The sequence below is a fragment of the Callithrix jacchus genome, chromosome 1 (genome assembly GCF_049354715.1).
Source record: "Callithrix jacchus isolate 240 chromosome 1, calJac240_pri, whole genome shotgun sequence".
In the NCBI taxonomy this organism is placed as follows: Eukaryota; Metazoa; Chordata; class Mammalia; order Primates; family Cebidae; genus Callithrix; species Callithrix jacchus.
In genome coordinates this window covers 138,699,783-138,771,871 of record NC_133502.1, presented here as the reverse complement: position 1 = coordinate 138,771,871, position 72,089 = coordinate 138,699,783, and positions in this window count along the sequence as shown.

Genomic DNA, 72,089 nt, shown 5'->3' with positions numbered 1-72,089 from the left:
GCAAGGAGATAAAAGAACATTAGGTATGAGGGGCCTGTGGACAATTAGTAGAGATGACAATTTGGACAGACTGGATGCTAGAGGGAAATGAAGAATGGTGTAAGCCATGAAAGGGACATGCTTATTAAGGGCATATTCTGTATTAAACACTTATCTAGTTTTAAGAATATATCATTCAATCCTCAAAAAATTTTTTTGAATTGGACATTATTGCTTTCATTTATTGTGCATGCAATTATAAGGCGCTAAGAAATATCTAAATTCAAGACTAAATAATAGAGCAAACATTTATGCGGTTTGCTCAGATTCCACATTTCCACTCAGATCCTTAATCAAGTGCTAAAACTATGTAGAAAATAGGAAGTGTGGGGCGGGCCCGGTGGCACCTGTCTATAATCACAGCACTTTGGGAGGCTGAGGCAGGTGGATCATCTGAGGTCAGGAGTTCGAGACTAGCCTGACCAACATGGTGAAACCCCACCTCTATTAAAATATAAAAATTAGCTTGGCATGGTGGAATGTGCCTGTAGTCCCAGGTAATCAGGAGGCTGAGAAAAGAGCTGCTTGAATCTGGGCAGCGGAGGTTGCAGTGAGCTGAGATTGCACCACTGCACTCCAGTCTGGGCGACAGAGCAAAACTCCATCTCAAAAAAATAAAAGTGTGAAAAAAAATAGGAAGTGTGAACAAAAAAGAAGTTTATTCTTTCTGGAGGCTGAGAACATCAAAAGCAACCATACAAAGGTTAGAGGTATAAAGATGTATTTTTATAACTGAAAGCCAGAAATTATTTAGATATTTTGCCTTTGTAAAATGATTTTTTTAATTGCTTAATAGTTATCCAAGCTCCTTCCAGGAACTCCAGCATCAACAACCTATATTACCTTTTAGTTGAGTTAATATTTCAAACTGAATATTAGATTTTTGAGAGACATTATTCGAAAACAAATAAAATCATGTAACTGATTTATTGAGTAAAAGTATTATCCTCCGAGATCTTATCGAATATTTTACATGGGCAAGCATCCAATAACAACAGCTTTTCACAGTACAGAAAGACATTCAAGTTCTCATTCTCTTTAAGTTCAAGCTCATATTTATTGCTGAATTAGCTTTTATTTTTAAAATATTATATAATTTTATTTTGTAATCTTATTCTTTCATGTCCTTAGAACTGTGGAATTATTTGATGGGCTATTGCAATGTGATTCGGTTATTTCTAAAATAATTTATAATCTTGAATGTTCCAAACAGGCCATCCCAAGTTATACTGTCTTCTTCCAGGAAATATTAAAGTGCCTTACATCATTAGCAGCTTTCAGCCCCTATCCTCTCAGGGAAGACTTCTGTTCACAGATATTGCCATTCTTGGCATTATGTAATTTAGCCATCCTATCCATAACTGTATCACTGAAAAACTGCTGACCCAAAGATTACCATCAATAGATTAATGTGGAAGCAGAGATAGAAACTAGGTAAGTTCCCAAATTGCCTGAGCACTACTGATAAATATGTTTGATGTTTCAAAAATATTTCAATATTTGGGACTGTTCTGTAGCTTCTGAATTCATTCAAAATATTTTTTAGTGACTGCTCATTGGATAATCTAAGCATGTGTTAAAAAATTCCTACTCTCTTTATAAGCAAGCTTATTTGTGCCAGAGAAATAATACTCATATTTATATTATAACATCAGAGAAAGCCTGGCTTTTGCTGAAGCCTTTAAATATTGCTGAGGTCCTAATTCAGCATGGTGGATGACAGTTTTAAGATATCTACTTGTCCTTTAAATAAATAGGAAATACTGGTTTAAAGAAAAAAATTCTATCTTTTTGCTGCTGAGTTTCTTCAATATTGATTCAGGCTGAAAACCAAGCTGATTTCTTTTGTGGTATCAAAGGATAAGTTACTTGTGAAAATTATAGGTTAGGCATAATATCTTAAACATTCAACATAGCCAGCACCAGCTCTTATGAATTGAATTGTGTACTTCCTATATCCCAATAAGATATATTAGAGTCCTAACACCTAGTACTTCAGAATATCACCTTATTTAGATAAAGGTTTTTACAGAGGTCATCAACTTAAAATGAGGCAATTAGAGTAATCTCTAATTCAGTATGAGAATATGACTCATAAAAAAGGGAAATTTGGACATGAAGATGCTGATAGAGGGATGATAATGCAAAAACACAGAGAGAATGCCATCTACACGCAAGGCTCACCAGAAGTTGGGAGAAAGCCTTGGAACAGGTTCTCCATCACAGCCCTCAGAAGAAATTGGTCCTGCTGACACTTCGATTTTTGGCTTTCTGCCTTCGGAACTGTGAGACAATATGTTTCCGTTGTCTTAATACACTCTGTTTGTGGTACTTTGTTATGGCAGCCCTAGGAAAGTAATACACCAAGTCACTGCTTTAAGCATGGATATCTGTTGGGAAGGACAATTGTGTGTAGCTTCTTGCCCACTACATAGCCACATAAGAGTCTCTTGGGACTGCAACATTTTCTTCCTGGAGCAAAATATCCCACGTAGCCTTTGCTGAGCTTGTCAGCTATAAGGTGGTATCTTTCTTTGAGGTAGACTTAATGTATATTTCTTTGTTCTGTTTAAATACATGCATCAGTGGCCCTCAGGCATGCCTCCAGGTTTCTGTATTTCAAGCCCCACTGGGGAAGTAATGATTCTATAGCAGAAGTGGGATGTGTCCTGTTAAACATCATCTTTTGGCTGTGGAGTAGATCTGCATACCATGGGGGAACCACCAAATTGCAAGAAGCTAGATCTTGTGCATTCCTTCTGTCCTCTTACAGTAAGTAAATGCTGTACCAGTTAAGTGTGGTGTGCATGTTTTCTGTTTTCAGTGACCTTAAATCATACACTGGTCTCTCTCTTGGGTGTCATGTATCTGCCTTTTAACCTTGGCTGCACAGGGTGACCACAGAGTGAATGATGAAACAGCATTCAAAACCTTGGAAACACTGTATAGGCTGCCTTAAGGAGAGAGCAATAGAGTAAATACCGGGCTAAAATACTGCCAAAAGCAATTTACAGATTCAGTGCTATTTCTATCAAACTACCAAAGACATTTTTCACAGAATTAGAAAGAAACCATTTTAAAATTCATATGGAACCAAAAAAGAACCTGAATAGCCAAATCAATCCTAAAATTCAAACCATACTGCAAAGCTTCAGTAACCACAACAGCATCAAACTAGTATAGAAACAGACACATAGAACAAACACAATTGCAAATATATTCACAATAGCAAAGACATAGAATCAACCTAAATTCCTATCAATAATAGACTAGATAAAGAAAATGTGGTACATATACACTATGGAATACTACACAGCCTTAAAAAAGAATGAGATTATGTCCTTTAAAGCAACATGGATGCAGCTGGAGACCATTACCCCTAAGCAAACTAATGCAGTAATGGAAAAACAAATACCACAAGTTCTCACTTAAAAGTGGGAGCTAGGCCGGGCGCGGTGGCTCACGCCTGTAATCCCAGCACTTTGGGAGGCTGAGGCGGGTGGATCATCTGAGGTCAGGAGTTCGAGACTAGCCTGACCATCATGGTGAAACCCTGTTTCTATTAAAAATATAAAAAATTAGGCCGGGCGTGGTGGCTCACGCCTGTAATCCCAGCACTTTGGGAGGCTGAGGCCAGTGGATCACGAGGTCAAGAGATCGAGACCATCCTGGTCAACATGGTGAAACCCTGTCTCTACTAAAAATGCAAAAAATTAGCTGGGCACGGTGGTGCGTGCCTGTAATCCCAGCTACTAAGGAAGTTGAGGCAGGGAATTGCCTGAACCCCGGAGGCGGAGGTTGCGGTGAGCCGAGATCGCACCATTGCACTCCAGCCTGGGTAACAAGAGCGAAACTCCGTCTCAAAAAAAAAAAAAAAAAAAGAAAGTGGGAGCTAAACACAGAGTATACATGGGCAAGAGGAAATAAATAGTAGACACTGGAACCTACTTGAGAATGGATGGTGGGAGGAGGGTGAGAACTGAAAAACTACCTATCAGGTACCATGCTTATTACTTAGGTGACAAAATAATCTGTATACAAAACATGATGACATACAATGTACCTAGATTACAAACCCACACATGTACCCCTGAACCCCAAATACAAGTTTTTTTAAAAATAAATACTGGGGCCAGCCACAGTGGCTCACGCCTGTAATCCCAGCACTTTGGGAGGCCAAGGCAGGTGGATCACAAAATGGAGATCAAGACTATCTTGGCCAACATGATGAAACCCAGTCTTACTAAAACACAAAAAACTAGCCTGGTGTGGTGGCGTGCACCTGTAGTCCCAGCTACTCTGGAGGCTGAGGCAGGAGAATCACTTCAACTCCTGAGGTGGAGGTTGCAGTGAGCTGAGTTCATGCCAGTACATTTCAGCCTGGAGACAGGGAAAGACTCTGTCACAAAAGAAAAGAAAAGAAAAGAAAAGAAAAGAAAAGAAAAGAAAAGAAAAGAAGGAAGGAAGGAAGGAAGGAAGGAAGGAAGGAAGGAAGGAAAGAGAGAGAGAAAGAGAGAGAGAAAGAAAGAAAGAAAAGAAAGAAAGGAAGGAAGGAAGGAAGAAAGAAAGAAAAGAAAGAAAAGAAAGAAAGAAAGAAAGAAAGAAAGAAAGAAAGAAAGAAAGAAAGAAAGAAAGAAGAAAGAAAGAAAGGAAAAGAAATACTGGGATAAGAACGTACACTTGTCAGTTGCTGTGAGTCATCCAAAATACTGTCATGTGAGTAGGACCTCTGCTTGGCTGCCTGGTAGTTTCAGCACATAGTCTTCCTTACTTCTTGTATATTTTTTCAAAAAAAATCCAATTCTTATATTTAAGCCAACATTAATGGCATATTTGATATTTATTTTACTTATCGATATGGCAGTTCATTAGCAAATATTCATATCTCCTCCCCTGATGGAACAAGGGTTGAGAGTTAGGTTGGGAAAACCATTATGGGAAAGCAATTTTCTCACAGAGCTGTTAAAAACGCTAAGATCAAAAAGGCAAGTAGAGCAAAAAGGAAACTAGATCCATGAAAGAGAGGAATGAAAAGGCCTTCCATACCAATGACCCAGAAAGAGACAGGAAGAGCTGAATATGGAAAAACAGATCAGGGAGCACAAAGTCTAGAGCAATGACTCAAATGAGGTCTCATTTTTGTATGACAAACTGGAGAGCCTTCAAAAGTAGCCTGTGCTTAGGCTCCACCTAAAACTGATTAAATTAGAACACCTATAGGTGGGCCTTCAACATTATCTTTTTAAAATTTCCCCAGGTGGTTCTAAAGTGCAACTAGGGTGGAAAATCACTGAACTACAGCAAGAACAGAATTTTCATCTGGAACAGGTAGTACTATTATATGCTCTATGTCTTCTTGTCTGATGTGCCAGCAGTTACAATCTGAGACGACCTGACTAATTTAAGAGTGCTAGGCAAAGAGCTGACTTCAATTTTAATACTTATGGTAATAAAACCACAGATTTTTTTCTCTATTAAAGCTAATCTATTCCAATTATTTATGTACAGAAAATTACTCTACTTAATGATTCAATAAAGAACATAATTTTACATATATCCCTGAATTGAATTGATTTTAATTCTTACCATTAATTTTCTTGTCCTCTCATATTACTATTCTTTTTAAATTGGAAAATATTTTAATATAGGTAGAGAAACAAAGAAAAATACAGTGGAGTCCCATGTAGCTGCAATGATTTTAAGAGTTAACAGTACTAATCCTGGCAAAAATTCCTATGAACCATGTCTCAATCTCTTTCCTTAAGAGAAATTCACTAGCTTAGTGTTTATTATTCCCATATATTTTTAATTTGCCATCTCCACTTAACAGTTTTAAAATTTCATTGTTCTTAATGTCAAGATACTTAGGGTGTCCTTTTTCCAGCCAGAAACCTTTTGGCCAGTGGCAACTTCGCCTGAGTTTTGCTGGGGGCCCACTGGGCTCTTTCTGTCCACTTGGCCTGGTAGGCTTCACTCAGCCTGTGTAACCAGCCTGGATCCTATGCCTGCCATTCTGTGATGGAGCAAGCCTGGGGTCCTGACACTGTGCACCACCCAGCATGCTGGCTGCTGCAGTGGGGCAGGCAGTGCCAGGCCATGGCAAAGATCCTGGTTCTAGGCAAGGCTGCAGCTGTATCTGATGTATCACAACTGACTTCTTCTGCGGGCACCCACAACTGAATGAGGGGAACACTGCAATGCCTGGAAGCGTGGAGACACCAGGAACAGCAGTGCCTCAAAGAGGTGTCACAGCCCTGGCTCAGGGAGCCCCTAAGTCTAGATCCCAGAAGAGCTTCAGCTTTTCTTTCCTTCTCCTTACCCACAACATAGTGAGTGGGTTAGAGGCTGGCATGTTTCAGCCCTGTTTGTGTTATAGCTCTTTCAGCTCTGCCATTCAGTGGGTCCCAAGTTGTTCCACATCCAGGAAGAATGAGGTGCACAGACAACTGGAGGATGAGCAAGGCAGAGAGGAGATTTACTGAGCAACAGAACAGCTCTCAGGATAGGGTAGCTCCTTTCTGCAAACAGGTCATCACTAGGGTGTAAGTCTAGCTGAGTCTGGAGTTTTTATGGGCTCAGGAGGGAAAAAGTGAAGGCTGATTGGTCAATAGGCAGCTAAGGGCAGGCCTAGAAAAAGCACTGTCTGATTGGCTAGACTATCATTATGAAGTTCTCACTCCCCCTCCAGGGACTTCACCCAGAACTGGCAGCCCAGCTTCCATCAGGCTTCAGGAGTTCCCAGCTTGAAGGGGTGCACAGGGGACCCGCCTCTTCCCAAGCAGGAACGTCTTTGCCATTAACATGTTGCCATGGAGCCTAGGTTCATGTGAAAAGGTGCCGGCAGGATTTCGGGGTAAGCTGCCCCCACTTCCCAAGCCCCCCTCCCACACTGGTTGGAACTCAGTCTAGAGCTGCACCTTCCTCCCCCTGCCGCCAGAGTCCTCACAGCAGCCACTCCAGATGGACTGTGGCTGCCATCATTTTATTCTATAATTATGTCATTCCCCCAATGATAAGTATTCATAGATAATTGTTCCTTTTAACACTAATAATGTGTACGTTATTTCTAGTTGTTTTCATAAACAGTTTGAGAAATAACCCACATATTACAAAATTTACCTTTCAAAAGTGTATAGCATAGTGGTTTTTTGTTTACTCACAGTTATAAAGCAATCATAACTATGCAACTGGAGGATTTTCATAAATCTCTCCAAAATTATATTACTATTAGAAATAATAATCAATTCTACCCACTTCTGAGTGCCTTGAAATAAATTTACATTGTGTTTTTGTGATTTTGCCTATTGTTCACATTTCATTATAAACAGAATAAAACAAATATGGTCTTGGGTGACTGGCTTCCTTCAGTTAACAGTGTTTCAAGGTTTATCCATGTTGCAGTATGGGACAGTAATTGATCTTTTTAATTGCCAAGTAATATTTAATTGTATATATATACTACATTTTGTTTATCCAATTGTCACTTCATGAACATTTGGTGTTTCAACATTTAGGCTATTATAATGCTGCAAGTTCTTGAGTGACAAATGTTTCCATGTCTCTTGAATGTATGTGAAAGAAAGGAACTTCTGGGTCATTTAGTAACTTTATGCATAATGCATTATATAAATTCCAAATTGTTTTAAAGTTGCTTCATCATTATAAACATCATGAGCGATACATGATTGTTCCAAATTCTTAACATGCTCCCTAAGTATTTTTTTTATCTATCTTTGTTACATGAGCTTTCCAAGTGGTTATAAAGTGGTACATTATTTTTGTATTGATTTTATTTTTCTAATGATTAATGATGTTATGCAAGCTCTCATGTGCTTATTGGACATTTGTGCACATCTTTGGAGAAATGTCTATTCAAATATTTTGCCATTTTTAATGAATTATTTCTTATTACATTACAAAAGTAAGTATTCTGGATACAAGTTAGATATCAGATATATGATTTTTAAATGTTTTTATTATTTGAGAGTTGTCTTCTCATGTTTATGAGAGTGTTTTTTTGAGACAAAAATGTTTTAAATTTAACAAACTCAAATTTATCTATTTTTTCGTTAGTTGTGATTTTGCTGCCCATATAAGCCAGTTGTCTAATTCATAGCCACGAATACTTATTCTTGTGTTTTCCTCAAAGATTGCTAAAAATTTAGCTCATATTTAGTTCCGTTTTGAGTTCCTTTTATGTATTTCTGGGGCAGAAATCCAGTATTATTCTTTTGCATGTAGATATCTAATTGTTTCAGTATTATCTGTTTAAAAGTCTACTTTTCCCTATGTAATTTTTTGGGACATTTGTTAATAATCAATTGACCATAAATATTAAAGTTGAGTTCTGAAATCTTGATTTTATCCTATTGGTTTATACGTTTATGATTATTCTAGTATCACACGGTTTATTACTATACATTTATAGTAAGTTTAAACAAAATTGTGAGTTCTAAAATTTACTCTTTTTTGAATTAGCAAGTGGAGTTTTTATAGACATTTTATCAAATATTTAGATTATTTGTGAAATATTACCATCTTATTAATATTGAACTTTTCAGTTCACTAACATGAGATATAGTTTAAATTATTTTATCTCTTTTTAATTTATTTCAGCCACATACAGTTTTCTATGGAAAAGTCTTGCACAACTTTTGTTCAATTATTTCCTATTTTATTCTATTTGATAATAATTATAAATTGAGTTGTTTTCCTTAATTTCATTTCAACCTGTTAATTACAGGTGTGCATACAGTGGTGATGTTTGTGTATGGATCTTATAATTTTGAATCACAGTGAGGTTTTTATTATTTCTAAAATATTTTAGAAGATTCCTTAATATATTCTTTATACAAGAATATATACCAGACATCTCACAAACTGAAAATTTTGCTGCTTCTTTTTCAATCTGGATGTCCTCTATTTCCTGGTCTTGATTCAGTACTCTGGCTAGAATCTCCAGCACAATGTTGAGTAACAGTGGTGAGAGGAAACATCTTCATCTTTTTTCTGATCTTAGAGGAAAACCATTTCAAGATTAATTATGTGTTAGCTGTGGATTTTCATACATGTAATTTGTTTGTCTAAGGAATTTGATTTCTATTTCTAATGTGTAAAATATTTGTTTTAATCATGAAATAATGTTGGAATTTGTCAAGTGCTTTTTCTGTATATTGAAATTGTTATTTCCCTCCTTTATTCTATTAATATGTTGACTTAGTCAGGTTAGGCTGCCATAACAAATACCAGAGATTGAATGGTTTCAACAACATCGATTAATTTTCTCAAAGTCCTGGAGGGTAGAAAGTCCAACAGCAAGGTGCTAGCAAGGTGGATATCTGGGAGGGATCTCTTAGGGGTTTTTTGGCCATTTTCTTACTGTGTTTCACAGGGTCTTTCCTCAGTGTATATATATATATATATATATATATATATATATATATATATATATATGAAAAGGGAAAGAGAGTGCTCTTTAAAAGCACTATCTCCAAATACAATCATATTGAGGATTAAAGCTTCAACATATGAATTTTCAGGCCGACACAATTCAGTTCATAGCTTGGTATACTGCATTGATATTTGGATGTTAAAACAACCTTGCCTTCTTGGTATACATGTCACTGGACCTTCTTGCATAATTATCTTTAAGTTGCTGAATTAGGATTTCAGTAATTTTATCAGACATTTTTACTCTCTATAAGAAACATGGGTCTTTAGCTTTTTATTTCTTTTCCTTGTGATGTCCTTATCTAATTTCAGTGTCGAGTTATTGTTGGCCTCACAAAATAACGGGAAATTTTCCATCACATTGTATATTTTGGAGTTTGTGAAGGATTATTTTAAAAAATTTACACCATGGAATATTATGCAGCAATCAGAAATGATGAGTTTGTGTCGTTTGTAGGGACATGGATGAATCTGGAGAACATCATTCTCAGCAAACTGACACAAGAACAGAAAATGAAACACCTCATATTCTCACTCATAGGCGGGTGATGAAAAATGAGAACACATGGACACAGAAAGGGGAGTACTAAACACTGGGGTCTATTGGGGGGAAAAGGGGAGGGCCAGTGGGAGGGGGTGGTGGGGAGGAATAGCCTGGGGAGAAATGCCAAATGTGGGTGAAGGGGAGAAAGGAAGCAAAACACACAGCCATGTGTGTACCTATGCAACTGTCTTGCATGTTCTGCACATGTACCCCAAAACCTAAAATGCAATAAAAATAAAAAAAATTACACAGAATTCAGCAGTAAAATTGTTGGGGACTGTGCTGATTTTATGTGGGGAGATTTTAAATTACTAATTTATTCTCTGTATTTGTAATAGGTTACTCTGATACACTATTTCTTCTTTAATCATTTTCAGTAGTTTGTGTCTTTCTAAGGTTTTGTCCTTTTTTATGTGTGTTCTCTAATTTGTTAACATATATTTATACAGAATAAACTTATTTTTTTTTAATTTTGTGGGTACATGAGAAGGTTTTATGTAAGCATGCAATGTGAGATAATCACATCATAGGGAGTGGTGTATCCAGCCCCTCAAGCATTTCTCCCTTATGTTACAGACAATTCAATTACACTTTTTTAGTTATTTTAAAATGTGCAAGTATTATTAAGGTTACCCTGTTGTGTTATTAAATAGTAGGTATTCTTCTTTCTACCTATATTTTGTACCCATTAACCATCCCTACCTCTCCCTACCCCCAGACCCCCACTACCCTTTCCAGTCTCTGGTTACCATCCTTCTACGTGTGTGTGTGTGTGTGTGTGTGTGTGTGTGTGTGTGTGTGTGTGATAGAGAGAGAGAGAGAGAGTGCGAGAGAGAGAGAGTTGCTCTGAGGCCTAGGCTGGAGTGCAGTTGTGCTATCTCTGCTTACCTCAACTTGCCCTGCCTGATTCGATATTTACGTCACACAAATAGTGAGAACATGCAATGTCTGTCTTTCTGTGGCTGGCTTATTTCATTTAACAAAATGATCTCCGGTACCATCCATCTCATTGCAGAAGACAGGATATCATTCTTTTAAATGGCTGATTGGTACTCCATTGTGAATAAGCACTACATTTTCTTTATTCTTTCATCTGTTGATGAACACTTAGATTGCTTCCAAACCTTAGTTGTTGTGAACAGTGCTGCAACAAACATAGGAATGTAGATATCTCTTCAATATATTGATTTCCTTTCTTTTGGGTATATACCCAGCAGTGGGATTGCTGGATCATGTGGTAGCTCAATGTTTAATTTTCTGAGGACCATGCAAACTATTCTTCCTAATTGTTGCACTAATTTACATTCCCCTCAAGAGAATACAAGGATTCCCCTTTCTCCCCATCCTCATCAGCATTTGTTATTGTCTTTCTTTTGGATATGAGCCATTTTAACTGGGGTGAGATGATATCTCATTGTAGTTTTTACTTGCATCTATCTGACAATTAATTACTTTGAGAACCTTTCTATGTGTCTGTTTGCCATTTGTGTCTTATTTGAGAAATTTCTATTCAAATATTTTGCTCATATTTTTTGATCAGATTATTAAATTTTTTCCCATTGGGTTGTTTGAGATCCTTATATATTCTGAATATTTTCTCCTATTCTGTGTGTTGTCCTGAAGCTTTTTAACTTGAGGTGATCCCATTTGTCCATGTTTGCTTCGGTTACTTGTGTTTGTGAGGTATTGCTCAAGAAATTTCCCCTCCTAGACCAACATCCTGGATATTTGCCCCAGTTTTCTTGTTGCAGTTTCACAGTTTAAGGTCTTAGATTAAAGGTTTTAATCCTTTTTAATTTGATTGTTGTATATGGCAACAGATGAGATCTAGTTTCATTCTTCTGCATATGGATATCCAGTTCTTCAAGCACCATTTATTGAAGAGACTGTCTTTTCCCCAATGTCTGTTCTTGACACCTTTGTTGAAAATGAGTTCATGGTAGGTGTACATATTTGCTTCTATGTTCTCTATTCGGTTCCATTGGTCTATGTGTCTGTTTTTATGCCAACACCATGCTGTTTTGGTTACTATATAGCTCTGTAGTATATTTGAAGTCAGATGATGTGATTTTTCCAGTTTTGTTCTTCTTACTTAGGATAGCTTTGGCTATTCTGGGTCTTTTGTGATAACACATACATTTTAGAATTTTTTTTTCTTTCTATGAAGAATGCCACTGGAATTTTGATAGGGATTACACTGACTCTGTAGATTACTTTGGGTAGAATGGACATTTTAACAATATTGATTCTTCCAATCTATGAACATAAAACATCTTCGCAGTTTTTGGTGTCCCCTTAAATTTATGCTATCAGTATTTTATAGTTTCCACTATAGCAGTCTTTCACATCTTGGTTAAATTAATTTCTTGGTATTTAATTTTATTGTGGCTCTTGTAAGGGAGATTACTTTTTTATTTCTTTTTACAGATCATTCACTGTTGGTACATGGAAATGCTACTGATTTTTTGTATGTTGATTTTTGTATCCTCCAACTTTACTGAATTTGTTTATAAGTTCTAATAGTTGTTTTTCTTTATGCATGGAGTCTTTAGGTTTTTCCAAAGATGAGATCATATCATCTGTAAACAAGGATAATTTGACTTATTTCTTTCCAATTTGTGTTTTTAAAACTTTGTTCAAGATATATAGTGGCAACCTCTCTTTCTTTCCTAATTATAGCAATTTGAGTCTTTAATATATTGTTTTGTCATTCCTGTTAAAAAATTGCCATTTTTGGCCAGGTGTGGTGTGTCATGTCTGAAATCCCAGCACTTTTGGGAGGCAGCAGATCACCTGAGGTTGGGAGTTTGAGACCAGCCTCACCAACATGGAGAAACCCTGTCTCTACTAAAAATAAAAAATTACCTAGGCATGGTGGCACATGCCTGTAATCCCAGCTACTCAGGAGACTGAGACAGGAGAATCGCTTTTTAACCTGGGAGACAGAGGTTGCTGGGAGTCGAGATGGCACCATTGCACTCCAGCCTGGGAAACAAATTGCACTCCAGCCTGGGAAACAAGAGCAAAACACTGTTTAAAAAAAAAAAAAAGAGAGAAAGAAAAGAAAAGAGAAGAGAAAAAAAATGGCCTTTTTTCAATAAAACAGATTTTTTGTTTTAAAATTTTCTTGTTTCTTTTCTTTTCTTTTTTTTTTAATTTTTTATTGGATTATAGGTTTTGGGGTACATGAGCAGAGCATGCAAGACAGTTGCGTAGGTACACACATGGCAGTGTGCTTTGCTTTTCTTCTCCCCTTCACCCACATTTGGCATTTCTCTCCATGCTATCCCTCCACAGCTCCCCTCCCCCACTGTCCCTCCCTATTCCCCCAATAGACCCCAGTGTGTAGTGCTCCCCTTCCTGTGTCCATGTGTTGTCATTGTTCATCACCCGCCTGTGAGTGAGAATATGTGATATTTCATTTTCTGTTCTTGTGTCAGTTTGTTGAGGATGATGTTCTCCAGATTCATCCATGTCCCTACAAAGGACATGAACTCATCATTTTTGATTGCTGCATAATATTCCATGGTGTATATGTGCCACATTTTCCCAGTCTAGTCAATCATCGATGGGCATTTGGGTTGATTCCAGGTCTTTGCTATTGTAAACAGTGCTGCAATGAACATTCGTGTGCATGTGTCCTTATAGTAGAACGATTTATAGTCCTTTGGATATATATTCAGTAATGGGATTGCTGGGTCAAATGGAATTTCTATTTCTAAGGCCTTGAGGAATCGCCACACTGTCTTCCACAATGGTTGAACTAATTTACACTCCCACCAACAGTGTAAAAGTGTTCCTATTTCTCCACATCCTCTCCAGCATCTGTTATCTCCAGATTTTTTAATGATCGCCATTCTAACTGGTGTGAGATGGTATCTCAATGTGGTTTTGATTTGCATCTATCTAATGACCAGTGATGATGAGCATTTTTTCATATGTTTGTTGGCCTCACGTATGTCTTCTTTTGTAAAGTGTCTGTTCATATCCTTTACCCATTTTTGAATGGGCTTATTTGATTTTTTCTTGTAAATCTGTTTTAGTTCTTTGTAAATTCTGGATATCAGCCCTTTGTCAGATGGGTAAAAAGCAAAAATTTGTCCAATTCTTTTGGTTGCCAATTTACTCTAGTGACTGTTTCTTTTGCTGTGCAGAAGCTGTGGAGTTTGATTAGGTCCCATTTGTCTATTTTGGCTTTCGTTGTGAATGCTTTTGGTGTTTTGGTCATGAAGTCCTTGTCTACTCCTATGTCCTGAATGGTTTTGCCTAGATTTTCTTCTAGGGTTTTTATGGTGCCAGGCCTTATGTTTAAGTTTTTAATCCATCTGGAGTTAATTTTAGTGTAAGGTGTCAGGAAGGGGTCCAGTTTCTGCTTTCTGCACATGGCTAGCCAGTTTTCCCAACACCAATTATTAAACAGGGAATCCTTTCCCCATGGCTTGTTTTTGTCAGGTTTATCAAAGATTGTGTGGTTGTAGATATGTTGTGTTGCCTCTGCTGCCTCTGTTCTGTTCCATTGGTCTATATCTCTGTTTTGGTACCAGTACCATGCTGTTTTGATTACTGTAGCCTTGTAGTATAGTTTGAAGTCCTGTAGTGTGATGCCTCCTGCTGTGTTCTTTTTGCTTAGAATTTACTTGGCTATGTGGGCTCTCTTGGTTCCATCTGAAGTTCAAGGTGGTTTTTTCCAGTTCTGTGAAGAAAGTCAGTGGTAGCTTGATGGGGATAGCATTGAGTCTGTAAATTACTTTAGGCAGTATGGCCATTTTCATGATACTGATTTTTCCTAACCATGAACATAAAATGTTTCTCCATCTGTTTGTGTCCTCTTTTATTTCATTGAGCAGTGGTTTGTAGTTTTCCTTGAAGAGGTCCCTTATGTTCCTTGTTAGTTGTATTCCTAGGTATTTTATTCTCTTTGTCACAAGTGTGTTTTTTTTTATCTACTTTATTTTTTATTTATTTTGCTCTAAACTTTATTGTGTCCTACATTTTATTTTAGATTTATTATTTTTCTTCTTTTTGTCTACTTAAGGTAGAAATTTGGGTAATTGATTTGATTTTTCTTTTCAGTAAAATATAGGCATTTTTAGCTGTACATTTTCCTCTAAGTACTGCTTTTTCTACATTTCTTATATATTATGTGCTCCTTGGTTTTGTTTGTTTGCCTAATTTATTTTAAACTATTTTTTAATTGATCTTAATTAATTTCCTTCTGTTTGCAGAACAAATTTTTAATATTTAAATTCTTTTAAATTTATTGAGGCCCCATTTTATAGTGTACTATATCATCTATCATAAGGAATGTTTTATATGTTTTTGGTAAAGTGTTCTTTAAAAATCTGTTTCACATAGCTGTTCTACCATGGTGTGCAAGTCTTCTGTTTATCTATTGATATTCTGCCTATTGTTTCACCCATTATTGAAAGTTACATCATTTGTAGGTTTTAAAATTTCTGCTTTTTTTTTTTAGTGGTAACTTGATGATTGGACAAAAATTTCTTTAGATAATTTGAACCAATAATTCTTTAATCCTTTGCTAAGCAGCCCTGTGGGTTTGTGTGTGTGTGTGTTGATATATTTTTAAATAAATTTCTATCTTAGCCATCACTTCCTGCTTGTATAGGGCCTCAAGTTCAGCCAAACTGAAATATTGGGGCCTTGTTACATCTTTTATATCACCAGGAATATGTAAGGTATTTGTAAAAAAATCTCTATGGGCATCTCATTCTTTGGGTTTTCTTTTAATTTTGGACTATTCCCCATTGTTTAACATGGTTTTGTCATGCTGTATCTTACATTTTTACATTTTTGTGATTCAAAATTATATTTTCCCTTATGGTTTCTAGTTTTGGTATCTTGCTTTAAAGTTCTAAGCCATGCCAATGTTGAATATACATGAGGCATGTAATCTTCTAGAATGCTTAGGCCATTTATTTTTTCTTAATATTTTATATATCTGTGATTTAACTTAGTGTCTGCAGTGAGACATAATTTATTATTTTCTACCACGTGATATTTGTTACATTGAAAAATCTTTAATCCTTATTTTATCAACTGAAATATACAACTTTTAGTCAGTCAAATTATTGTATTATTAATGTATAGTTAATGACTTTATATTTAAGTCATTACATTTATTTGATCTGAACTATCACATTATTATAATAACTAATGTATTTCAATATCTGATAGGGCCAGTCTTTCAACATTAATCAACTTTATTATTTTCCTGAGCTAATCTCACACATTTAATTTTTAAAATAGTCTTGAAATTGTTTTTTCAAATTTAATCTGCACATGCCATATTACAACTGATTTAAAATCAGTTTAACTGAGCTGGGCCTGATGGTTCATGCTTTTATCTCACAATTTTGGGAGACTGAGGCAGGCAGATTACATACTAAAACAAGAGCAACAACAAATAATTAACCAGCATGGTGGCAAGTGTCTTTAATCCCAGTTATTCCCGTGGCTGAGACATGATTATCACTTGAACCCTGAAGTAGAGGTTACTGTGAGTAGAGATCGTGCCACTGCACTCCAGTCTGGGCAACAGAGTGACACCATGTCTAACAATAAATAAGCAAACAAATAAATAAATAAATGAAATATATTAAAATCAGTTTAATTGATAATGTACAGTGATTTCAAAGGTTGACCTTATTTAATATACTTTTCCAAATATAATTTATTTATATTTACAAATTATATATACTGCTTCATAACTTTGAGTAAAGTTTTGAAGTTATTTTATTATAGAAACTGAATATTAATTGATTTATTTTAGGTACTTTATTTTTATTGTTGTAATTTAAAATTTGAATTTTATTGTTTTTTAAATTTATGTTTCAAGTATTATTTAGTCATTTGGATGAGACAAATGATTTCACAAGGAGCAACTAGAAAAGCTGATCTTGTAAGATATTTATTTATAGATGTCAGAGAGTAGAACAATCTGTACTGGCTAGGCACAAAATGTATACAGAGAGATGGCATCAGAGAGCTCAGCTAAGGGTCTACTGCTACTTGGGGAATTTAGAAATTTGGGATATAGTAAAAGAGATTAAGTATTCAGATTTTGCCTGGAAGAAACCTACTGATGGGGGCCAGAAAAGAAGCCAATCTAAATTGTCTCATAAGTTTGAGAAAGTAAATATAGTGCTTTGAAGGGTAGAAAAGGAAGGACAGAGAACTGGGCCTGATACACATCGCCAGTTTTTCCATCAAGCTTATTTCTGGATCTTAAAAGTACATGGGACACAAAACCAAGAAGGAAAGCCACCCAACGGCAGAGTGGAGTTTTCTGCACTGAGGAAACAAAAATGAGAATTCAGGATTGGGGGAAACATAGTGAATATGCAGGTACTGATCTGGAAAACATGGAAGATTAAACCAGAGGAGCAGGAATGAGCAGAGGTGGACAAAGCCTAACCAAACTACAACAAAGCCTAACTCATCACAGTCCTCACTTCATTAAGGAGATCAACCCACAGACCATCATCAAAACCGACTAAACTGAATAGATTCAACACACAGATACACACATACACTCTAACATGTGCACACACACATATAAATTCACAGATATATTCAATATATATAATACATTTAAAAATTAATGTCTATATATAGTACATTTAATTCATGACAAGTCGATGCTTCTCTAGAGGAGAAGTAATATTTTTCATATGGTTATACATATTCTAAAAATTATAATTAGCCCCACCATGTACCATACAAATAAAATCCATATTGATATTAGAAATAAATGTAGAAGTAAACTAATTCAGTTTTTAGAAAAAAAGAAAGTATCTTAATATCTTTGGAGTAGGAAAGTATTTTGTAAATGAGGTGCAAAATGTGCTAAACAAAGAATAAAACACAAATCAGGTTATGTTAAAATAAGAACTACTGTTTCTAAAATGAATACTGCTAATGGAGTGAGACAAAGCCACACAGTGAGAGATAATTGCAATACATATTCTGCAAAAAACTTACATTCACAATGTCTAAACTTCTTACAAATCAATAAGAAAAACCCCAATGCTTCAATAGAGGGGGAAAAGTCTAGGTACTAGAATAGTCAGTGTTCATTCAAGTGAATATTTAAGTAGTTAATACACAAGAGAAAATAATCAAACACATTATTCACAAGAAAAGTAAAAATTAAATTCACACGGAGATACTGCTATGGTTTGGATATTTGTCTCCACTATACCTCTTGAGAAAATTTTATCTCCAGTGTTAGAGGAGGGACCTAATCAGAGATGTTTAGGCCACAGGGACAGATCTCTCATGAATAGACTAATGCCCTTCCTAGCGGGTGAGTCTGTTCTTGTTCTATTAGTTTCCAGGAGAGCTGGTTGCTAAAAGACCCTCGTACCACCCATGATTCATCTTGCTTCCTCTCTTACTGCATACTCTCTAAACACTCCTGTTCCCCTTAATGTTCCACCTTGAATGAACATAGCCTGAGCCCCCATCAAATGCAGGTGCAATCCTGTGGCTTGAAATTTTCCAGCCATCAGAATTGTGAACCCAGTAAACCTCCTTTAAAAAAAAATCAATTACCTAACCTCAGAGATTTCTTTATGACAACATAGAACAAACTAAGATAGATACCAATACACATCCAACAGAATGTCTAAAAAGTAGACATGCCTAATGTTGTCTATGGCACTGAAGAAGTTTGAACTATCATGTGCTTTTCATACAACCACTTTGGAAAATTATTTGGCATATTTCTAAAATCAAATACACCTCACGACCTAAAGATTGCACTACAATTAAATACATTATCTGTAGAAATGGGTGTATATTTTATATATGATTTCACTTGCTTCAAACAAAAATAAGTATTCATTCATAGTAGGCCTAATTAGTAATACCTAAAAACCTTTAAAAAAGTTCAAAGACAGTAGCAAGGATATAGAAGATGTGGTATATTTGTCCAATGAAACACTTTCATGACCATACTTAATAATGTATTATATATTTCTAAACTGCCACAAAGGAAAATTTCAAATGTCTCAACACAAATCATGATGGACAAGTAAGGTGATAGATATACTATTTAGCTTAATTTAATTATTCCACATTGTATACATATATTAAAACGTCACATTTTACCTCATGAACATACACAAATTATAATTTTTTGATTAAAATAATATTAATAAAAATTTTTAAATAACATTTTTTAAAAAGATACAACTTGGAAATTAAAATAAACTCCAACTCTACACAGTAATATGAATGAAGCTCACAAACATATGGCTGAGCAAAAAGAGCCAGACACTGAACAATGCATTCTGCATAAATATTACAGTTTCACATGTTTCAAGAGTCACACTAGCAATTATGTCTTGATCAAGGTGCTGCAGATAAGATTGTGACTACTCTACAAGAATTAATTGAGCTTAACACTTTTGATTTGTGAATTTAATGTATGTATGCAAATTTTTTGTATATATTTCTATAGCTTTTTTTTAGAAAACATTTCACTCACTCTCCCTCTTGCTCATTTAATCTCTCTCCTTTATGTATCTTCTTGTATCCGCCTTTAAAATAGAAACTCTCTAAAGGAACGATGCTTTATTTTTTTCCTGCTCTTCAGGAGAAAAACTGGACATGAATGCCCAGTAGGGTGCTAATGTGGGAAAGAAGGCATGATGTGATGAGGACCTAAACCAAGTGTGGTAGCAGGGGATTGTAAAAAGAAAAAAAAAAACCCACAACTGTAAGAAAGGAGGCAATTCTAATATAACATAATGGAAGAAGTAAAGGATAAAGGAGGAAACTAAATCAAAGCTAAATGCCTTCATCCTATGGTCTCTAATGGTTCAAGCAAATTTCATTGAACAAACAATAAATTTATACATAGGTGAATGCCCATAAATTTCCACCTATCTGCTTAGTAGCTCCATGTAAGAGTCAATGTGGAAGAAGTTCTTACCATGAGGTCATTCAAGATTCCTGTGCACATTTCATAGAATGTACCTGGTTGTTAAATGCTTACTGAGAAGAGGCCTAATAAAATCAGGAAAAACTAAATTAGGGATCCATCAAAAAGTTTTTAATAATATATGTGATCCAAATGCCAAAATGGGATTGGGGTCCCTTAGAAAGTTAATATGTTATTTATAAAACATAAGAGATTGCAGAAATTACATACTTAGATACTGGCTGTCCTAAAGAAAAGAGAATATACTACAAAAATGGCTCTCTGTCTCCAGTGGTCTGCATTTTATCATGCACTTATGTAGCCATTCTAAAACAAAGGAGAATAGGATTAAAGCTTTCAGATAGAGGAAGATGACATTAGATAAACATCCAAATGGTCTTTATTGCTAAACTCTCCTCTGTTGCTGATTTGAATTTTAGCACAGTATGCTTTGTAGTCTCAGTGATATACTTGGTTTGAAGCAAATGACATTAGCTAGATACTTAAAGCTGCATTGGAACCTCAGAACAACATTATTTCAGGAGACATCTTTATATACAAACACACATAGGTTCTTTAGATGACTTCACCTATCTTTGGATTTTGCTTTGTGTTTTGTTAGAGAAGCCATGTGTAATCATCACCAGAATAGCTTTGGAGGTATCACATATTGCAGATAATGAAGCAATTATAAAATTCAGTTAGTGCTTCTGAAAAGGGTAAACAACAATATATTTACAACATACCAGATGGTAAATGAATATCATGTTTATTTTATATTTTTATGTGAAAATCTTATGTGCAGCATGCATTCCACTCATCAAGGTGTTTTAGAAAATACAGTGTGCTTGTTTATAAAGGTCCTTCTGCAATTTCTGAAACAGTATGTGGTAAAAAGTCTTCAGAATCAGATGTAATTAAAGCAAATTTGTATGAGTTGCCTTATTTTGTAATATTGTATTCAGTAGATATTTAGCAAAGCCTATTTTCATGACTATTATCTTATTTAACCTTAAATTATGGGTATCCTTTCATAATAAGAATCAGAGATAAGTACTCTTTCAAGGTCAGTTTGTGTTCAATAATGGGCTTAATTTTGATTCCACCAAAGATATTTCAGGATGTCCCTTAAATTGCCCTCTTAAACTAAGTAAACTCTTTTTAAAAATTGTGAAAGAATAGTCTTTTCAACAAATAACGTTGAGACAACTGGATATCCAAATGCAAAAGAAGGATGTGTTGGGAAAAACAGCAACAGAGAAAGGATGTACAGAGTGCCTACATAAATTGGATATGAGTAACACATAAACAAGGAATAACAAACTGCAAAAGGCTGCAGGAGGCCTCTGAGGAGGAAGGCCTCTCCATGCCTCATGTTCCGGTGCAGGGTGACCTAGGCTGTGTTAGCATAAACATTGTGCTCAAGTACGTAAAACCCCTTCGTAGCACTATGATGTAGCCAGATTTGTAGGTTCCTTGTAAGGCCCATATTCCTTCAGGTGCACATACATACAGGCTAAAGATAACCACATATTCTTGTTTTGTGTGACTCCCAAACCTCCAGTGCTATCAATCCCTAGAATGACACACCAGTTCCAGCTCACTAATTCAATTCCAGCTCACTGATTCACTCCACCATCACTCCAGCCCTACACTGTAGATCAAAGTAACCAATACAGTGGATGATTAGAGTTTGGGGCCTTCACTGCCTCCTCCAGAGTAATAAAGTGATGGCCCCTTGGTCCCACTATCTCTCTTAATCTGTCTTTTCTCATTCCTTTGTCACCACTGAACTCATGGGTGATGTAGCCCTGGTTCCCTACAAGTTGGACCCTTAATCCTCACAGTATTTTTTAAAAATGACTCCAAATGGATTATGGAGCTAAACTGACCTAAAGTTGTAAAACTCTATTAAGAAAATGAAAAGATAATTCACAGAATCAAAGACAGTATTACCAAAATAAAATATCTAATAATGTACATATATTCAGGATATATAAAGACATCATACAAGTTAACAATAAAAACACAAAAACCCAATTTACAAATGATAAAACAAAATTTGATGTGACATTTCTCCAAATACGTACAAAAGGCACATGAAAAAGGCCTCAACATTATTAAACATTAGTTGAATATAACTCAAACTGCCCTGTGGTACTGCTTTACACTCACTAGGATGCCTGTAAAAAAAATGATAAATAGTATAAAAAGTGTGATGACAATGTGGTTAAATTAAAACAGTAAAGTGGTGCAGTCACTTTGGAAAGTGGTGCAGTCACTTTGGAAAATTTTGGTGGTTTCTCAATACGTTAAACATAGAGATACCTATCATTTAGCAATTCTACTTCTAGTGTTTTTCCAGAGTATTGAAAACATATATCCACATATAAACTTGTACATGACTATATAATGGCATTATTCAGAAAAGCTAAAAATGGAAAAAACATAAGTCCCCATCAAATGATCAATAGAGAAACAAAATCTGATATAGCTATAAAATGAAATGGTATTTGGAAACAAAAAGGAACGGTCTACTGCTATATGCTCAAACATAGGTGAACTTCGAAATGGTTATGTTACATGAAAGAAACCAGTCATAACACATCATTAATTTATATTAAATACTCACAATTGGCAAATTCATAAAGACAGAAAGTAGATTAGTAGTTTCCAGGGAATAGGGGAATGGAAAAACAAAGTATGTCTGTTAATGAATATGGAGTTTCTTTTGTGGGTAATGAAAATATTCTTAAATTAGATAGTTACGATAGTTGCAAAACTCTGTTACTACACTAAAGACACTAAAGTGTATACTGCAAAATGAATGAATATTATGTGATGTGAATTATATCTTATTAATCTATTGTTGAAGAAAACAGTAATTAGAAATATCTCTACATATTCTTATTGAATGAATAGAATAGGATATATTAAGTGAAGAAAGCAAGTTATATAAAAGTGTACAGCAGGTCCTTGAATAACATCGGTTTATTTAATGTCACTTTGTTATAAGGTTGTTATAAGGTTGAAAAGGAAAAAAATCTATTCTCAGCAGTAGCCACAGTTTATATGGAGTTTGCATGTTCTCCCCATGTCTGCCTGGGTTTTCTCCAGGTAGTCCAGTTTTCGCCCACAACCTAATGCTATGCATGTCAGGTAAATTGGTTTGTTTACATTGTTCCAGTGTGAGTGTGGGTATATGTGAGGGTGCTCAGCAACAGGATGGCATCCTGTCTGGGGTGGATTCTGCCTTGTGTCCTGACCTTTTGGAACAGGCTTCAGCCACCTGCAACCCTAAACTTGAATAAGCAAGTAAATCATTGTCTTACTTGTTTTTATTAATCTTTCTTAAATGTAAGCATAGCTTACATTTATTTCCATGTTTAATGTTAGATACAAGTGGGATTTTTAAAAATATATATATTTTTATTTCATTTTAGGTTTTGGGGTACATGTGAAGAACATGCAAGATAGTTGCAAAGGTACACATGTGGCAGTGTGATTTGCTGCCTTCTTCCCCTTCACCTATATCTGGCGTTTCTCCCCATGCTATCTCTCCCCAACTCCCCCCCACTGCTGTCCCTCCCCTATTCCCCCCAATGGACCCCAGTGTGTAGTGCTCCCCTCCCTGTGTCCATGTGCTCTCATTGTTCATCACCTGCCTATGAGTGAGAACATGTGGTATTTGATTTTCTGTTCTTGTGTCAGTTGGCTGAGAATGATGTTCTCCAGGTTCATCCATGTCCCTACAAGGGACACGAATTCCTCGTTTTTGATTGCTGCATAATATTCCATGGTGTATACGTGCCACATTTTCCCTGTCCAGTCTATCATTGATGGGCATTTGGGTTGGTTCCAGGTCTTTGCTATTGTAAACAGTGCTGCAATGAACATTCGTATGCATGTGTCCTTATTAGTAGACTGATTTATAGTCCTTTGGATATATACCCAGTAATGGGATTGCTGGGTCAAATGGAATTTCTATTTCTAGGTCCTTGAGGAATCACCACACTGTCTTCCATAATTGTTGAACTAATTTACACTCCCACCAACAGTGTAACAGTGTTCCTATTTCTCCACATCCTCTCCAGCATCTGTTGTCTCCTGATTTTTTAATGATCGCCATTTTAACTGGTGTGAGATTGTATCTCAATGTAGTTTTGATTTGCATTTCTCTGATTACCAGTGATGATGAGCATTTTTTCACATGTTTGTTGGCCTCATGTATGTCTTCTTTTGTAAAGTGTCTGTTCATATCCTTTGCCCATTTTTGAATAGGCTTGTTTGTTTTTTTCTTGTAAATCTGTTTTAGTTCTTTGTAAATTCTGGATATCAGCCCTTTGTCAGATGGGTAAACTGCAAAAATTTTTTCCAGTTTTGTTGGTTGCCGATTCACTCTAATCACTGTTTCTTTTGCCTTGCAGAAGCTGTGGATTTGATTAGGTCCCATTTGTCTATTTTGGGTTTGGTTGCCAATGCTTTTGGTGTTTTGGTCATGAAGTCCTTGCCTACTCCTATGTCCTGAATGGTTTTGCCTAGATTTTCTTCTAGGGTTTTCATGGTGTTAGGTCTTATGTTAAAGTCTTTAATCCATCTGGAGTTAACTTTAGTGTAAGGTGTCAGGAAGGGGTCCAGTTTCTGCTTTCTGCACATGGCCAGACAGTTTTGCCAACACCATTTGTTAAACGGAATCCTTTCCCCATTGCTTGTTTTTGTCAGGTTTATTCAAGATTGTATGCTTGCAGATATGTTGTGTTGTGTCCAATGCTTCTGTTTTGTTCCATTGGTATATATCTCTGTTTTGGTACCAGTACCATGCTGTTTTGACTACTGTAGCCTTGTAGTATAGTTTGAAGTCCCGTATTGTGATGCCTCCTGCTGTGTTCTTTTTACTTAGAATTGATTTGGCTATGTGGGCTCTCTTTTGGTTCCATATGAAGTTTAAGGTGTTTTTTTTTTCTTCCAGTTCTGTGAAGAAGGTCATTGGTAGCTTGATGGGGATAGCATTGAGTCTGTAAATTACTTTGGGCAGTATGGCCATTTTCACAATGTTGATTCTTCCTATTCATGAACATGGACTGTTTCTCCATCTGTTTGTGACCTCTCTTATTTCGTTGAGCAGTGGTTTGTAGTTGTCCTTGAAGAGGTTTTTTTATTTTACTTGTTAGTTGTATTCCTAGGTATTTTATTCTCTTTGTAGCAATTGTGAATGGCAGATCATTCTTGCTCTGGCTCTCTTTAAGTCTGTTATTGGTGTATAGGAATGCTTGTGATTTTTTCACATTGATTTTATATCCTGAGACTTTGATGAAGTTGCTTATCAGCTTCAGGAGTTTTTGGGCTGAGACGATGAGGTCTTCTAGATTTACTATTATGTCATCTGCAAAAAGAGACAGTTTGGCTTCCAGCTTTTCTATTTGAATACCCTTTATTTCTTTTTCTTGCCTGATTGCTCTGGCCAGAACTTCCAGTACTATATTGAATAGGAGTGGTGAGAGAGGGCATCTTTGTCTAGTGCACAATTTCAAAGGGAATGCTTCCAGTTTTTGCCCATTCAGTATGATATTGGCTGTTGGTTTGTCATAAATAGTTCTTATTATTTTGAGATACGTTCCATCAATACCGAGTTTATTGAGGGTTTTTAGCATAAAGGACTGTTGAATTTTATCAAAGGCCTTCTCTGCGTTGTTTGAGATAATCATGAGGTTTTTGTTTTGGTTCTGTTTATGTGGTGAATTACGTTGATAGACTTCTGTATGTTGAACCATCCTTGCATCCCCGGGATAAATCCTACTTGATCACGTTGGATAAACTTTTTGATGTGCTCTTGCAATCGGCTTGCCATTATTTTATTGAAGATTTTTGCATCTATGTTCATCATGAATATTGGCCTGAAGTTTTCTTTTCTTTTTGAGTCTCTGCCAGGTTTTGGTATCAGGATGATTTTGGTCTCATAAAATGATCTGAGAAGGATTCCCTCTTTTTGGATTATTTGGAATAGTTTCAGAAGGTATGGTAACAATTCCTCTTTGTGTGTCTGGTAGAATTCCGCTGTGAACTAATCTGGACCTGGGCTTTTTTTGTGTGGTAGGCTGTTAATTGCTGCCTCAACTTCAGACCTTGTTATTGGCCTACTCATAGTTTCGAATTCTTCCTGGTTTAGGCTTGGGAGGACACAAGTGTCCAGGAATTTATCCATTTCTTCCAAGTTTACTAGTTTATTTGCATAGAGTTGTTTGTAATATTCTCCTATGATGTTTTGAATTTCTGTGGAATCACTGATGATTTCCCCTTTATCATTTTTTATTGCATCTATTTGGTTATTCTCTCTTTTTTTTTTATTAATCTGGCTAATGGTCTGTCTATTTTGTTGATCTTTTCAAAAAACCAGCTCTTGGATTTATTGATTTTTTGAAGGGTTTTTCGTGTCTCCATCTCCTTCAGTTCTGCTCTACTCTTAGTTATTTCTTGTCTTCTGCTAGTACTCAGAGATTTTGTCACCACCAGGCCTACTTTACAAGAGCTCCTGAAAGAGGCACTACACATAGAAAGCAACAACCAGTTCCAGTCACTCCAAAAACATACCAAATGGTAAAGAGCATCAACAAAATGAAGAATCTGTATCAACTAATGGGCAAAACAGTCAGCTAGCATCAAAATGGCGGTATCAAATTCACACATAATAATATTAACCCTAAACGTAAATGGGCTAAATGCACCAATCAAAAGACACAGACTGGCAAATTGGATAAAAAACCAAAACCCATCAGTGTGCTATTTCCAGGAAACCCATCTCACATGCAAGGATACACAAAGGCTCAAAATAAAGGGATGGAGGAAGATTTACCAAGGAAATGGAGAGCAAAAAAATGCAGGAGTTGCAATTCTCATTTCTGATAAAATAGACTTTAAAGCAGCAAAGATCAAAAGAGACAAAGAAGGACAATACACAATGGTAAAAGGATCGATACAAGAAGAATTGCTAATGATCCTAAATATATATGGACCCAATACAGAAGCACCTAGATATATAAGGCAAGTTCTTAATGACTTACAAAGAGACTTAGACTCCCACACAATAATAGTGGGAGACTTTAACACTCCACTTTCAATATTAGACAGATCAACCAGACAGAAAATTAACAAGAATATTCAGGACTTGAACTCAGACCTGGAACAAGCAAACCTGATAGACATTTACAGAACTCTCCACCCCAAATCCACAGAATATACATTCTTCTCAGCACCACATCATACCTACTCTAAAATTGACCACATAATTGGAAGTAAAGCACTCCTCAGCAAATGCAAAACAACTGAAATAGTAACAAACAGTCTCTCAGACCATAGTGCAATCAAGTTAGAACTCAGAATTTAGAAACTAACTCAGAACCGCACAGCTTCATGGAAACTGAACAACTGGCTCTTGAATGTTGACTGATAAACAATGAAATGAAGGCAGAAATAAAGAAGTTCTTCAAAACCAACAAGAATGAAGACACAACATACCAGAATCTCTGGGACACATTCAAAGCAGTCTCTAGAGGAAAATACATAGCAATAAGTGCCCAAATGAGAAGAGTAGAGAAGTCCAAAATTGACACCCTATCGTCAAAATTGAAACAGCTAGAGGAGCAAGATCAAAAAAACTCAAAACAAGTGGGATTTTTATTTAAAAGTTTCATGATGCTTTTTTTTTTAAATTTTTTATTGGATTTTAGGTTTTGGGGTACATGAGCAGAGCATGGAAGACAGTTGCGTAGATACACACATGGCAGTGTGCTTTGCTTTTCTTCTCCCCTTCACCCACATTTGGCATTCCTCCCCAGGCTATCCCTCCCCACCTCCCCCTCCCACTGGCCCTCCCCCTTTCCCCCCAATAGACCCCTGTGTTTAGTACTCCCCTTTCTGTGTCCATGTGTTCTCATTTTTTCTCACCCACCTATGAGTGAGAATCTGCGGTGTTTCATTTTCTGTTCTTGTGTCAGTTTGCTGAGGATGATGTTCTCCAGATTCATCCATGTCCCTACAAACGACACAAACTCATCATTTCATGATGCTTTTGTGATGAGAAATATGCCATAGGAACTTGACTCCTTTTTATGTTAACTAGCCTATGGTAAAATTGGTTTTATTAAATGTTGTTTTTGCTTAAAGTCAATTTTCAAGAATCTATTGATCATGTAAAGTGAGAATTTACCGAATATAGTATCAGCTGTCTATCAAAAAAATTGAAGACTGAATAAATACACATATTTTCTTATTCATTAGTAAAAGATGAAAGAAACCAAAAATACAATATAAAAATCACTTATTTTTTTTAAGGAGGAAAGTACCAGGATTGGGAAACAGAGATAGAAACTAACCCTCTTGGCTGGGTCCAGTGGCTTAAGCCTGTAATCCCACCACTCTGGGAGACCGAGGGGAGTGGATCACCTGAGGTTAGGAGTTTGACACCAGCCTGGCCAATGTGGGGAAACCCCATCTCTACTAAAAATACAAAAATTAGCCTGGCATGGTAGCAGGTGCCTGCAATCCCAGCTACTCTGGATGTTGAGGCAGGGAGAATTGCTTGAACCTGGGAGGTGGAGGTTGCAGTTAGCCGAGATTGTGCCACTGCACTCCAGCCTTGGAGACAGAGAGAGAAAAAAGAAAGAAAGAAACTAACCCTCTCGTTTGTAGGTTTTACTTCAGGTATTTGTATATATTTTACATAAATATGCAAAATAATTAAGAACTAGTCCCTAAATATTGATAATCAACAATAAAATTAAATAAATTAATGTCATAAATTATTGGTAAACAACACAAAGAGAAACTATGCTGAATCTGTTTAAGAGTCTAAGACATAGTAATTTTGTCATACATCCTTAAAGAAAAAGTATTGAACTCTTTGCACTCATTATTTTCTTGATGATGCTGTTGATATTCTTAACATGATGCTGCCTCATGTGTATCGAGAAATACAGCAAATAAGTTATTACACTGGTATCATTGAGAAGTAGGATTATTGGTGTGGGAACTACAGGTATAAATTTCTGAGGTTAAATAAAGTCTCCATAGTCCTCAGTGAAAGTACTAATGTGAATAAGTTATGGTGTATGTTATCTTAAAATTCTACCTCTATTCACCAATTAGAAACCCTAATTAAGGTGATCTGTCGACTGTGTTCGTTAGCAGCATTCCCTGTGGTAAACATAATCCGCGATAAGTAAATAACACTTGGTCTAAGGATTCTATATATGAATCATAAATATCTAATGTAAAGTCAGGCTTCCCTGGATGTGGTGACTTTACCCTTAATGGATCAGACCCTAGAAGCTATGTCTATGGAGTTAAGAGAATTTGAATCCTTTGAGACATGTAGCTTCTATGATAGATCAGATCCCTCAGTTGCCTGAAGTGAGCCTACTCCCTTGAGCCTGAACTTCTTGGGGAAAACTGGAGAATAGCTCCTGGAAATCTATGTAGGCAGATGTACAGGAACTACCTCTACCTAAAATGAATGCTTCATGGTGACCTGCTGGCAAGCTGTGCTCCTCTTTCTTTTTTTTTTTTTTTTTAAATTTTTTATTGGATTTTAGGTTTTGGGGTACATGAGCAGAGCGTGCAAGACAGTTGCCTAGGTACACACATGGCAGTGTGCTTTGCTTTTCTTCTCCCCTTCACCCACATTTGGCATTTCTCCCCAGGCTATCCCTCCCCACCTCCCCCCCCACTGGCCCTCCCCTTTTCCCCCAATAGACCCCAGTGTTTAGTACTCCCCTTTCTGTGTCCATGTGTTCTCATTTTTCATCACCCACCTATGAGTGAGAATATGCGGTGTTTCATTTTCTGTTCTTGTGTCAGTTTGCTGAGGATGACGTTCTCCAGATTCATCCATGTCCCTACAAATGACACAAACTCATCATTTCTGATTGCTGCATAATATTCCATGGTGTACATGTGCCACATTTTTCCAATCCAGTCTATTATCAATGGGCATTTGGGTTGATTCCAGGTCTTTGCTATTGTAAACAGTGCTGCAATGAACATTCGTGTACATGTGTCCTTATAGTAGAACGATTTATAGCCTTTTGGATATATACCCAGTAATGGGATTGCTGGGTCAAATGGAATTTCTATTTCTAAGGCCTTGAGGAATCGCCACACTGTCTTCCACAATGGTTGAACTAATTTACATTCCCACCAACAGTGTAAAAGTGTTCCTTTTTCTCCACATCCTCTCCAGCATCTGTTGTCTCCAGATTTTTTAATGATCGCCATTCTAACTGGCGTGAGATGGTATCTCAATGTGGTTTTGATTTGCATCTCTCTGATGACCAGTGACAATAAGCATTTTTTCATATGATTGTTGGCCTCATATATGTCTTCTTTCGTAAAGTGTCTGTTCATATCCTTTGCCCACTTTTGAATGGGCTTGTTTGTTTTTTTTCCTGTAACTCTGTTTGAGTTCTTTGTAAATTCTGGATATCAGCCCTTTGTCAGATGGGTAGACTGCAAAAATTTTTTCCTATTCTGTTGGTTGCCAATCCACTCTAGTGACTGTTTCTTTTGCCGTGCAGAAGCTGTGGAGTTTCATTAGGTCCCATTTGTCTATTTTGGCTTTTGTTGCCAATGCTTTTGGTGTTTTGTTCATGAAGTCCTTGCCTACTCCTATGTCCTGGATGGTTTTGCCTAGATTTCCTTCTAGGGTTTTTATGGTGCCAGGTCTTATGTTTAAGTCTTTAATCCATCTGGAGTTAATTTTAGTGTAAGGTGTCAGGAAGGGGTCCAGTTTCTGCTTTCTGCACATGGCTAGCCAGTTTTCCCAACACCATTTGTTAAACAGGGAATCCTTTCCCCATTGCTTGTTTTTGTCAGGTTTATCAAAGATTGTATAGTTGTATGTATGTTGTGTTGCCTCCGGTGCCTCTGTTTTGTTCCATTGGTCTATATCTCTGTTTTGGTGCCAGTATCATGCTGTTGTGATTACTGTAGCCTTGTAGTATAGTTTGAAATCCGGCAGTGTGATGCCCCCCGCTGTGTTCTTTTTGCTTAGAATTGACTTGGCTATGCGGGCTCTCTTTTGGTTCCATATGAAGTTTGTGGTGGTTTTTTCCAGTTCTGTGAAGAAAGTCAATGGTAGCTTGATGGGGATAGCATTGATTCTGTAAATTACTTTGGGCAGTATAGCCATTTTCACGATATTGATTCTTCCTAACCATGAACATGGAATGTTTCTCCATCTGTTTGTGTCCTCTCTGATTTTGTTGAGCAGTGGTTTGTAGTTCTCCTTGAAGACGTCCCTTACGTTCCTTGTGAGTTGTATTCCAAGGTATTTTATTCTTCTTGTAGCAATTGTGAATGGCAGTTCGTTCTTGATTTGGCTCTCTTTAAGTCTGTTATTGGTGTAGACGAATGCTTGTGATTTTTGCACATTGATTTTATATCCTGAGACTTTGCTGAAGTTGCTTATCAGTTTCAGGAGTTTTTGGGCTGAGGTGATGGGGTCTTCTAGGTATACTATCATGTCGTCTGCAAATAGAGACAATTTGGCTTCCACCTTACCTATTTGAATACGCTTTATTTCTTTTTCTTGCCTGATTGCTCTGGCTAGAACTTCCAGTACTATATTGAATAGGAGTGGTGAAAGAGGGCATCCTTGGCTAGTGCCAGATGTCAAAGGGAATGCTTCCAGTTTTTGCCCATTCAGTAAGATATTGGCTGTTGGTTTGTCATAAATAGCTTTTGTTACTTTGAGATACGTTCCATCGATACCGAGTTTATTGAGGGTTTTTAGCATAAAGGGCTGTTGAAATTTGTCAAATGCCTTCTCTGCATCAATTGAGATAATCATGTGGTTTTTGTTTTTGGTTCTGTTTATGTGGTGAATTACGTTTATAGACTTGTGTATGTTGAACCAGCCTTGCATCCCCGGGATGAATCCTACTTGATCATGATGAATAAGTTTTTTGATTTGCTGTTGCATTCGGCTTGCCAATATTTTATTGAAGATTTTTGCATCTATGTTCATCATGGATATTGGCCTGAAGTTTTCTTTTCTCGTTGGGTCTCTGCCGGGTTTTGGTACCAGAATGATGTTGGTCTCATAAAATGATTTGGGAAGGATTCCCTCTTTTTGGATTGTTTGAAATAGTTTTAGAAGGAATGGTACCAGCTCCTCCTTGTGTGTCTGGTAGAATTCGGCTGTGAACCTGTCTGGACCTGGGCTTTTTTTGTGTGGTAGGCTCTTAATTGCTGCCTCAACTTCAGACCTTGTTATTGGTCTATTCATAGTTTCAGCTTCCTCCTGGTTTAGGATTGGGAGGACACAGGAGTCCAGGAATTTATCCATTTCTTCCAGGTTTACTAGTTTATGCGCATAGAGTTGTTTGTAATATTCTCTGATGATGGTCTGAATTTCTGTGGAATCTGTGGTGTTTTCCCCTTTATCATTTTTTATTGCATCTATTTGGTTGTTCTCTCTTTTATTTTTAATCAATCTGGCTAGTGGTCTGTCTATTTTGTTGATCTTTTCAAAAAACCAGCTCTTGGATTTATTGATTTTTTGAAGGGTTTTTCGTGTCTCTATCTCCTTCAGTTCAGCTCTGATCTTAGTTATTTCTTGTCTTCTGCTGGGTTTTGATTTTTTTGATCTTGCTCCTCTAGGTCTTTCAATTTTGACGATAGGGTGTCAATTTTGGATCTCTCCATTCTCCTCATATGGGCACTTATTGCTATATACTTTCCTCTAGAGACTGCTTTAAATGTGTCCCAGAGGTTCTGGCACGTTGTGTCTTCATTCTCATTGGTTTCGAAGAACTTTTTTATTTCTGCCTTCATTTCATTGTTTTCCCAGTCAACATTCAAGAGCCAGTTGTTCAGTTTCATGAAGGTGTGCGGTTCTGGGTCAGTTTCTGAATTCTGAGTTCTAACTTGATTGCACTATGGTCTGAGAGGCTGTTTGTTATGATTTCAGTTGTTTTGCATTTGTTGAGCAGTGCTTTACTTCCAATTATGTGGTCAATTTTAGAGTAGGTGTGATGTGGTGCTGAGAAGAATGTGTATTCTGTGGATTTGGGGTGGAGAGTTCTGTAAATGTCTATCAGGTTTGCTTGCTCCAGGTCTGAGTTCAAGCCCTGGATATCCTTGTTGATTTTCTGTCTGGTTGATCTGTCTAGTATTGACAGTGGAGTGTTAAAGTCTCCCACTATTATTGTGTGGGAGTCTAAGTCTCTTTATAAGTCATTAAGAACTTGCCTTATGTATCTGGGTGCTCCTGCATTGGGTCCATATATGTTTAGGATCGTTAGCTCTTCTTGTTGTATCGATCCTTTTACCATTGTGTAATGGCCTTCTTTGTCTCTTTTGATCTTTGTTGCTTTAAAGTCTATTTTATCAGAGATGAGAATTGCAACTCCTGCTTTTTTTTTGCTTTCCATTAGCTTGGGAAATCTTCCTCCATCCCTTTATTTTGAGCCTTTGTGTATCCTTGCATGTGAGATGGGTTTCCTGGATACAGCACACTGATGGGTTTTGGATTTTTATCCAATTTGCCAGTCTGTGTCTTTTGATTGGTGCATTTAGTCCATTTACATTTTGGGTTAACATTGTTATGTGTGAATTTGATACTGCCATTTTGATGCTAAGTGGCTGTTTTGCCTGTTAGTTGTTGTAGATTCTTCATTATGTTGATGCTCTTTAGCATTCAGTGTGATTTTGGAATGGCTGGTACTGGTTGATCCTTTCTATGTGTAGTGCCTCTTTCAGGAGCTCCTGTAAAGCAGGCCTGGTGGTGACAAAATCTCTGAGCTTGTTCGCAAAGGATTTTATTTTTCCTTCACTTCTGAAGCTCAGTTTGGCTGGATATGAAATTCTGGGTTGAAAGTTCTTTTCTTTAAGAATGTTGAATATTGGCACCCACTCTCTTCTGGCTTGTAGTGTTTCTGCCGAGAGATCTGCTGTGAGTCTGATGGGCTTCCCTTTGTGGGTGACCCAACCTTTCTCTCTGGCTGCCCTAGTATTCTCTCCTTTATTTCAACCCTGTTGAATCTGACGATTATGTTCCTTGGGGTTGCTCTTCTTGTGGAATATCTTTGTGGTGTTCTCTGTATTTCCTGAAATTGAGTGTTGGCCTGTCTTGCTAGGTGGGGGAAATTTTCCTGGATGATGTCCTGAAGAGTATTTTCCAGCTTGGATTCATTCTCTTCGTCCCCTTCTGGTACACCTATCAAATGTAGGTTAGGTCTTTTCACATAGTCCCACATTTCTTGGAGACTTTGTTCATTCCTTTTTGCACTTTTTTCTCTCATCTTGGTTTCTCATTTTATTTCATTGAGTTGGTCTTCGACTTCAGATATTCTTTCTTCTGCTTGGTCAATTCGGCTATTGAAACTTGTGCTTTCTTCACGAAGTTCTCGTATTGTGTTTTTCAGCTCCTTTAATTCATTCATATTCCTCTCTGAGTTATCCATTCTTGTTATCATTTCCTCGAACCTTTTTTCAAATCTTTTTTCAAGGTTCTTAGTTTCTTTGCATTGATTTAATACATGATCTTTTAGCTCACAAAAGTTTCTCATTATCCATCTTCTGAAGTCTAATTCCGTCATTTCGTCACAGTCATTCTCCGTTCAGCTTTGTTCCCTTGCTGGTGAGGAGTTTTGGTCCTTTCTAGGAGGCGAGGTGTTCTGGTTTCGGGTGTTTTCCTCCTTTTTGCACTGGTTTCTTCCCATCTTTGTGGATTTGTCCGCTGGTCGTCTGCGTAGTTGCTGACTTTTCGATTGGGTCTCTGAGTGGACACCCAGAATGTTGATGATGAAGTATTTCTGTTGCTTGGTTTTCCTTCTACCAGTCTAGCCCCTTCACTGTATGACTGCTGGGGTCCGCTCCAGACCCTGCTTGTCTGGGGTGCACCTCTAGCAGCTGTGGCACAGCGAGGGATGCTACCAGTTTCTTTTTCTGCTATCTTTGTCCCAGGATGATGCTTGCCAAATGTCAGTCTTTTGGATATAGAGGGGTCAGGGATCTGCTTGAGGAGACAGTTTGTACTTTAGAGTAGCTTAATTGCTGAGCTGTGAGCTCTGTTGTTCATTCAGGGCTGTTAGGCTGCTATGTTTGATTCTGCTGCAACAGAGCTCATTAAGAAAACCCTTTTTTTTTTCTCAAATGCTCTGTGTTGAGGGGTTTGGGCTTTATTTTTGGATGTTCGTTGAGGTTCTGCCCAGCTAGGACGCAGACTAGCCACTGTTTGCCTGCCGAGGCTCCTCCCTGCTGTTGTGAGGGTCGCCCTGGCTCTGCTGTTCTGCTGTGTTCTCTGCCACGCCTTGGGGCGGAGTCTCTCTGTTGTAGCGGGTTGCCTCGGCAATGGCAGGCTGCGTCAGCAGTGGGCGTGTATCTCAGTAGGGACGGGTTGCCTCGGCAACGGCTGGCTGCGTCAGCAATGGGCGTGTATCTACATTGGGGCGGGTTGCCTCGGTAATGGTGGACGCCCCTCCCCCTCAGAGCGTCTCGGGCCGTCTGCACAGGGCTTGTTTGAAATCGCGGTTTTGTTCGTCTCACTGGGCCACCCCTAACCTTCTGTCCCTGTAATCCCCTGGGCTGGCCCACTGTCCAAGTCTAGCTCAGTCTCAAGTTCAGCCCTCTCACATCTCCAGTTGCCGGTTCAATGTGGGGCACCCAGACAAGCGCGCCCTGTGGGGAGCGCTGGGTAGGGCCGGCTGCCGCCACCCTGACTGCCGGCTTCACCGGGCGGAGGTTCTGCCTGGTGTCCCACGTCTCCTCTTCACTTGGGAATTTCCCCTTTCCATGGGCAACAAAGATCAGTCTGGAAATGCAGCTCAGACTCACCTCTCCATGGACACAGTGAGAGCTCCAATCTTGGGTTGTTCTCACAGCGCCATCTTGAGTCCTTCCCGTTTCCTCTTTTTTTGTCCTTCTATGCAAATGTGATGTTAAATGTGACCTATGGTGGTCTTGTGAATTGGAACATATATTAGAACCTAATAAGACAACCTCCTCTTAGATAATGAAGAATTTAATGCACAGGCACACATACATACAGTGTCTTTCCATGGAAACAACTAGCAACAGTAACTATGACTATGCCATGTGCACCAAAGTTGTGATCTCTAAATACTCTTTCCCACTTGAAAGAAAAATAGTGCTGCTTGAAAACATTACTAATTCTAGGTTTGGGGCGCAAAGTGCCCAAGACATGCCTGGAAATCCTATACTAGAAGACAAGAAAGTTATCAAAGCTTTCAGGGATCATATTAAAAAGGACTTAGGAGCCAACTTGAAGAAGCTCTGATTGTCAAACTGTTTTGAGTTTGTCTCAAAATACACCCTGGCTGAAAGGTCTGGAAGGACTGTATTAGCTCTTGACTCTGCAAAAGTACATTAGAGTTGACTTAAAGCAACACGCATTTCTTGGTGTCAGCTTTACCTCTGTTCGTGTCTTCATCTCCAGGCATTTCTGAGAATATCTGGTCCCTAGTGTCCACCATAAAGCTTCTTACAAAGGAATAAGAAGCTCCTGTTTACACAGATAAGAAGGCACAATAGTACAGATGCACATGATAGTTTCTGGAATTTAAATATAAATAGTAAAAGTGTATTGAAGAAAGAAACAGACTTAGGAATTGGAAGAAATGAATTATATCTACAATCTATCATTTTCTAGCCATTTTACTCTGAAAAGGCATATAATTTATGTAGCCCTCAGTTTCATCATCAACAAAATATAAAATTTGAATGAAGAGGATTCAAGACATTCTTTACTTCCAACTTCCATGATTTTATATAATTACCATGATTCTAAAAATATACCGAATATTTATCACCAGAATTTCCTACTTAGCAACTGTATTAGTCAAGGTGGAGGGACAGAACTAATGGAACATATATATATATATATGCACACACACACAGTGCAACAATGTCTAAAATGGACAGTATGAGAATATCTCTTGCTTCGTTATTATAAATAAGTGGTTATACTTTTAATATATTAAAAATGTAAGTTGCCCATGTATGGTGGATTATGCCTGTAATCCCAGTACTGTGGGAAGCCGAGGTTAGCAGATTGCTTGAGCACAGGAGTTTGAGACCAGCCTGGGAAATATGGCAAAACTCATCTCTAGAAAATAAAATAAAATAAAATGAAATGGAAAAAAGTGTAATTTTTTTGGGAAAGTGAGCTGCAATTTATATCATGGTTAACCATACATATGAGGAACCTGGTTTCATCAGCTCATACATTTCTTCTTATGGAAAGTGAAGCTTTTTTTTTTTTTACAATTCTATACCTTTTGTAGATTTATGTCTGAAATATAAATTTTACTTAGTTCAAACATAAAATGTGCCAACATTTTATTCTGTCTTTTTGACAACATATATGTCCTGTGTCTGTGTTAGTGAATGTTTTCCTGGGAATAACATCTTCTCTCTCTGCAGTCTTATACATTTGTAGACAAGGGCATTCTTGATAAGAAGAAAGAGAATGAAAATAAATAAAAGGGAGGAAGAAAGGAAGGGAAAGAGGAGAGAAAGGCAATTTTGTTATCAATGATAACAGCTTTTGTTTGTATGTGAAAAAACAATTTGTGTTAAAGTTATACTTGTTGCCTTGAATATAATACATAATTTTACATAATCCTAATGGCAATCCTGTGATATAGGTGTTAATATATCCCATTTATATAGATTAAGAAGATAGGTATTAAGGGGTTTAGTATTGTTCCCTGAGTTGAAAGAGACATTCATCTGCTTTACCTTATTCTATAAATACTTTTAGACATATCCTCTCCATTTTTGGTATCATATCTTATAGAATTAGATTGTTTTATCTAATTGTTTTAGGTGGGTGTAGGAAATAATTTAGATTAAAAAATTAATAGATATAAAAATTTCATGACCTAAAAAGAGCAGAAATACTTGATTACTTAATCTAAATTGCATGTTTCAAGCTGGATAATTTGACAGGAATAACCATCTTTCAATTATATCAACAACATTAAACTAGGGATGCAACTTTTTATGAAATCTGCTGATTACTAGTAAAGACATATGTTACTAATGATGCACTGGCTTGCCAACTTGTTTTAAAACAATTAAAGTGTTTTCATAAATACATTAAATTAAGAGAAAATAGAAAATTTATTTGAAGAATCTGAATCGAGTGGAAACATATTTTGTTGATTACTCATTTGGTGGATACCATGTCACCATGGATTCATTTCTCTATTCTTCTTTTTGATAAAGTAGGGTTCATAATGTATATCTTTTGAAGGTACATTATCTCTCAACGCATCTACACATACATTTGAGTGTTAAATTTCTCATTAAAATCATGTGGGTGATCTTTGTATTCCTTTCATAAACATATGATCAAATATATAGTTTTGATCTTCCCCTAAGTAATTTCAGGGTGCCACTAATCTACTCTTCACTTCTTTACTTACTGAAATAAAATTATGGACACCATCAAAAAAATCACCATTTTTCCCATTGCTTATCCTCAAACAAGAATGTATATGAATGTTTGAACAGGCCTGTGATTCTTTTTAATTTTCCAGCTAAAGCAAGGAAACCAGGTCATCAGGGTTGCAGCAATTACATAAGCAAACACCCCTCTGTGCATCGATTCCTTTCAAGAAACCTTTTTCTCTTTAAAGAATGTTTTTCCTCTATATTTAAAAAGTGTGAGGATGACATTTTGTAGCCCATCACAGATGACCCTTTGCTGGGGTTTCCCCACAGGATGTAATCTAGGCTGTGTTTACTTATGAAAAACCTAAGTCTAAATCCATATAAGCCATTGGAAGCTGGGCTAGATGCTGTCAGCAGGTCTCCAGGGATTCTTCACTTTAAAACTTAAATACCTTGGCATTGAAGTTACAATAATGTTACCAATACCTCACATTTGATGAAAAATGTATACTCCCTGGGGCTTGTGGTCAAGATTTTAGACCTTTCTCCAACTTTCCCTTAGGCATCATGATCAACTTGAGAGAATAGTTTCTTTTTCTGGTAATTTCAAAAATAAAAATAAAGCCAAAGGTGCTGTTTAAATGCAAAGAGTAAAAAGAATTTTGTCACATTCACATCAAGTCCCCCACATTTCATCAGATGTAAGGTGTTTCTCCACAGCTTTCTATTTACAGAATCTTCTCTGACTTCAAAACCCTGTACTCTGTGCGAACATTATTGCATGAGTGCATTGCAACCTGTTTTGTTCATGTTTCTTCCAAGTGGTTTCTTTTATATTACCTATGTAGGACTTTGGATTTGATCTCAAAAAATCTTACATTTGGGACAAATATTTTAGAGCTTTAAAAAATATGTTTTCAGATGGAAAGTGGAAGCTAAGGAAAATTAGGTAATGTCCCCAATATTCATTAGCTAATTCTTGCTAGGCCACTGAGGTAAGAGACTCCCCTCTTCTGTGGTTTCTAGTTTTCGCAGATCAGCTAATCTGCTTAAGCCCTCATACTCATTTAACAAAGTTTATTCTCATCTGCATAAATTTCCCATTAGCACCTGGTTTCTGTGATTAGAGAAGCTTAGCATCAATATTTCTATACTCTAGGCATAAAGGTTCTGAAGTTTCTTAGCACACATGAAGGGCAAAATGAAGCTCAACCAGACTACTTAGAAGCTATGATTCTTAATCCTGGATATAATCAGGAAATTCAGACAAAGCAAAAGTTACAGCAGTGTTTGAAGCCAAACAAATTTTGATTCAATGCCAGTTCTGTGCCTTATATAGCATTGTGATCTGAAAACCTCAAGATCTTTGTTTTACAAATTCTATATCTCTCTCGAATCATTTACAATATATATGGTTTTGAAAATAATAAATAGAAATTTTTGCCTATTTTAAGATGAGAAAAGTAGTTTGAAAGGCAAGCAGTTAACAGGTGACATGTTGATTTCAACCACTGGTTTGTCTGCCCTCATGTCCTTCACCATCATCATCTGGTCTCACTCATAAACATATTGAAACATATTTTTTGAGCCTCTTTTCTGTTAATGAACACATAAGTCATCTATAGCAAGAGTCTCAGGATTTTCTTGATACATTTGAATCATTTCTCTAAAAGTCTATGCTTTGAGTTAAATATTTTAGTTACCTTTGTAGAATTTTAAAAAATGGATACGTATTGGGTATGGCATGCCAAAGAAATATGTAGCACTTACCTAATCAAATGACTGCATTATATTGAGAGAAACACATAAATAAACATATGTGGAATATTGTGTTTAACCTGATGTATAACAAAATTCACATTCACACTGATTATTTTCTCACTGGATTTTGGTGGACCTTTTCTCTAAAGTAGGTTAAAATGAACAGTAAAATTTTAGAATTTAAGAAATATATGAGACTATTCTCCATAAGAAGCAAAGAAACTTGCACAGAATAAAGAAACTCTCCTATGAATGAAAGAAATTTAACACAGAGGGAATCATTAGAACACTTTGTGGCTATGAAATAATAAGTATTTGTAAAACACAATTTTCTATTATTAGTGGAAAACTTAGTAAGGAAATTAAATTTAGCATAGTTTATTTGAGCAAAGATGATTCATGAATCAGACAGCACACAGAACCTAGAGAGCTAGTTCAAAGAGCTCCACCCAGCAAGCTGGGCAGGCAATATTTTCATAAAAAAGAAGAAATTAACTTACAGAAACATCTTAATTGGTTACAGCTTAGCATTTACCTTATGTAAGTGTAGTCTGATTATTTGAAAGCTTGTGATTGCCTGAAGCTTGGCTGGTGTGCCTGGCTGACACTCTTGACACTACTTGTTACCAAAACTCTTAAGATACAGTTTATTTACATACAACCACAAGCGACAGTTCGCTGTGTAGGAATTCAAAGTACAAAGGCAGCTTTAAGCCAAATTTAATTTAATTGAACAATCTCTACCTTTTGGTCAGCCTGTCAATTTTGAGATAATGACCAAAACTGGGAATTTTTACCATGACGTATTACCATCATAACAAACTTGTTTGGTCTCAGTATGAACATCACTATGTATGACAGTAGGTCAGTTGAATCATTATATATCTTCTCTTCAAATTTTTGTTATTGGCACTGCAGTGAGGCATCCTGACATAGAATAAAATGGCTGCATAAAAGCACTTAAGACTATTGAAAGGATATAATGCACCAGGGAGACAATTATGACTACCGATAGGATAATATTATACTAAAAGACTAAAAATATGCTCCTGAACAGGAGTTACCACAAATTGAACTAATCACAATGAAATACATAAAAAATGAGCCAGAACCAGAAGAGGAATCTCCGGTTTTTACCACGTAGCTTGCATGTTGATTTACTGAAACCGAGTTTCTACCATACAAGATGTATTTAACAAAGTGCAGAAGGAGATATTCAGCTTGCTGCATCCACTTCCCCCGGTTCAATCAAGTAGGCCAAAGCCATTGTGTGTTATGTAAAACACTGGTAGCTAGATAATTTAAAGAAGTTTTCCTGGGAACAATAGCCTTTGTAATAGAGTTAGCTACAGTAGCTAATGTTTGAAACTTATTTCTAACCATAACCTCATTATATTTGCTATTGTCACTGTAGTGAGGCATTTTGTGACATGTCTCACTTCATGTCTTTGTATCATATTTAGTAATTATTGTAATTTTTCAAAGTTTTTTAATTACTATCCTTTTTGGTGATCTGTAATCAGTGATATTTTATATTAATATTGTAATTTTTGGGAGATACCATGAACCACCCCCATATAAGAAAGTAAACTTGGTCAATAAATGTATGTCTTCTGACTACTCCACCAATGGGCCATTCCCTCATCTCTCTCCCTGTCCTCAGGCCTCTCCATTCACTGAGACACAATATTGAATTAGCCCAAATAATTACCCTATCATGGCCTTTAAGTGTTCAAGTGAAAGGAAGAGTCACACATATATCACTTTACATCAAAAGCTAGACATGATTAAACTTAGTGAGGGAGGCATGTTGAAACCCAAGACATGTCCAAAGCTAGTCTCTTGCACCAAACAGTCAAGTTGTGGATGCAAAGGAAGAATACTTGAAGAAAATTAAAAGTGCTATTCCAGTGAAGCCATGAATAATAAGAAAGCAGAACAGCCTTCTTGCTGATATGGGAAAGGTTGTGGTAGTCTGCATAGAGGATCAAACCAGTCACATTTCCTTAAGCCATAGCCTAATAATCTAGAGTAAGTTCTTAACTCTCTTCAATTTTATGAAAACTGAGAGAAGTGAAAAAGCTTCAGAAGAAAAGTTGGAAACTAGCCAAGATTGGTTCATGAGGCTTAAGGAAAGAAGCCATTTTCATAACATAAAAGTGTAAAGTGAAGCAACAAGTTATGATGTATTATAGTAGTTTCAGCATGTTATCCAGAAGATCTAGCTAAGATCATTGATGAAAATCTAGCTAAGATCATTTTTTAATGCCTACACTAAACAAAAGGTTTCAAAAAGTTTCAATGTAGACAAAACAGCCTTGCATTGAAAGAAGGTGCACCTGGAACTTTCCTAGCTAGAAAGAAGTTAATGCCTGGCTTCAAAAGATTGTCTGATGCTCTTGTTAGTACTAATGCAGCTGGTAACTTTAAGTTAAAGCCAGTGTTCATTTACCATTCTGAAAATTCTAGGGCCCCTAAGAATTATGCTAAATCTACTCTGCCTGTGCTGTATAAATATAACAATGAAGTCCTAGATGACAGCATACCAGTTTTCAGCATGGTTTACTAAACAATTTTAGCCCACTGTTGAAACCTACTGCTCAGGAAAAAAAAAAAAAAAAGATTTCTTTCAAACTATTATGGTTCATGATTATTAGCACTGTTTATCAAAAACCTATTTTTAAATTAAATTAAGCCATGCATGTATTTTTTAGACAATGCTATTATATACTTAATATACTACAGTATGGTGAAGAAAACTTTATATTCACTGGGAAACCAAAAGATTTGTGTGACTCACTTTATTGCAACATTGCTTTATTGCACTGTTCTGAAACCAAACTCATAATATCTCTGCGGTATGCCCTTATTTGATTTTGAGAAGTTGTCAAGAAATGCCAAAAGGTTTAAAACAGTTGCTTGGAGGATCCAAGATGGCCGATCGCTAACATCTCGGGATTGCAGCTCTCAGTTAAAGCACAGAGAACTAGAGGACGCCACACTTTCAGACAAATTCAGGTCACTCACGGAGCAGAAGATCCCCAGTGGAGGAGTCACACGGGTCGCCAGCATGACTCTTGTGGCCGGCACAGTGGTTTTGCCGGCACCCCGGCATGGCAGCTCTCAGAGCAGAGCAAACAGGGCTGGCTTCCCTTCAGACTGAGGTTTGGAGGATCCACATGGGCCCCCAGCATGACTCCTGAGGCTGGCACAGTCGCTGTGATGGCACCTCGGTGCGGCAGCTCTGGGAGCAGAGTAAAGGAGACTGGTTCCCCTGCTGACCGAGGTTTGGAGCCCCGGGAGGGCAGAGTCGCCTATTACAGACACAAGAAGGAAGCCCGACAGGAGAATCCTGGGCAGAAAAGCACCATCAGTCTTAACGCCACTGTTCTGGCCCTGGGAACTAACAACTTGGACGTCCACTCAAGAGACCTAATCTGAAAGTTGGTAATTTCAAAGACTACAGGAGGATAAATTTACAATGATGGGAAGAAACCAGCGTAAAAAGGCTGAGAATACTCAAAATCAGAACGCCTCTCCCTCTAAAGATGAGTACAGTTCCACATCAACAATGGAACAAGGCTTGATGGAGAACGAGTGCATCCCAATAACAGAATCACGCTTCAGGGAATGGATAATAAGAAACTTCTGTGAGTTAAAAGAACATGTTGTAGCCCAACGTAAAGAAACTAAGAACTTTGAAAAAAGGTTTGACGAAATCTTATTGAGAATAGACAACTTAGAGAGGAATATAAGTGAATTAATGGAACTGAAGAATACAACACAGGAACTCAGAGAAGTATGCACAGGTTTAAACACTCAAATTGTTCAAGCAGAAGAAAGGATATCAGAGATCAAAGTCCAACTTAATGAAATAAAACAAGAAGACAAGATTAAAGAACAAAGGATAAAAAGGAATGAGCAAAGTCTACAAGAAATATTGGACTATGTGAAAAGACCAAATTTACGTTTGATAGGTGTACCTGAATGCAATGGAGAGAATGAATCCAAGCTGGAAAATACCCTTCAGGATATTATTCAGAAAAATTTTCCTAAACTAGCAAAGCAGGTCAATATTCAACCCTAGGTAATACAGAGAACACCACAAAGATATTCCTCAAGAAGAGCAATGCCAAGGTACATAATCGTTAGATTCACCAGGGTTGAAATGAAGGAGAAAATACTAAGGGCAGCCAGAGAGAAAGGTCAGGTTACCCACAAAGGCAAGCCTATCAGACTTACAGCAGATCTATCAGCAGAAACTCTACAAGCCAGAAGAGAGTGGGGACCAATATTCAACATCCTCAAAGAACAGAACCTTCAGCCCAGAATTTCATATCCAGCCAAACTAAGCTTCACAACTGAAGGAAAAATAAAATCTTTTATGAACAGGCAAGTACTCAGAGATTTTATTACCACCAGGCCTGCTTTACAAGAGCTTCTGAAAGAAGCATTACACACAGAAAGAAACAACCAGTATTAGCCTTTCTAAAAATACACCAAAAAGTAAAGAGCACCAACATAAAGAAGAATTTACGTCAACAAATGGATCAAACAGCCAGTTAACATCAAATGGCAGTAACCCTAAATTTAAATTGCCTAAATCCCCCAATCAAAAGACACAGCCAAAACCCAAATGGCATGTTACATCCAGACCTGTTTCACATGCAAGGATACACAAAGACTCAAAACAAAGGGATGGAGAAAGATTTACCAACCAAATGGAGAGCAAAAACAAATAAATTAATAAATAAAAAGCAGGAGTTGCAATTCTCGTATCGGATAAAATAGATTTTAAAGCAACAAAGATATAGTGGTAAAAGGATCAATGCAACAGCAAGAGCTAACGATCCTAACACCCAGATACATAGAGACTTAGATTCTATGAGACAGAAAATTAATAAGGATATCAAGGACTCAAACTCAGACCCGGAACAAGTAAACTTAATAAATATTTATAGAGCTCTCCACTTCAAATACACAAAATATACATTCTTGTCAATACCACATCACACCTACTCATAGGTTTAAATGAAACATTGATTGGTCATTATTAATACACATTTATTTTTCAGAATAAAGCAATATTTCCGTTCACCCTCCCTCTTTCTCTGCCTCTTTCTCCCTCTCCTTTACTCATTTTTTTCTTTCCTTCTCTCAAAAAAAAAAAAAATAAATAAAAAATAAAAAATAAAAAAAAAAGAAATCAACTTGTAAAACTCTAGATCCAGGTCGGCAATGTCTCTCTCATTGCTTGATTTCCTTCCTTCCCTTCCCTCCCTCCCTCCCTTTCTTCCCCCTTCCTCCCTTCCTTCCTTCCTTCATCCCTTCCTTCCTCCCTCCCTTCCTCCTTCCCTCCCTTCCTGCCTTCCTCCCTTCCTGCCTTCCTCCCTTCCTCCTTCCTTCCCTTCCTGCCTTCCTCCCTTCCTCCCCAAAACAAAAAAAAAAACAGTTGCTTAAGATAGTATCACCAATCGCTGTGAACAAGTCACTCATTTAACCAATGTGATCATTTAAAGCCTTCAAAGCTAAATTCAGAAAGTTACATATTGTAGAAAAATCCTATTTTAATAAAGTGGACTATTAAGTGATCAAAACTGAAAAAGACAAAATCAACCACAGGACATGATCTTGGTAAATCAGAACCTTTGTTTGCTAGGACGATTACCTAAAAAGTAAACAAAAAGACTTGCATTTTTTTTTCATAGTAGACCAATATTCCAAGAAAACCTTGCTGTTTTAACAGAAACGAATTCCAGTTTCGCATCTGTGTACTTTTGACATTAATGCTCAATTTTAGAAAAAACTTACTATTTCATTGTAAACTTAGCCAGCTTGATTATACTAACATTTTCCTACGAATCCTCTTCTGCAAACTTTTTACAGCTGTCTTAAATCCATTCATTTTATTAATCCTATAGTTTTTGTTTCTCCTTTGGAAACCAGCAGTCATTCTACTTTATGAGAAAAATTACTCCCTTTTTCCTTGACAAAAGAAAATCTCCTCATACTGTCTAGCTTTTCCTTACCAAAAACACACCTGACATTCCGTGCATATTTGCATATATTGTTTCTTTTATATTAATTTTAGTACTTTTAATTACATATATTAATCAGAATTCTTAATTATTAGTGACCTTAATTTTCAGTGAACATCAAGAAGCAAGCAATTGTGAAATGTCTGTCATACTAGCCATCTGTGGATTGGAAAATCTGTGAATCATAATGATTAGAAGCCTGTGCTTTCTCATAGTATAATTTGTTGATGTGGCACAGAACATATTTACCAAGAATCCCAAATATATTTTCAGATTTTCAGTTTCTCTGTAATAAAAACTATGGAAGGTACGAAATTTTATTTCTATTCTCTCAAGTTTGGTGTTTTTTTTTTTTTTTTTTTTTTTTTTTTTTTCTGGCCTCTAGCCTTTCATTGTTTGTACAAATTTCCTTCAGCCTCAACTTTCCATCCTTGATGATATGTGGTAAAATGTTAAACCCTCTGATATAGAAAGGCAATTTTTAAGAAATTTTAAAATCTTACTTAAATCTTAACTCATTTATTAACAATTATGCTTGGATTGTTTATGAAGATGAGACATCAAATAGGTTGCCATTATCTTATTATTTTGCTGACATATTTTATAATATAAAGATAACATTTACTTGTGTTACTCATAAATTCAGTTAGGAAAAGTTTTGTATCTGTATTATATTTAATACTGACAATTATGAAGATTTGACTATATTAATCAAACCAAAAATATTCTTAAATACAAAAGATTACTCAAGTCACATGAACTTGAAAAGCATTTGGGCTAGTTCTTATTTTTCAGAAAAAAAAATTTATGTGCTTATTTTTCTTTAAGCCAATTAAATGGATGTAATTTATAATCTGATTTCAGCAATATCATATGAAGATAAAATATATCACACATATTAAATACAGTGCCATATATAAATATATAAACTAAAACAGATATTACAGGCATTATTTAAAAATTATAACTATGTGCCAGATACATTAATGCAAAACTCAATAATTTATTAAAGAATATTTAAATCCAAATCATTTTTCTTTGGCTGGTTAAACCAGGTTTTTTTGTTTGTTTGTTTTGCTTGCTTACTTGTTTTTACCCAGATGGCTCAAACTTTACACTAATATTTGTGAAATAAAAACCTTTCAAGATTTTTTTAATTTGCCATCTGTAAGAAACTTTTAAAGATCCAGTATTTGATTCATTCAATCTTTCAGATGTCTCTTTGTACCAATTAAAGAATGCATCTCATTGCTTTTGTTGTGTTTTAAATGTTTTCTAAAGTATCTTGCAAGTCAACAATTTCATTTGAGTGAAACCTTGCCAACATACTCACTGTAATTCCAAATTGTCTTTATTAAGGTTAACTCAGGTTTCAAACAATGAATAAGTTCTGAGGCCATGATTTTTATGCATAACCTTAGCTTATGCCTCAATCTTCTGGAGTCTGAAACTCCTTACATTTGGAGAAATTTATTTTCAAAAGGTATGTATTTACCTGGCTCTAACTGACAGAATCTAATCAAGTTAATTTTTGAATTCAATTTAATGCTGTATTAGTCTAGTAACAACTGCATAAATAAAGTTGGAGAGTTCAAATCACAAATTTGTGGAGCTCAAATTTGTGATCAAACTCATTCATGACCTCCAGTTGATGTGAATGACAGATCAAGGAGCAACATGGGCCCTGGAAGGTACCTTCATTTGCTCACTTGGTGCTCTGGAGGTCACTAGAAGTCTTCACATCCTGCTTTTAATGCCAAACTGTTAAAAGAAAAACTTTTGACCCATTAAAATTTGGATAATTTCTTTCAGTGCTAATTTTTTCAGAGAAATTTTAAAATTTACTTAAATCTCTTGAATCAGGAGAGATAGTTCAACCAGCAAAGTGTGCAGGTAGTATTTATATAGAGAGAAAATAAGTAATTTATAGCAACAACTTGATTGGTTATAGCTTAGCATTTGCTTTATTTGGGTTGTAAGCTGATCAGCTGGAAGCCTGTGACTGGCTGAAGCTTGGCTGCTGTGATTGGCCAACACTAATCTACTTTTTACAAGAACGTGGTCTTAAGTTGCAGTTTGTTTACATACTAAGTCAGGTTGACATTCACAATGTAGAAATTCAAAGTACAGAGGCAGTTTTAGGCCAAAGTTTATTTAATTTGACAATATCAAATATTTAGCATGCTTTCATCCATCAATGAATAATGCAATATAAATTTTTATACTCAGACTATAAAATGCACTATCTTGATTAAGTTCTTTTACATGATTCACCAGAATAGAATAAAATAGTTCATAATGGCAAAAAAAAAGTGTACTGATGTTGTTAGCATTTTTCTGTTTTTAATGTTTTTATTTTTGCCTCCTAAAGCAATATATGCAAAACTAACTCCAATGAGAAGAGCAAAGTTAATATTAAGTAAGCTACACATTGAGAAGTCTCAACATAATCTGAATTAAAGTCATATCATTATACATTGAGCAAGGATTTGGGGTATTAATTTTATCCTTCTACTAATTTAACAGAATTTTACTGAGGGTCTTCTGTGATCAGGTATTTTACAAAGGTGATCAAATAGAGCAAGTCCGTGCCTAGTCCATATAAATATAACATGTCTGTTCTCTCCTTAATAATATATATGCTTATCTGTGTGTGGCAGGGCATGCATATAGGTAAGTATTAGTGTATTTAATTTGTCTTAATTTTGTAATGGATGCTTTAGCTAAGTCCAACTGAAACTTTAATTAATTAGAAAGCTATTCTAATTACAGTATATATTTGTATGACTCAATATACACAGGGATTTTAGTTTTATAACTACAGCAAGAAGACGGGCAGGTTAAGATGCCCCGACTTAGAGTAGGCAGTGATAAATGAGCCTGGATAGACAAAATTGGGGAATATCTGAAATAACAAACAAACATACAATAATAAGTAAACTATGAAGAAGTATTGGGATTTGATCTAACAGTAATAGTGAACAATTTTGGATTTTTAATGGGGTGGGACAGTCTTCATGAGATTTGAATTTTTAGAAAGACTACAGTGCAGATTAGGCATATAATATAAAAATTCAAAAAAAAGGAGACATCAATGTGGATGTAGCCTCAAATGCTAATAAAACCTAGTGATAGACATTTTTGGATACATAAATTATATTTATAATTTTAAAACAAATTAATTTATGTATCTCTAACTATTAATGGCTTATAGTTAATATGTCTACTTGTTATAGAAAAAGGGCATATCTTCATACACATACATTATATTTTCCTGGTTTTGTAGGTTATCTCATAGCTGAATTTTCTTTAATGTTAGACAGAGGCACTGATTCGCAGAGGCAGACTTACTATACTACCATGTGTGATTGCTTTCCAATGGTTATTTCAAATCTAATATTTTCTTATGCTATAATTGCAACTTCTTAGAGTAGATTCATATTTGAGACATAGCTTATTACCAGTAGGGTTGGAGCAATACTGAAATTGTATTGTCTTTCAACCAAAAAAGAAGAAAAGAGTTCTGTCTAGGATAGTACTTTTAGAACCTGATATGAAAGGAAACAAATAACTGCATGAAATTACATTAAACCTTGTGAGTTAGATTACAGTCCAAAGACATCAAAACGTCTAAAGAATTTGCTTCTTCCACAGTTTAGAAACTTTTCTGCTACTTAGAGGGACCTACACAGAAGTTTTAAAATTAATTCTGAGAAAATACTATCTGTAGTATTCCATGATATTCTTTATCAGGACTGCCCATTGCCAAAATAATCGGTGAGTCAAATTTGTCTTTGAGATTTTGTATCTTATCTCCATTGCCTATTTCAGTCTTTATTTATCAGCCCCAGGAGGCATTCAGGGACATCATGAAAGTGCCTAGAAACCCTGCTATCATCTCTTTGATCTCTCTCATTTTTTTTTTTTTCTTTTCAAGAGATGATTCTCACTACGTTGTCCAGGCAGGTCTTGCAGTCTTGGACTTAAGCAATGTTTCTGGCTCAGCCTTCCAAAGTGCTGGGATTACAGGCATGAACCACCATGCCTGGCTTGGATTTCTCTCTCGAGGCAGAACCTCATGAAAAGGAGATTCCTTGCTTCTGGCCTGAAATAAAACAATTTGCTACTTTTTTCTTAGACCCAATTACCTCTTAGTTGGCAGATAATAAATAGATCTATTAATGCTTATGTGATTATATTAAGACAATCAAATTACTATATCAAAACCTGGATACAGCCAAATTATTTATTCATTGTAGATTATATCTCATATTAAACACAGAATAAAGCTTTTCATGCAATTGCACAAATGACTTCTAATTTGGAGAACTTACTCAGAAAATAAATCATTTTAGCAGGGGTCCTTTTCAATGTGTATTTTATTATACCCCATCTTATTACTTATTCCTCCCAGTCCCGCTTATAGAGTTCTCTAAAATATGCACAAACACAAAGATATGCCTGTTAGGTCAACGTAATATTTGAGCTTTGCGTTTAAGTTTCCTATTTATTTTTATCACTTTTTCTCCCCTTATCTAGTCTTTTATCTATCATTCTCATTTTTTTATTTATCCACCAAGATTATTGAAATAGCAATACTAATAATAATAGCAAATAGAAATACTAAATAGTAAATAGAAATAGTAATAACAAATTTTCTAATCCCTGGTGTTTCTATTTTTATTTTTTTTTTGTATTTTTAAGTCATAAAGGACTTTTATCATTTTAGTGAAGGATCAGGAGGCAATATTGTAGATAATTGGCATTAATATAATCACATTTGTGGATGAAATTAAAAATAGTATTTTTAAGTTTATTTGACTTAGAGCTGATACAGGAAAGAAGGCTATAAATAATTACACAGAAAAACAAAGTACAAATTTTAAAATCCTTCAGACATGATTATTACATTTTTATGTTCTCAATGGATTATCTTACTATCTTAATATACACGCCAGGTATCTGTCTCTCTGTCCCCGTTTCTCTCTCTTACTCATACACACACACATGCACACATTATGATTCTTGCCATAAAAACTGGTTATGACAACAGACATAAAAATGCCTAAGTCTCTAAGCCTTTAATGAAAAAATGCTCTCATAACAACTTAGAACAATTTTATCCTATTTTCATCTCTTATATCCAATCAATGATCAATGCCTTAAGCCCAGTCTTCAAACTGTATTCAGTAACCCCTCCATTGCTACCCCACAACCCAGATCACTATTATTGCTGACCTGGACTACTACTATATTTGCTTCTCAGATGGCTACCCCAACCTATCTTCTACACGGCAGCCAGATAAATCTTCAAAACATGTTTCAGATTATTCCCTCCACAGCATGAAACTCTTTAGTTGCTCTCATTTCACTTCATGTAGTAGCAAAAGGTTTAAATTCACTCCACAGACAAATATAATCAAATTATCCTCCAACTTTCCCTCTGACATAATCTTCTTCCCACATGTACCTTAAAATTGACTTTTCCATTTTCCCTCTTTTTCTGGTTTTGCTTCAGTGTGAATATTCTCTAACCATCTATCTTCTAGTGAACTCATCATATTTCCTCCTATGTCTAATATTCAATTTGAAATATTGTTTAATTCAGAAAATTGTATATAACTTATTTTAATAAATGTGATTACCTGATAAAGTCATCTATATGTTCATTTCTTGTGTCATTTATTTATTCTCTTTCCTTGACAAATTAATTATTATTCAAAGTGTTTACCTGATAATTTCAATATCCAAATTTCTTGTGGGTCCATTTCTATTATCTTCTTTTTCTCTTATTTTTAGTAACATATTTCTTTCTTTGCATGCCTAGAAACTATTTTATTGAAAGTTATGCAGTACTTAACATTTTGTAAATATCCAGATTATATTATCTTAGTTCAAGAAAGTTTTATCTTTTCTGCCGCTGGGAAATTACTACTTCAATTCCAACATGTCTAGGCTAAATAAAGCCTAAGTTAAACTTTTTAAAGTCTCTGTGTCACATTTATTTCTGAAGTGCAGCTAACTACATTCTTTATTATTTATTCCTTTTAGTTGGGCTATGCTTCTAATCCACTTTTTTTTTAAAGAGGGAGTCTCACTCTGTCTCCCAGGCTGGAATACAGTGGCACAATCTCGGCTTACTGCAGCCCCCCAGCCCCCCATCTTCTGGTTTCAAGGGATTCTCCTGCCTCAGCCCCCTGAGTAGCTAGGATCACCGGCACCCACCACCAGTCCTGTCTAATTTTTATATTTTTAGTCGAGACAGGATTTCACCATGTTGGCCAGGCTGGTCTTTAACTCCTGACCTCAAGTGATCCACTCTCCTTGGCCTCTCAAACTGCTGGGATTACAGGCCTGAGCCACCGTGCTCAGCCTCATCCACTCTTCCAATCTCATAACTGGTATATTGAGACAATTTACATTAAAATTTTGTGAATACATAGTATTCATTCACAAAAATTTAAATTAATTTTTTAAGAAAAATGTAAATATATATATAAATATATATATTTATGAGCTATATGGAATATTCTGAAACAGGCATATAATGCATAATAATTACATCAGGGTAAACAGTATATCCACCTCAAGCATTTATCCTTTGTGTTACAAACAATCCAATTATACTCTTTTCGTTATTTTTAAATATACAATTAAATTAATATTTACTATAGACGTACTGTTGTGATATCAAAAACCAAATTTTATTCATTCTATTTTTTTGTAACCTTTAACCATCTCCTCTTTCCTCAACGCCTCTCCTATCCACACACTACTCTTCCCAAACTCTGGTAACCAAAATTCTACTCTCTATCTCCATGAATTCAATTATTTTAATAAGGTCATCTACATTTAAAATAATTATTGTGGTTAAGGCTTAATCTGCTGTTTTCTGTTTGTTCTCTCTGTTTTTTACTTTTCTGGGTTTTAAAAAATCTTTTTTATTATGTCAGGAGTATATGTGCAGGTTTGGGATATAGGTAAATTTGTGTCACTGTGGTTTGTTGTACAAATTATTTCACCCAAGTGCTAAGCCTAGTACCCAATAGTTGTTATTTTTTTTTCTTCTCACACTCCTCCCACCCTTCACTCATACGTAGGCCCCAGTGTCTTCTCCTGTTTGTGTCCATAAGTTCTTATCATTTAACTCCCACTTACAAGTGAAAACATGCAATATTTAGTTTTCCGTTCCTCCATGAGTTTGCTAGGAACAATGGCCTCCAGCTCCATCCATGTTCCCACGAAATACATGATCTTGTTCTTTTTATGGATGCATGGTATTCTATGGTACATGTATACCATTTTTTAATCCATTCTGTCATTGATGGGAATTTAGGTTGCTTCCATGTCTTTGCTATTATGAATAGTGCTGCAATGAACATCACATGCATGTTTCTTTACCTACATTCTTTAAATGGAGAGCTTTATGTGAAAACCCTTTCTCTGATGGTCCCTGAACTATAATCTTTGAGTTCTCGTTGACAATGCAAGAAAATTAGAAAAACAAAAATAAAAATCATTTCTTCTATTTATATACTTTCTACCTAGACTTTTTATGTTCCTTCCCAACAATTTCATTATTTACCAAATAACTTGAGAGGGAAATTATCAGTGTACTTGAAGCCTTACAAATCTCTAATATATTTACTGTAGATCTATCATACCATTAAAGTCTCTGTTGAAATATTTGCCTTGTAGAAATGACCTTTGCTGAGACAAAGCTTAAGATTTTCAGCCACTTACTGGTGTTAAAAGTGTTGGTAACTTTCTTTAGGAAACAAAGTCATGAACAAATCTCTGCATGCTTAATTTCTCTACAGAATATTATACCATCATTAATAGGCACACAGAGGAAATATTGCATGTTTTTAATAGACACATACAGAGTGTACGACAATTTCTCATTATCATTTTACTACTATAACCATACTATCAGTATCATTATTCCCTCAATTGTTTATACCACACTACCTTCTGGAGTAGACGAAATACAACTCTAAACATTATTGTGAATAACTCACTTTTTCATATCTACTATATTATTCTAAACAACTGAAACTCAAAACTTTTGAAGATTCACTCTTCATTAACTGATATTTGGATAATAAGGTCACTTATGTAGTGTCTATTATGGGTTGCATCTTAAAATGAGTGAATAATATGGTTTTTATTTTTGTTGTTTGAGTGTCATAAACTTCTTTCTGGCTATTTGTATATTACTATACATGAGTACACAATGACCTACATTTAAAGAACTTTCTCTGCTTAAGGATTGCAGCCTTCAGTGATACAATTCAGCAAGTCCTACATGACACTTTGCAAGATATGTCACAGCTAATATATCATAGTGCAGGTTTTTCATGGTTATTATTAAATCCTCTAAAACCACTGACTCATGCTGTCCTTGACATAATAAACTTACTGTTCCTTAAAAAGTCACTCCAGATGTATAGTAAACCAGAATTATGCTTGCAACTTACATTTCAATCTTTGACACAGAAAAACACGTTTCTCTCAAGTTCAGTACATCTATTTATTATTCACACTTCTCTCAGAGCTAAAAAAAATCACAGTTGGTAGAAATACAGATTTTTCTTCTCCTGTTGCTGTTCTATACAAAATATTATAGTATAAAAGGTATATCATTTTCCTAGGATGTTAATTAAAATAAAATAAACCTTGGGGTAATTCAACTAACAGGGTAGCTGAAACCCCAAACCTGAAAAATCTCTACTGTATTAAACATTAATTATCACCTATGGAAAATTCTGCTGAGTAAATAAAAAATGAATATGGAATGAGACAGTGTTATTTGTTATGCTCCTGGAAATGAGAGCAGATTGTTACTGTAGGTTTTAATGTCAGAAAATGGAGTTTATTTCTCAAGTAATAGCAATCACATCACCTAAATTCATGGTGAATATGGATGCCTTAGATATCTATAATATTGATCAGCAATCAGTCTCTCCAAATGTATTGTTTTATTTTGAGTGACTGGATGGCAGAGTTTTAAATATCACTTACCATAGATTGTTACATATATAGAAATGGCAAAGTTATAATCTAGACTCCAAGTCAAACTCAAATCCTAGCACTGCCATTAAATATGTGAACTTTGCTTACTTTAAATATTTTTCTCAGGTTCCCCAGAGATGTGCTCATGGTTTTATTGAATGAGATTAGACAGCATTAGAGAAAATGTATACCACCATAAAGTATATTAACTCATGACAGTTACACCAAAACCATAACTTACTTTTCCACTGATTTCTAGCACATTACTGAAGGCAAAATGTATTACTCACTTCTTTTTTCAGCTCTGGTGCCCAGTGATTGTTCTCCATAACATTTAAACATATTTAACAAGTTTATTAACAATTTAGAGTTTATGATTATATGTCTCTGTGTCCTTCAATTCACCCCAGAATCTTACTCCATCTTTAATACACACATTTAAAGACAACATTCAGTGGTTTTAGTAGACCCACGAAGATTGCACGATATTTTTTATTTTGCTACTACAACTATACTGTCTTAAAAATAAAACACTTTGCATCAACTGAAAATAAAGACCAATCAAAAATGGAAATAAGTCATTTCTGCCATTGTGGTCTACTTATGCAAAATTATAATCTGACATAAAATAACTTGATTTGTCTCATCTAAAGATGAAAACTAAAATTAGTGCTACTTTTTTCTAATTGCTGTACCAGGTATTTTCACAGCCAGAGAGTAGATACAGTAAGACTTGAGTGACATCCAGTGCTGTGTTGTCTTCAGGTCTGACCCAGAGTGGTCCTAGGTGTGGTGACCATAGGGATACTTGTGTCACTCCTCCCCTAGATCCAGGTTGCTCAAAACAGAGACAGATTCCGTTGTTTGGGAGAAAGTAATGGAAAGGAACAAGTGTCTCTTCCTGGTAATCCAGAGAATTCTTCCGGATCCTGTCCCAGACCATCAGAGTGGTACCTTTATAAATCTACAAGAACCCCTGTGTTGCTAAGCTTGGAGTCCCCCCCTAAAGCAGATACAGTTTAGATCAAAACACGTAAGTCCTTTAGAGTATCTCAAAAGCCTTCCCAAGGATGGGGCCAAACAAGCCCTGACAGTGAAGACTACAGTAAATACCAACCTTTTCAATGCCCAGACTCAAACAAGCATTTACTATATTAAGACTATCCAGGAAATCATGACCTCACCAAATGAATTAAATAAGACACCAGCAATCAGTCCTGGAGGAATAGAGATATATGACCATTCAGACTGAGAATTCAGAATAGCTGTTTTGAGTAAACTCAATGATATTCAAGATAATGCAGAGAAGCAATTTTGAATACTATCATAAAAATTTAACAAAGATTAAAATAATTAGCAAGAAACAAGCAGAAATTCTGGAGCTAAAATCTGCAGTAGGCATAATGAATAATGCTTCAAAGACTTTTGATAGCAGAAATAATCAAGCAGAAAAAAGATTTAATGAGCTTGAAGACAAGCTATTTGAAAACATAGTCAGAGGAGACAAAAGAAAAAAGAGTAAAAAATAATAAATCATGCCTACAGGATATGGAAAGTAGCCTGAAAATGGCAAATTTAAGAGTTATTGCCCTTAAATAGGAGGTAAAGAAAGAGATGGGGTAGAAAGTTTACTCAAAGAAATAACAACAGAGAATCTCCCAAATCTAGAGAAAGATGTCAATATTCAAGTACAAGAAAGTCATGGAACACAAAGCAAGTTGCACTCAAAGAAGACGACCTAAAGGCATTTAATAATCAAACTCCAAAAGGCCAATAATAAAGAAAGACTCCCAAAAGAAGCAAGAGAAAAGAAACAGATAACATGCAATGGAGCTTCAGTACAACTGGCAGCAGACTATTCATGGAAACTTTATAGGACAGGAGAGAGTGACATGACATATTTCAAGTGCTGAAGGAAAAAAAAATACCCTAGAATAGTATATCTGGTGAAATTATTCTTCTAGTATGAAGGAAAACTACTTTCCCAGACAGATAAAAGCTGAAGGATTTCATCAATACCAAATCTGTCCTACAAGAAATGCTAACAGCAGTACTTCAATCACAAAGCAGTAAGAAATCACGCGAAAGTAGAAAACGTACTGGTAATAGTAAGTACATGGAAAAACACAGAATATTATAACACTATAATTGTGATGTGTAAACTCCTATTATCTTAAGTAAAACATTTCTAAATGATGAACCAATGGGAAATAACACAAGTTTTTAAAACATACACAGCAAAATAATAAATACATAATGACAACAAATAGTTAAAAAGCAGGAGGACGGCCACACCTGTAATCCCAGCACTTTGGGAGGCTGAGGTGGGCAGATTACCTGAGATCAGGAGTCTGAGACCAGCCTGGCCAAGATTGTGAAATCCGTCTCTAATAAACATAAAAATATTAGCTGTGGGTGGTAGCACATGCCTGTAATCCCAGTTGCTCAGGAGGCTGAGGCTGGAGAATGGCTTGAGCCTGGGAGACAGAGGTTGCAGTGAGCGGAGATCATGTCACTGCACTCCAGCCTGGCCGACAGAGTGAGACTCTGTCTTAAAAAAAAAAAATGCTAAAAACAAACAAAAAAAACAGAGAAGGACAAAGTTAAGGTATAGTATTAATTAATTAATTTTGATTGTTTATGCAAGCAGTGCTAAGTTGTTAATCAGTTTAAAATAATGGTTTATACAATAGTATTAGCAAACTTCATAGTAGCCTCAAATCAAAAACTATACGACGAATACAGATAAAATGAAAAGCAAGTTGTTAAATCATACCACTGGAGAAAATCACCTTTACAAAAATATGCCAGAAAGGAAACAGACAGTGCAGAGCAGACCACAAAACAACCCAAAAACAAATAAACTGGCATGAGTCTTTACTTATCAATAACACAATGACTGTAAATGAACTAAACTCTCCAATCAAAATACATAGAGTGGCTGGATGGATTTTAAAAAAAAGACTCATTGATCTTTGCCTACAAGAAACACACTTTACCCATAAAGAGACACAGACTGAAAATACAGATATGGAAGAAGACATTCCATGAGAATGAAAACCAAAAAAGAGCATGAGTTGCTATACTTATATCAGACAAAATAGATTTCAAGACAAAAACTATAAAACAAGGCAAAGAAGGTCACAACATAATGATAAAGGGGTCAATTTAGCAAGACCATGTAAAATTTTAAATTTATATTTACCCAATACTGGAGCAATCAGATATATAAAAAAATATTATTAGAGCTAAAGAGTAAGATGATCTCTAATAAATACAGTAGCCGGAGGCTTTAACACCTTACTTCCAGCATTGGACAGATCTTCCAGATAGAAAATTAGCAAAGAATCATTGGACTTCATCTGCACCATTGAACAAATGTATCCAATAAATATTTACAGAACATTTCATCCAACAACTGCAGAACACACATTCTTTTTGTCAGCATGTGGATGCTTCTCAAGGACAGACCATATGTAAGGTCACAAAACAAGTCTTATAAAATTAAAATTTTGAAATAATATCAAGCATCTTCTCTGACCACAATGTAATAAAACTGGAAATCAATAACAAGAGGAATTTTGGAAACTATACAAACACATGGAAAGTAAACAACGTGCTCCTGAATGACCAATGGGTCAACGAAGAAATTAAGAAGCAATTGAAAAATTTATTGAAGGAAATGATAATGGAAACACAACATACCAAAACCTATGAAATACAGCAAAAGTAGTACAAAGACAAGCTGTTCTTGCAAAGCTCTGCTCAAATAACAAATTGACGAGCATAATGTTGTTGTTTTAAAAAACAGTATTATTGTATCTGTTTATCAACATGGAAAAGCTTTAAATAGATAATCTTAAACTAAAAAATAATTTTCTGAAGAATATATACATTATGATAGCATTAATATATAATACATTGGAAATAAAGCTTAAATAATTGTGGATTAATACATTTAAAATATCAATATGCTTCAAAAGGTTATATTTTTATCAAGTAGGAGAGTTTAGAGCAGAAGTCAAGCTTTTATCACAAGAGGATCTAATTTATTGGGTAAATGCATTTATTAAGTACCTTTTAAAATTTATCAAAAACATATATAAATAGATGTTAAATATTTAAGGCCACTACAGAATAGATAGAGGTTGTTTAACAAGAAAACTTTTAAAGAGTAGGTGTTGGAAGAAACACAGAACAAGCAAAATGCATCAGTTTACTCAAATGTAGAAAATGCAAACCAGTCAGTAAATTATTACAGCAAGAATGCATGGTGATTAATAAATGAGGTTAGCCTCACACATACGCATGCATTATACATACAGCAAGGACAATAAATTTAAGTTAAATATAACTCTTTAAAAATAAACAACACAAACTGGGTTAAATAATGCTTAAAAATGTTTATAAATGACAGAAAATGTTTAAGCCCTTCAAAAAAAAAGACACACAAAAACTGAAAATACAGGAATAGAAGTAGACAATTACTAATAGCAAAAAATGAAGCAATATTAATATCATATAAGAACAATTCAATGCATAAGGAATTCAATGGAATATCAGGAGGGGAAAAATAAGTATTCAAGGACAATTATTTAGCTTTATCTCCTTGGAAACACAACTAAATGCAGCTTTGAAATTTATAGGAAAAGAGTGTTAGAATTATGAAAAGAGAGACTAAAGATGTAAATATGTTTTCTGTGTGATGTAGTTCAAAATTGATTGTTTTTGCATTTATGATAAACTAATTCAGGTAGGGATTTCTTGAGTTATTTTTATATGATAAGATACTCTCTTTGTAAATTTCTAGTCAACTGTCCCCTACCATCACCTGTTTTTACAGTTAAACTATAAAGATTTTAAGTCCTAACTGTGGAAATTGAATTGCCAGAACAATTAATTATGTTGAATGACTAAATCTGCAAACATTTGTTTCACAGCAGTCGACTCTGTCTTAAGTAGACTTGAGGCATCAGTTATAAATAAAAGTATAAAACATATGTTAATTTTAAATATAGTATTCGTAAGCAACATAATGTAAACTATTTGTATTAAAACAAATGTATAAAATAAGAAAATAAAAAGAGAGGTTAAGTGTTCAATTGACAATTCCATATTTTTTAATTAAAATCAGGTAAGAACCAACTATAAATTTGATAACCTTCAATAAATTATTTTATCACCTTTTTTTTTACTTTCTGCATAATAATAGAGGGAAATTCTTGAGAAAAACAAACATCAATTTCAGGAACACTAAATAAATTAAGTAAATTATATCCAATGGAATTAACATGCATGATGATTTACTGTAATTTAACTCAAATAGAAAAATTGTAAACTATGCAAGTCACAGATAAAATTAATTTTAAATGTATCTTTGGGGCATAATTTTCCTAAGTAAAACTCACTTGAATTATTAGGAAAGGAAATCCATGGAGAAAGCAGGAATTTTAGACAGAACAAAAATTATAATCTATGTTAAACTGGAGAAGTTACATAAATTGTTAATATTCTTCTGGCACTAAATGTCGCTAAAAGGATACTTTGAAAATGAAATTTAAATTAAAAAAAGAAAAAACAGTCTTCTTTCTACCTATGGCATTTTACCATTTTCCATTTACAATGGATAATACCTGAAGAAGAGTTCTAAGGTGGCAGCATACTTGTACACCTGCTTTGCTAAAATTGCTTAAGTGCTGATTTGCTGACAATTTCACTGCAACAGCAGGTAGTTTATTTTTAACTGCATTTGTGGCTTTGAATGCTCATAGTGACACAGAATTCAGTGTGTGAGCAACTCCATGAGAAACTGTGTAAGATTAAAACTTAAAACTGTTAACTACTTTCTGCAGTCACTGGACTTTGTACATAAAATCATTGCTTTGTTAGGGTAAATACAGGTGTTTGTGAACTTGTATTTTTAAATAAATGTATTTTTGAGAAAATATTTCAATTTAACAAATATTTACTGAGCACAACTTTTCTAAAGATTAAGCAAATCAAAGAAACATTGGGTATAATTATTATAGCAGTTTCTGAAGACATAGTCCAATATGTACACACACACACACACACACACACTCTCTCTCTCTCTCTCTCTCTCTCTCTCTCTCTCTCTCTCTCTCTCTCTCTCATATAATATATATAATATCCTCTTGCTTTTATACCAACCATTACCCTCACCCTCATACTAAACATTATCAAAAAATTCATCACCAAAAGAACAACAGATGCTGTCTTCTGTCTCCACACTACATCTTTTCTGTTTTGAGGTATAAATTTCTAATGTCAAGCATGAATTGAAATTACTAGCATTCACTTGAAAAAAATGAACTTAAATCATCACAGGATGGTTCTGTAGATCTCTTTAGATAGAAAAATGGAAAGTTATAGATTTAGAAAGGCTCTAGGACATAAATACCTTTTAGTGTTGTTATAATTCTTAATTTCTCCTCTCTAGGTCATTCAGAACTTTGACTTTGATAATTATTTAGCAGAGTCAAAATAGATACAACTCATATAACAGCAATTTATGAAGCTACTTTGTCTCTGAAACAATTTTTAATAAATGTATATAATATATTTAACACTGGACCTGAAAGAAAATGTCATAAAATATATTCTTTTCTTCGACATGTCTTCATTTTAAATCCCTTTTCCTATTATTTTTTCTTAATCATTGTATACAAATCTCGTCACTTGCATTTTGGGTATTTCATTTCCCTTCTTTGATGTCATTAAAAATACTAAAAGTAAATTCACTTCAGAATACAGCAGAAAACTTGCCTCACTCTGTTTTTAAAACAGCTCATGCCCTCAACTCTTGTATTTTTATTCTAAATTGTTTGAAATTTGTCTCCCATGTTTTCTGACTATACTTTGGATAATACCAAAATTTTATCTGCATAGTTACTTCAAACTGTATTAAATGCACAGGTTTATTAGCTTCCTACAAAAATAATTACCTCATACTTATTTTGCTGGGTTTAATGAAATTTAATTAACTTCAGATTATTCCTTTTGTCACTGTGATTTGTATTGGTTCAAATTTGTCTTTTTCAAATACAGTTATTTTTCGTATTTTATATTATACATATCCTCAGGAGAAAATGTAGCAAATGAGAAAAATTGAGTAAAGAACATATATAATGTTTGGCATATATGATACCAGTTCGCTATATATGATACCAGTGTTGCATGTGTATTTGCATGCATTTAAAGTGCTACTTTATTGTGTTTTAAGTGTGTTTACATAATTCATAATATTTTAAATTCTAGTTCTAATGATAGATTGGTCTATAATAGGTAAAGTATTTTTGTAAAAATGCAGAAAAAACAGAAATGTATAAAATTAATTGTAACCTCTTATTCAGATGGAAGAACAAATTACACTTTTACACTATATATATATATATAATTAGTGTTGCATAAAATAGTGAGTTCAGTATTTTAATTGCCAAAGAGCATAAATGTAAATTATATATGTGTGTGTATATATGTGGGTATGTGCATATATATCCATACATATGTATAATCTATGTATTATGTTATATATTATAATTTTTTTGCATTTTAGGTTTTAGGGTACATGTGAAGAACATGCAAGATTGTTGCATAGGTACACAAATGGCAGTGTGATTTGCTGCCTTCCTCCCCATCACCTATATCTGGCATTTCTCCCCATGCTATCTCTCCCCAACTCCCCACCCCCTGCTGTTCCTCCCCTATTTCCCCCAAACAGACCCCAATATATATTGAGTCACTTGAGCCATTTTTTGATTTATTTCCATTTGTTTTTTAAATTATTTTTCAATGGGAAAGATTAATAAACTACCTAATACTAATGGCAATCAGTATTAGTCATTAAATCTTTCTTCCTATACTCTTCCATATATTTCTCATCAAAGTTTTATTTTTCTGAAATATATTTAAAAGTCAATATATAGACTGTGACTTTAAATAGTAAACACAAGAATAAAAGCATGAGGAATATTTTTAAATGAGTTAAATTCAAGATTTTCTTTTTTTCCTTTTCAGTTTTCCCTCAAACATTCTCCTTCTACAAAAGCAGGTCTGACCTCAAGCTGTGCTCTTATTTGTAATGGTAAGTGTCATTTTGGTGGCCATGTGGCTGCACAGCATGAGGTAGCTATGATGAACCCTGATGAAAAACGACAGGTGCAAAATGAGAAAAGTTTGCACACAAAAAGTTTGGCATTATAAAGGCTTCCAGTTTACCATCATCAGAGAACCTTGATCTGCTATGGTTTAAAACAAGGAAAGGAGTCCACCTGTTTTGCCTCAAGCAATAATTAAGATCAAACAAAATATGCTTTGAAACAGTAGGACATGACAAAGGAGAGGGAAAGGGTTTTTCAGCAATGGCAATAGAAGTTACTTTCTCCAAAAAGAGTTGGGTTATTACCAAGTAAAGCACAGTGGTAATAACCAAAGGCAAATTAGAGTAAAGGAAAGCAGATATAAGCAGGTGGTGGAACAATATTTGCATTTCTATAGATAAATAATTATAAACATACAGAAAAAATGAAGGCACACAGAACTTATAGTAATGTTTTGAGTTATTTTGGTCAACATATATCCTCAGTTTCTAGGGCACACACTGAGCTTCAGGAGAAGCCTAAAGAGGAGCATATTTATAAAATAACCATCAACGATTGACATCTACTTGTAATGGATTAATATATTTTTCACAAACATGAGAGTGATATCCATTCATAAAACTCTTTAAATCACATTGTACAACTTGAATATGATGGTTGCTTATACACAGAATGAAGAGCAATGACTGGAATGGACAATGAATGACTCCACATACTGGCACCATCATCACCAAGTGAAAAAGCAATTTGTGAAAAACAAAGCAAACTCTTGCTTTTGTCAGTGCCAGAGAAGTGTAGTTGAAGGTAACTTGCGATCAGAAAACACAGCAAACTGCTCAATTAAAAAAAAAAAATCAATCCCAAACTTCTGTCTTTTTTACAGATACTAAACAACTGTGTTAATTAGAGCTAAAAAAATAGGTATATGTGCATAATCAAATTGAGTCTTACTGAAATCTTGATCTGATAGCTTCTAACATCATTTAGAAACATATCCCCAATGCAGGTCGAATATGATGGCTCAAGCCTGTAATCCCAGCACTTCAGGAGACTGAGGCTGGCAGATCACTTGAGGAAAGGAGTTTGAGACCTTCCTGGCCAATGTGGTAAAACCTCAACTTTACTAAAAGTACAAAAATTAGCCAGGCATGGTGGTGCATGCCTGTAGTCCCAGCTACTTGAGAGGCTGACGCAGAAGAATCACTTGAACTTGGGAGGTGGAGGTTGCACCAGATCCTGCCACTGCACTCCAGCCTGAGCCACCAGAGTGAGACACTGTCTCAAAAAACATTTATGTTTCTGTATACATCTATCTATCTATCTATCTATCTATCTATCTATCTATCTATCTATCTACCTACCTCGAATGCAAAGCAATAATTATACTCTTGTTTCCTGGAAAATAAAATTTGTAAAATATCTGCATGAAACATAAATGCCTATTGTCTATTTGCATAAAGTATAATGGCAAATTAGTACTTTCTAAAAATTCAATTAAATAAATGTTAGATTTTAATATAGTTTGAAAGTATAAAATAAAAACATAATTTTCTTATAATTCAATTCATAATATTTTATTATGCCTACAAGTTGGCATTCTAAGTATTTGGAGGATACTTTCATTTTAATATTTCATACGAACATGAGTTACATTATATAAAGCACTTATAAGAGCACCTGGCACATCATAAAGACTCTATAGTAATTAGTTATATAAAAATTAAATTATTTTCATAATCAGGTGGTACTTATAATGTTTTGACGAGTGGTTTTTAAACTTTGCATTTTATTGTAATCATTTTTGTAAAAATAAGAAGACAATGTATATTATGTATACATACAAAATGATAAAAAATGAAAGTGAGTTTCACACTAAGATGCCCTACCCTATTTAACAGAAGTAAACACTGTTGTATTTTCTTGCAAATCCTTCCACGAAATATTCCTTTCACATGTATTCTTATGTGTGCATGTGTATGTACACATGCGTGCATGCATATATTAAACTTAGCATTTTAAAATAAATGTCTATATATTATAAACACTGGAATTTTACTAATCAGTATGTCTTGGAAATACATTTGATTGATACATATTTCAAACTCTTTATTAAATAGTAATAGAGGGGCCGGGCATGGTGGCTGACACCTGTAATCCCAGCATCTTGAGAGGCCGAGGCAAGTGAATCACCTGAGTTCAGGTGTTGGAGACCAGCTTGGCCAACATGGTCAAACCCCATCTCTACTAAAAATCCAGAAAATTAGCTGGGCATGATGGCAGCTGCTTGCAATCCCAGCTACTCGGTAGGCTGAGTCATGAGAATCACTTGAACCAGGGAGAAGGAGGTTTCAGTGAGCCAAGATTGCACCACTGCACTCTAGCCTGGGCAACAAGAGAGAAACTCCATCTCAAATAAATAAAAGAACTTTTTTTTTTATATAATGATATAGTCTGTAAGAGATATAATTAAAACGATAAAAGCCCCTGCATATAACTTAATATTTATTGATCAAATACTGAATTATCTTCTTCAGAATTCAAAAACAAGACTGTAATGTTTCCTATCATCATTTCTATTCAACTAGAGTGAGTAAACTGTATAACAGAAAAAGAAATAAGAGTACAAAATTGGAACTTCAAAAATAAAGCTGTCGTTATTTTTAAATGACATAATTTCATATACAAAAAATCCAAAGTACTCTGGAAAAAAGTAAGAGTGTTGATTAATCAATTTAGCAAGATTCCTGGATGCAAGGCAAATGTATGAAATCAGTTGAATATATCTATATAGTTGCCAAACTTTAAGAAACAAGATAATATGTATTTTCACCTTTGTGGCCAATATGGCCTGACACTACTCAACTTCATAATTATAGTACTTCTTTGATTTGTGTTACACATCATAATCTTGCTATGAGCCTCTGCTGCTCTGAACATGTGGGACTAGCTTGGTACTGTGTTCCATTCAAATATTTCACAACAATTTTTATTTGACATTCATACAATTTTGTTTGCTCCACAATATAATTCCATCTGCAACAAATATTTAGATATCCATTAATAGTTTGGCCAATTGATAGTACTTTTTTCCACTTGCTAGTAATAATTCACAGTTTTTCTTGGTTTTGTGATTTTTTAAAAAAATAAATGTAATAGATTCTGGGCAGGTAAGATCTAATTGCCCTCTTGAAACCAGTAGTCCTGCCCATCAGTTACTCATCAGAAGAAACTCTTATGTTTGTTTACTGAAAAGAGGAACCCAGTGAAGTAGCCTCAATATACCAGACTGGAATAGCCTAGAACAAACCCACTTAGTTTCTAAGCTTCTGCCTGATTTTACAAGCATATTTTAAGAAAATAATCTAATGATTTGTACACTGAATAGGAATATCAATCCAGTTTTAAATAGTAATATCTAACATTTCTTAATATTATTGAACATTCATAAGAAATTGATTCCCAGAGGTACAAACAGCTAATATTTTATTTGCAATACTCCAGGACCCTGAAACTCTAAGTTCCATGCATATGTATTAGTCATCTCGGGGGAAAATATTAGGTCACCCAGAGTAGGCTCTAATTTCTATCTTTACATACTATTTGACTTGACAAGAAAACATCAGCAAAAACTGTGTGAAGCATGCTAATAAACTCAGTTTCATCTTATTTAAAAGAATGACATCAAAGCAGTACTAGAAATCCATTCTGTTAATAGGAAAAATGGAGAATTTTGATTACAAGTAAAGGCATGTAAGACATGGACTGGTAAATCATTGACAACTACATTAACACCTATTAGCAGTAACAACTTAATCTAATATCTTAAATATAGAGGTTTTCATAACTTTTTCCACAAAAATTACAAAGCTGAATATTTATATTTCTAGTTTTTACTAAATAGGAATGCATTCACTGGACTTAGCCTGACCCTATAGTACCAGCATTATTTTTTTCCACATAGCAAAATTCATGTCATCTTAAGTGTAGATTCAATGTGTCTATGTTTTCTTTTTCTTTTTTTGGGGGGGTGGGGGCAGTGTCTCACTCTGTCACCCAAAGTGCGGTGGCATGATATCGGTTCACTGCAACCTCCGCCTCCCGGGTTCTAGCAATTCTCCTGCCTCAGCCTCCTAGAAGTACAGGCATGCACCACCACACCTGGCTATTTTTTGTATTTTTAGTAGAGATGGGATTTCACCATGTTGGTCAGGCTGGTTTCGAACTCCTCACCTTGTAATCCAACCATCTCAGTCTCCCGAAGTCCTGGGATTACAGGCGTGAGCCACTGCGCCCAGACCAGTATGTCTACATTTCTAAGGTTAATATTCACCTCAGAAAAAAATGATTTAAGGAGTTGTGACCTATCATTCTGAAACTTTTTGCTTTCTGTCCTTTTTAACTCTTCAGAATGAATATTGTTGCTTAGTTCGTAAGACATAGTGTCTATTAGGGTCCTCAATCTTGTTAAATAACTATTGTTCCTATTGCTAAAATCCATATTATAGTAACTTTTATGGCACTCAACCAACCTGTATCTAGAACTTTGTCTTCTTAGCGGTCTGATCTCCAAGTAGCCCTATTTGGGAACAGAAGCCATTCTGGATAGATCTATCCAAGGTTCTGAATCCGACTACAGATCTAAGTTTTGAAATCTAGCCTCTTTTCTCTTAAAAAAAAAAAAAGTGGTAGCTGGGAAGAGAGTCTAATGTCAGTTCCAGGCTTCAAAATAGATATTATTTAATGGTATTGTGAATTATAATAATAAATGTCTTGGTCTAAATAAGCATGTTATATCTCTGAAACATCTTAATGGTGATAAGATAAAAATAAATCACAGAGGTAATGCTAATAAAATTATTTTTAAAACCTGACACTTATTTATGTCATAATCTATCCATCCTCCTGATATAAAAAAATCATTCAGAAATTATTTATTTTGTCCTACAAAGATGTGATGTTACTTAAAATGCTAAATATAAGTACTTTCATTAACAATAAAGTCATTTATATGATCATAAACTGAATTATTAAACCATAAAAAATTTAATTTAAACATTTTGAGGGCTGTTTAGGAACTCAAATGACAGAAGCACAGTATTTCTAACTACAGGCTGTTTAAAGAATATATTTTATAGAAGAAAAACGGATGATTTCCTTTTTCCTGTCTACAATACTTAAATGCCAATTGAGGATTATCAGATGATTTTCAATGTTTTGTAAATAATTATATCTCTCTTTTAGCAGTTTTTATACTATTGATTGTTTCATCCTATACCTTTTTGAGTAGATGACAATAAAGTTTAGCTATTTCCTATCTAAATAGTAAACAATTCTTGAACTTCTAGGATGTGAATAGTTAAACATATTTTGCAAATTACAACCTTCTCAGAATAACGGAGTTTCTTTAGTTTGGTACAAAGTAATTATTTAGCTTTTAGAATAGCAATTTAAAAATAATTTTAAAATAAGCCACTCAGTAATGATGAAGACTACTATTTTATAGTCAATTATTTATTTAAGTATAATACCTTATTCATTTTCTCTAATTTTATAAACTTATTTAGCTATGTCAGTAATTATATAATTTAATTAACTTAATTAGTGTATAATTATCTTTATCATCAGTAAGAATCACCAGAAGTGACTGCATATCTGCAGAAAAGACCAGGTGCTATGGCTCTCTCCTGTAATATCAGCACTTTGGGAGGATCACCTGAGGTTGGAAGTTTGAGACCAACTGACCAACATGGTGAATCTTTGTCTCTACTTTATTAATATAGCTTTTAGCTGAATCAAAGATAGGTTTGCAAAAAGGAAATGGTATATATGTACTGTACTGAGTGTAGAAGAAAGACAGTAGAGACATTCTATACCGTCCCAATATAACAACAGATAATAGGCCCACAAGATTAAAATATTCTACCTCAAGCTGAATGTGATAGAAGAAATGCGAGTATTCTTACCTGATGATTTTGACTGCAATTGGGTTCCCTATTATATGATTATTGTTATAAAGAGAGAGTTAAGGTAAGGTAGGATTTCACCCTTCAAGCAAGCAATGAATCATGGCAAAGTAGCCTCCCAGTGAATTTGCTTCTTATTGATCTTATAGTCTACTTACCCAAAATCATCATCATAAGTAGGGCTCTCTGTTCATCTTTGGATAAGGAACACTTAACTTCTTCCCAAGTTGCATAGCAGAATTCAGCTTTTAACTCTCAATAGCTTATGTATCTGTAGTTAATAGATGACTAATTATCATTAGATCAATTACTCTATTCTTCATTGGGAGATTGCATGGCAGTGACTTGTTAGTTGCAAGGTCACCCCTCCAAAAAAGAATAGGAATTCCAGTTTGCATTCATAAAACAATTCTCAGAATTTGTAATAGTATTTTTTCTATGATGTGGGGGCCTACTTCCAGGAAGAATACTAGCTGTTTAGTACATATTTCTTACCAACATTCACACTGCGTACTAGTCTATGGTGACTAACCTGTACCATATCCTCCATGAAAGAGTTGGTATTAAAATTTTTACCTCAATGGTTCAAAGATTTTAGCTTCCCTGGAATTCTGACAGTTTAAAGTCAACAGAGATGAGTAATAGAAATCTGTAGACCCAGGGTTCACTTCTTTAATGTGTTATCATAGTGTTCCATTTGTATATGTTTCCCCACAAATTTCTCACTTAAAAAACAACAAACTCATCAAAATCTTATAACATGCATGGTTTTTCCATTTACTCACCTCTATCATAGATTATAAATGACTGTATCCAAGTCATCTATAAGTTGGTCATCTGGAAAATTATGCCCAGAGTCAAATAGAAAGACATGTGAATATATTTTTCTGCATGTAAAATGAAAACATCAAGCCAATAATAATATAGGCAAAAATAATTTTGATATTTCACCATTACTAAAATATGACAATGAGCTGCTGCTTTGTTTGGTCACATCATGGGAAAATGTGTGGTCATGTATTTAAATCATAAACATAAGATAATATAGGATTACTTATAGTTAAAAGTTCAAAAGGTAAACACTATTTCTTTCTTCAGCCTTTCTATCCTTCCTTCCCTCTGTCCCTCTCTCTCTTCCTTCCCCTCCCTTCTCTCAAACCTCCTTCCCTTCTTCTCTCTCTTCCTTCCCTTCCTTTCCTACATCTGTCCTTCTTTTTCTCTCTCTTTCTCTTTCTTTTCTTCTTTTTTTCTTTCTTTCTTTCTTTGTCTCCTTCCCCATGCCCTCCCTTTCTTCCTTCCATCCTGCCTTACTTCCTTCCTTTAATTATTTTAAAGATGTATGTATTCTCAAACCAATGAGGGAATTCAACTTTTAAGAAAGCTTAACAGAGATTTAGAGATTTATGGGTAATCTAATATGTATTGTGCCAAGTAGCAGTAATAAAAAGACAGTAATACTTTATTCTTCAATGCTTTTGCAATTGCCTGAGGAGGTATATGTAAGCCAAAAAAATTACATTACAGTGGGATAAATATAGCAAAAGACAACTCTTCAAGCTGAAGTATCACTGTGGAGAAGAGAATAATAAAGTGATTGAGGACTTAAAGGTATTTTCAAATAAAGTGATATTTCATGATACTTTGGCAGAAAATATAGAAGGTTTCCAGGTTGACAGGCATACTGAAGAATATTCAGGGAGAAAAATCAGAAGTAAAGTATTGTATAATAGCCAGTTTCCTTCAGGGAAATCTGTGTCAGTCCATCAAAACCTGAGTAGCTTTTAGAATTAGAAACTCCTGGAAATCTTTGAAAAAATATGAATGCCATTTATTTACCCCAGGCTTATCCAGCAAAACAGAATCTTTCTGATCTTTGTTTTGTTTTGTTGTGTTTGGAGAGAGCAGGGAGCATAGCTGGAGATCTGCATTTAAACACATTTCTAAATGATTATAGTAATGGTATAAATCTGTAAATGATTTCTCTAAAGAGTTACAGTACAGTGTGCAGGTGAAGGTGTAGAGATGAACAGGACTAGAAAGAGATAAGAGAGAAAAGGGAAATAGATAATTTTTTAATTAAATTATCGAGCCATTTTTGAGATGGGCTGTTATTTTTAGCCACCTCTGACATATGAGAAGCTGAAGGTTTATAGCCGCCAAGTAACTTTTATTATGCAATTAAGCAATGACATTGGGTGTGGGGGATGAGGTTTATAAGGGTTTGCTATAGTTTGAATATTGTGTCTCGCCAAAATTTATATGTTGAAACCTAGTAACCACGGTGATGATATTAAGATGAGGACTTTGAAAGATTATTAAGTCATGAGAGCTCTTCTTTCATGAATGGGATTAATGCCCTTATTTTAAGAAAGGCCCCAGCGAGCTGCCTTCCCCTTCTGTAGGTAAGGACACATCTGAGATGAGGTACCATCTAAGAGAAGCAGGCACTCACCAGACACCAAATCCGTTGGTACCATGATCTTGGACACCTTGGATTTCAGAACTGAAATCAATAAACTCTGCTGTTCATAAAATATTCAGTCTAAGGTATTTTGATATGATATCCTAAACACAATAAGACAAGATTGAAGTCTTTGGTTTATAGAAACATGGCAAGATTGAGATGTAATTCTCAAACCCTAAGTTTCAGGCAGAAACATTATATAAGAAATAGGGTTTTAACACAGGCTATCAGCCCCCACAAATGATCTCTCTCTCATCTCTTATATTCTGTCAAATATGTACCATATATAGTTCTCGACCACATGTAGTTCTGCTTGATGTTCTTAAACATCCAAT